General features: G+C 45.8%; 2 protein-coding genes and 2 pseudogenes across 2 annotated transcripts; 3 read left to right on the forward strand and 1 right to left on the reverse strand.

Moving 5' to 3' along the window:
• The first annotated feature begins 19,781 nt into the window (after positions 1–19,781).
• LOC134489833 (zinc finger protein 850-like) lies at positions 19,782–22,169 on the forward strand (annotated as a pseudogene).
• A 5,053-nt stretch (positions 22,170–27,222) lies between these two features.
• On the reverse strand, positions 27,223–31,863 carry LOC134489834 (zinc finger protein 850-like; annotated as a pseudogene).
• Positions 31,864–46,224: 14,361 nt separating this feature from the next.
• Positions 46,225–47,093, forward strand: LOC134489835 (zinc finger and SCAN domain-containing protein 30-like). Its single transcript, XM_063292701.1, has one exon. It carries the CDS (start codon positions 46,344–46,346, stop codon positions 47,091–47,093), a length of 750 nt encoding a protein of 249 aa, XP_063148771.1. The 5' UTR covers positions 46,225–46,343.
• Positions 47,094–50,690: 3,597 nt separating this feature from the next.
• Positions 50,691–51,603, forward strand: LOC134489836 (gastrula zinc finger protein XlCGF49.1-like). The gene has a single exon (XM_063292702.1). It carries the CDS (start codon positions 50,691–50,693, stop codon positions 51,456–51,458), a length of 768 nt encoding a protein of 255 aa, XP_063148772.1. The 3' UTR covers positions 51,459–51,603.
• The last annotated feature ends 612 nt before the right edge of the window (positions 51,604–52,215 follow it).

Raw genomic sequence — 52,215 nt, forward strand, 5'->3', positions numbered from 1 at the left:
TGTAACATGTGATTCTGTAATTGGATACTTCCTTCCCCCCTTTTGTTTTTTTGTTTTTACCTCTCAGTTTGGATTATAATTAATACGTTTTGACACTAGAGGGAGCTAAAGAGCTAAAAATTATGGCTATGAGGAGGATTCAATGTAGGGGCTCAGGTGACTTCAAGATGCTCAAGATGATGCTCAAAGAACTCATCACTAAATTTACTTTGAGTCTTTTGAAAAAAAGATGGAAACAAAATTTACTGACTTTGAAAAAAAATTGGAACAGAAATTGGAAAAGACTGATGGAGAGGTGAAGCAGGTAACTAGCAGAGTTGAAGTTTTGGAAAATAAGATGGACAGTACTCAATTGGAAAAGGAAAAGGCGCTTGATAGAATTGCCTGACTTGAACTGAGGGACAAAGAATTCTGTCTGAGACTGAGGGGAATCCCTGAGGCCAAGGATGAAAACCTTAGGGAAAAGATATCACAAGCATTGGCAATTCTACTAGAATGGGAGGACAACAGATTCACCAAGGAAACAGAAAAAGTCTTTTGCATTAACTCAAGACAGGCAGCAAGAAACAACAAGCCAGGAGATGTTTTCGTTCAATTTCCTAGGAGAAGAACAAGGGATCAGATGTTACAAAGTCATTTTGATTCCAGATTAAATATTGATAAGGTGGATATAATTGTACAAAAAGGAATTCCTCTAAGAATATTAAGGACAAGAATATGCTTTTCTAACAGATGTCCTGAAAAAGAATGGGATTGGCTTTCGTTGGGAAAAATTAGAAGGGGTAAGTTTTATTTACCAACAACGAAGATTCAGATTAACTTCAATCCCTAAAGCCAAGGACTTCCTTGTTAGACGTGGAACTAAGTTGGAAGAAGATGCAGCCAAAAGGGCTGCATCTGAGACTAAACACTTGGAAGCTACTGTACAGGATGCAGAGGTGGGCACTATGCCTAAAGGCGTTGGTGGGTTGTTTACATGAAAATAAGTCTGAATGATCTCACTAGCAATCTACATGGGGCCAATCCCCCCAGGGAAAGAAAAACGATTTTTCGCTCTTTGAAAAAATTAAACTATGATGTGATATGCCTACAAGAAACCCATATAAGGAAAAAGGGTACTAACTATTTGATAAATAAACATTTGGGAGAGGAATTTATTTCAGCAGGTTTGAGGAAAATTAATGGCCTTGTATTATATGTTAAACCTCTTTTGGGGGAGATGGGCGGTAACACAATCTGAATAAAATAAAATAGTAAAATAAATAAAATAAAATAAAATAAAATAAAATATAAAATAAAACCACAACTGAAACCACGCATTGCTTGCTGATGAACGTGGTATATCTGAAGTAGTTGACGTGGAACTTTACAGACTTAAATCTAATATTGTGGGAGTATATGTACCAAATGAAGACAAAAGTAAAATTTTTAGACACCTTTTGAATGAATTGTCATCTTTTTCATATCAAAGCTGGTGCCTACTGTGCGACTGGAATGAAGTAATTTCCCCATTGATTGACAGGACATCTGAGAAAGAAATTAAACTTAAACAAGGAAAACTTCCAAAGTCCCTTTTTTGACTCGATGGATAATTTGGCAGTGGTGGATTCCTGGCGACATAAAAATGAATTGCTGAGAGAATATACCTTTCATTCTGAGAGGCATGATAAGGATTTCAAGCAATTGGGCTAATAAAATTTGTAAAGTAATTATTGCCAGAGACATTTCCTGATCACAATCCTGTGAGTTTGACAATAAGGAGAATACCTATGGTATTTAGATGGAGACTGAATGAAACAATCTTACAAAAAAGAAGATGTGGTGGAGGACTGTAAGGGGAGACCCGTGAGATGGGTTGGGCTGAGAGCGAGAGGGCCAATGTCAAAATCATTTTGTTAGAAGTGCCATATTGAGGGTTTGAAATAAATATGAAGCAAGATTGTCTCCTAATGTACCAATGAGGCTGTCACCTCAAGAAGCCTTTGTTAGGAGAGAAAAAGTGGTTGAGATGCAAAGACTTGTGGAACTTGGTATAACTTTGTTAATGAAAGAACAGAGTTTGAAATGGAACTTTGTACAAATGATGAAGATGTTATCACAAAGACGTGTAAGATGTTGTTACAAATGAACTTAGAAGATGAACACGTCAAAGACTTTTTCATGATTAAATGGGATAAGAATTTTGGGTATAATATCATGCTGGAACAATGGGAGAACATGTGCAACAAAGGTTTGAAATTTACTTTGAATTACACTCTGACAGAGAGCTTTTATAAAATGATGTGTAGTTGATATTTAGCACCTGATAAGTTGTCAAAAACACATAATGCGGTAATCTGTCACCACGGGATGAGGTACCATCTATATGCTGATGATACTCAGTTATATATCTCCATCCTGGGTGAGGTAAGCGTTGCGGTGACTGCCCTGTCGCAGTGCCTGGGGGCGGTGGGGGTCTGGATGGGGAACAACAGGCTTCAGCTGAAGGAGTGGCTGTGGGTTGATGGCTCCTCGGTATCCGGAAAGTTGTCATCTTTAGTTCTGGATGGGGTTGCACTGCCCCATTCAGAACCGGTGTGGAACTTGGGGGTCCCCCTGGACTCACGCCTCCTGCTTCAAGACAGGTGGCAGTCGTGGCCAGGAGGGCCTTTGCGCAACTTCGGGTTGTGCACCAGTTACGCCCTTTCCTGGATCAAGATGCCCTCCAATCCGTCACTCATGCCCTAGTCATCTCCCACATAGACCACTGCAATGCGCTCTACATGGGGCTACCCTTGAAGAGTATCCGGAAGCTTCAGCTGGTCCAGAATGCGGCTGCGCAGGCAGTTATGAGTGCCCCAAGATAGGCACATGTGACAACCCACTGCACAAGCTGCACTGGGTGCCAGTCTGCTTCTGGGTCCAATTCAAGGAGTTGGTTATGACCTTTAAAGCCCTACATGGCATGGGGCCAGGCCACCTGAGGGACCGCCTCATCCCCATAACATCGACCCGTCCCACCTGGTTAGGGTTAGAGTTAACATCTAACCCTAACCCTAACCCTCCCTACCGAATGTAATCTCCGCCACTTGGATTTTATATTTATATTCATCATTTTATTATCTCAGTTGCTTGCTTTGTAATTTATACATTGATGGTTTTAAATGGTTAATTTTATTGTAAACCACCCAGAATTCCCTTTTGGGGGTAGATGGGCGGTGATAGAAATTTGAATAATAAACAAACAAACAAACAAATCATGTCTGGATTTGTTTCTACTTGGAAACCACTTTTGGACTATTTGCTTGTATCTGAAAAAAATGAAGCTTTCATTTTGGGTTTTGACAAATAAACGGTTTGATTTGATAGAAATAATGTTACTAAAGGTTTAATTAATGGTAAGATATTATATTTGTATAATATGCTTTTATATCTGGGTTGGAGAAGGTCGGAAGTCACTTCCTTTCTATATTTTCTATGTCTTTTTGCACTTTTATAGTTTTCCTTTTTTTCTTTAGTTTTCTGTACTCTATCTCTTTTGTATTCTATATTGTGTATTTTACTTATATTTTGAAAATCAATAAAGTTCTTTTTTCAAAAAAAGCATAGGTTACAAAGAAAAAGCAAATGTGCCAAAAAGCTAGATTAACCTCTAACATTCGTTATGATTCATTTGACACAAAGAGGACTAGCGAGATCCAAGTTCAAATCCTGCAATTCACTTGTTGACTTGGGGCAATCACAGATTCTTAGCAAAGGGCTATCATCAAAAATATCTGGAAAGGCTGGGGATGGATTCTACGCACACACGTAGATGCACACAGAGAGAAATAGATACACAGCTGGCACTTTTAAGCAGAGTTCGAAGGAAAAAAAACATCCGGGAGACGGCAGTGGCAGGTCAGTCCCAGATTGTTGCCAAAAAAACAGCATCTCCATAAAATCACAAGGCGTCAACGCGGACGCGAAGGAGACCCTCTAAATCTCCCGACCGCCAGGAAAGTGCATGCACCGGTTTCAAAGCACGCAGCACCCGGGGAAGGAAACGCGGGAAGGGGCGGCAGATGCAGCAGCCGGCATTTTCCAGCAGGGTTGCTCACCTGATTCTCCCCACGGAGGAAACGAGGCAGCCCCGCTCGCTCCCGGCCTCGCCTCCCTCCCGTCCGCCGCTCACCTTCCGCCGCGGCTGCTCCGACCAGCCCCGGGAAGACCACAGAAAAGCTCCTCCGCGAGACTCTCCTCCCCGCAGGGAGACGGGACAGGAAGTTCCTCTTCCCTCCTCCTCTCTTCCAACTTCCCCTCTAGGAAGCCAATAGTCTATTGTTTCCACACCCCCTCCCGTTGGATGTGGGACTTCAGCAACCACGGACGCCGCTGCTGTATTGACAGCTTTCCAATCGCGGGTGTCGCTTATTTCTAGAGCGCCATCTAGCGACATGAGGCTGAAAAACACACTCGTCCAGTCTCTACCCTAAGCCGCTTTTTCGATTATGTGCCATCAAGTCCTTTTCGACTGCCAGCGACCACATCAATGGATTTTTCTCCTCTTTGTTCTATCCCTAACCTGTTCCTTCGGGTCTCCCAAGGGTGCACTCAGGAAGACTTGCGACTTCCTGCCAGTGTGCCCAGTGACTTTGCTTGTTGCTGTGCCCAGTGAGGTTGCTTGTTGGAAGCCGGCAGGAAGTTGCGAGGAGGTCCTCGCTTAATGGCAACGGGGACCGCATACTGAAAGTCCTCCTCCAATTCTGAGACGTCCCTCCTGAAACTGTCCTGTCCTACTTGACATGAGGCACCTTGCATTTAATTTGAGAGCTGGTTTTAAGCCCCCTGTCATTGAATGGTTTTCTCCAAAACTTCGGAAGGCGCAAGAGTTCCAAAAGCTTGGTGGGAGGGAACCCATGACTGGGATCTACTACTAGAAGGATCTAACGTGTTCCAAAGAAACAGGCCCAACAAAGGAGGAGGAGGAGTTGTGTTGTACGTAAAGACTTACTAGACCTGTAGAGAAATACATGGCATCAAAGACGAACGCCTTCTTGGAGGCATCTGGGTGAGTATCAGGGGAAAAAGAAATGACACCGCCATAGGGGTGCACTACAGGCCACCCAGCCAAGCAGAGGAGATAGATGAAGGCTCTGCAAATCAGTCGGCGGAGGTGTCCAGGAAACACACCGCTGCAGTAACGGGGGACTTTAACCACCCTGGCACCTTTATCATCCAAAGGGTGGAAGAGGGGACTAGAGGGTCAGCGATGCTGGACCTAATACTTACTAATAGGGATGAAATGGTTGAAGGAGTGGAAGTTGTAGGGACTTTGGGGGAGAGTGACCGTGTCATGCTAGGATTCAGCATCATGCAGGCAAGGGGAACGGAACCAGGTCAGACTGGTCTTCTGGCTTTGAAGAGAGCTGACTTCAGCAAACTGAGAGCAAGAACAGGAAGGATTCCACGGATGGACATCCTAGAGGGGAAAACAGTTCAGGATGCTTGGGAAGTTCTAAAAAACAAGATAATAAAGGCCCAAAGAACAATACCACAGAAAGAAAAGCAAGACGCAAGGGGCCTGGAGGCTCAATCCTACGAAGAACAGCTACAGCAACTGGGCATGTTTGGCTTAACGAAGAGAATACTCTCTTAACGAGAGTAACCATGTCACCGAGGGAGACATGATAGCCGTTTTCCAGTACTTGAAGGGCTGCCACAGGGAAGGGGGCGTCCGTGTATTCTCCATGGCACCTGAGGGTAGGAGAAGAAACAAGGCGGGGAAGCTCGTCAGAGGGAGATCCAACCAGGAAATAAGGAGGAGCTTCCTGACTGTGAGAACTCTTAAGCAGTGGGATTGGGCCAGGAGACCGCCAAGGTCCCTCCAACCCTGTGATTTTGTGATTCTAAGTGTCAGCGGGACAAAGGATCCCCAAAATTAAACACTCGAGGCTCGATGACTTGGAAAGAGCAAAGATTTATTTCGCGATTGCAATGGCGGGTCCCTCCTCGCAGGAAGGAACCCTGAATGCATCCAAAGCCAGTAGTTTTATACCCTATCTGTCCTCCCCCTCCTCCGAGGGCTCAGCTCACAATCTTCCTGTTTTCCTAAGCATTTTGCATTGTCTAGTTACTTATCTAAGGGTCTGTGGGATGATTTCCGCAGACCTTATCTCATCCTTGGTTTAAGGTCTGTTCTTACTTAAACACATATATTTAGGTGCCAGCGTTCTTACTCAATCAACTATAAATTCCTAACCTAATCAAGTTTACCTGACACCCATCTCCTTAGCCATTAATTCCTAACTAAACAATTTTATCTGATACCATTTGTGGCTAGCCTCCCCTTCAGCCATGAGTTTGAGGCACATACTGGGGTTTTTCTTTAAACAGCACTTTTTCATATTACCCCCCTCTCACATAAGCAATAGCCTTCTAGATGCGTTATGACTTTTTTAAAAAGAGAGTTGAAGGGCTTCCACAGGGAAGGGGGTGTCCGTGTATTCTCCATGGCACCTGAGGGTAGGAGAAGAAACAGTGTGGGGGTGTTGGAAGAAATTAAGATCTCTCCCTGCTGTTTGTGTTGTCTTCCCTCGGAAACACTGTCTCCACTGTCTCCACTGTCTTTACCTTGAGCAAGGTAAAAGGTTAAAGGTTGCACATAAGAATGAGCTTGATGCAAAAAGGAGATGCCAGAGATTAATATGTAAAAGGAAGCCCAACTGTTTAAACAAAGGACTTCCTTCTGATTCAGTCAGAAACCCTGGAAACACCAAAGGTTGCTCATTCACAGATATTAGCAGAACCCATCCAGGTAAAGGTTCTTCCCCAGCCAAACAGATCTCCATAATCCAACCACAAAAGATCCCTTCCAAGGTGAACATTCCAGGCTAGTAGACAAAGCCACAGACCACCAGGTCAGGAAACACCAACAGCAGGGGGCCAAACCACAGAGCGCCCCCTCTCTGAAATCCGGGAAACTGCACTTTTCTCAAATTCCTAGGGGGCGGGAACACCCTTGCATAGCAATGGCCCAGCTCTCCGATATAAAGGGCTTATTGTCATGAGTAAGGATGGTGAGCAGGGGGCTCCCATCCAGGCTGTAAAGCGCATGCGTAGCACTGAGGAATTGGGCAGCCATTCAAAGAGACACAGATCGGGACTGCCTTAACCTTGGGGTTTATATGTCTGGGTTTTTCCCATGCTTCTTCAGTTTGTTAGGATTCCTGTTTTGTACAAGCAATAAAACACTAGAGACCAGTTCCTTGTCTCAGCATGGTTCCTGGCTGTTAGGACACTTATGAGGGAAATACTGGTGCGGCCACCCTCCACAACACGCTTACTCTGCATTTCGTGTTCTCAGAGAATAAACCTTCAACCTCTGTTCCAGCAACTGCCTGCGTCTTTTCATTCCTGGCTCGGGACGAACCCTGGTAAGAATTCCTTCTAACAGGGGGAAGCTCGTCAGAGGGAGATCCAACTGGGAAAGAAGGAGGAATTTCCTGACTGTGAGAACTCCTAAGCTGTGGAACAGCTTGCCTCCTGGAGTTGTGGGTGCTCCATCGCTGGAGGTTTTCAGGAAAAGACTGGACAACCATTTTCCTCTTACTGCTGATCCCGGTTGGGAAAGGGGGTTGCATGAAATTCCCTCTGCTTGATTGGCGATGTGACCTGGAGCATTGGGGTGGAGTCCTACATTGCAGGTGCCAAATGTCAAATGTCATTTCATCCTTGGGGACACTGAATACTACTGGTGGAAAAGCCTCATTTTAAAGATGGAAACCCTGAAAACAGGAGAAGGAAGCCAGGAGAGCGACTGTCCTACTCAGAACAAGGGACGCTCCACGTGTTTGGGGGAGAGCCCTGTTATCTGTGGCAGCCCCAGAGCCGAAGGCATCAAATAGCAGCTTTTCAGACAGAGCCAGGCATTTGAATACAACTGGTGGGACAGAGAAGGTGCTACAGACTCCTCCTGCAGAATCCCATCCCTCCCCCGGGAAGGGGTGCAGAAGCAGTGCCAGATGGGCCAACTATCTTGCAAGAGGGCAAGTGGATGGGGGGGGAAGAAATCAGGAGGAGGAGGTGGATTCTCCAAATGTAAGAAGAGAAGGGGGGAGTCCTGGGGGGGAAGAGGGATGGGCTTTTTCCAGCGGTCCCTCCCCCCCCCCCCTCCACCTTCTGATTCCCTGTTTCTGCTCCGAGGTTTGTCCTCCCTGGCTGTGTGAGACTAGGCTGAAACTGCCATAACTAAAGATGAAGCAGACACTAAGCAGAGAGGACAAAAAGATACTGTCTAAAAGGTCCCTTCAGTCAAAGGCTTTAGAGTAGTCAATAAAACAGAAATAGATGTTTTTCTGAAACTCCCTGGCATTTTCCATTATCCATCGGATATTGGCAGTTTGGTCCCTACTTCCTCTGCCTTTTCTAAACCCAGCTTGTACATCTGGCAATTCTCGCTCCATGAATTGCTGAAGTCTACCTTGCCAGACCTTGAGCATTACCTTACTGGCATGTGAAATGAGTGCCACTGTTCGATAGTTTGAACCTTCTTTCGTGTTTCCCTTTTTTGGTATGGGGATATAAGTTGATTTTTTCCAATCTGATGGCCATTCTTGTGTTTTCCAAATTTGCTGGCATATAGCATGCATTACCTTGACAGCATCATCTTGCAAGATTTTGAACAGTTCAGCTGGGATGCCGTCATCCCCTGCTGCCTTATTAGCAATGCTTCTTAAGGCCCACTCAACCTCACTCTTCAGGATGTCTGGCTCTAGCTCACTGACCACACCGTCAAAGCTACCCCCGATATTGTTATCCTTCCTATACAGGTCTTCTGTATATTCTTGCCACCTTTTCTTGGTCTTTTCTTCTTCTGCTAGGTCGTCATCTTTGTTTTTGATCATACCCATTTTTGCCTGGAATTTACCTCCGATGTTTCTAATTTTCTGGAAGAGGTCTCTTGTCCTTCCTATTCTATTGTCTTCTTCCACTTCCACGCATTGCTTGTTTAAAAATAATTCCTTATCTCTTCTGGCTAACCTCTGGAATTTTGCATTTAATTGGGCATATCTCCCCCTATCACTGTTGCCTTTTGCTTTCCTTCTTTCTTGGGCTACTTCTAGTGTCTCAGCAGATAGCAATTTTGCCTTCTTGGTTTTCTCTTTCTTTGGGATGTATTTTGTTGCCGCCTCCTGAACAATGTTGCAAACTTCTGTCCATAGTTCTTCCGGGACCCTATCTACTAAGTCCAGTCCCTTAAATCTGTTCTTCACCTCCACTGCATATTCCTTAGGAATATTACTGAGCTCATATCTAGCTGATCTCTGGGTCTTCCCTAATCTCTTTAGTCTGATCCTAAATTGTGCAGTAAGACATTCGTGATCTGAACTACAGTCAGTTCCAGGTCTTATTTTTACCAACTGTATAGATGTCCACCACCTTTGGCTGCAAGGGATGTAGTCAATCTGATTTCGGTGTTGTCCATCTGGTGAAGTCCATGTATAAAGCCGTCTCTTAGGTTGTTGGAAGAGAGTGTTTGTTATGCAGAGTGAGTTGTCTTGGCAAAATTCTATCAGCCTATGTCCTGCTTCGTTTTGTTCTCCCAGGCCATGCTTACCTGTAATTCCAGGTGTCATTTGACTGCCCACCTTAGCATTCCAGTCTCCTGTGATGAAAATAACATCTCTTTTAGGCGTGTTGTCCAGTAGGTGCTGCAGATCCTCATAGAACTGCTCTACTTCTGCTTCTTCAGCATCTGTGGTTGGGGCGTATATTTGGATCACTGTGATGTTAGATGGCTTGCCCTGAATTTGAATTGAGATCATTCTTTCGTTTTTTGGATTGTATCCAAGCGCTGCTTTAGCCACTTTACTATTAATTATGAAGGCTACTCCATTTCTTCTGTGGTCCTCTTGTCCACAGTAGTAGATCTGGTGGTCATCTGATGTGAAGTGGCCCATTTCAGTTCACTGACGCCCAAAATGTCTATCTTTAATCTTGACATCTCACCAATAACCACATCCAATTTGCCCTGGCTCATAGATCTTACATTCCAGGTTCCAATGGTGTGTTGATCCTTAGAACATGGGATTCGCCGTTCACCACCAGCACCGTCGGCCGCTAGCCATCCTTTCGGTTTCGAGCTAGCTGCGTCATCACGCCTGGGGCTAGCTGAACTCATCCTCTGTTCCTCCCCAGTAGCATTTTGACCATCTTCCAACCTGGGGGTCTCATCTTCCGATGGAATACCGACATATCTCTCGTTGTACTGATCCTTTTAGTTTTCACGGCAAGAATACTGGGGTGGGTTGCCATTACCTTCCCCAGGGATCGCATTTAGTCTGACCTCTCTGTCATGACCTTCCCGTCTTGGGTGGCCCTTCACGGTTTAGCTCATGGCATCATTGAGGTGCTCAAGCTCCAGCACCACGACAAGGTAACGATCCTTTGCTGAAGCAGAACATCTTGCGCAACCCAAACGACCCAGTAGCCCAAGAAGAAAAAACAGGAGTTATCTACACCATACAGTGTAAGGACTGTAGCAGCCACTATGTGGGACAGACAGGCAGCAAACTAGCAGAGTGCATCCACGAACACCAACTGGCAGTCAGAAGACACGATGAGAACTCCTTCATCTCACAACACATGGACAGACTCAACCATACCTTCAACTGGGAAATGGTGAGCATCCTAGAACAAGCCAAATCCAGAAAAACGCAAGAGAATTCCTGGAAGCAATCAACACCCGCATATGCAAAGATCGACACCGGAATTAACAGCAGATGAACAATACACCCTAATTTAGGAAGCATTAACTCAGTCAACAAACCAGCAGCAAACAACAGCCCAATCTAGGAACTTTTAAGGAGAGAAGAACACCCCCACCAAACAACCAGGGCAAAGTATGGTATATAAACAGAGGGCAAAGTCCACTCCCTTTTCGCACTGAAGATGTTGCCTGGTCTGGCAATGAAATGTCTGCAAGAAAACAACAAGGCTCAGAGAGCACCAAGGACTCTACAACCATTAGAATGGAGAATTTCGTAGGGACGTTTGTGGCAGTGACAAAAGCCCTGTAAAGTTTCAGATGGAAAGGCTGTTCTGCCTTGCAGTTGAACACGATTAAGAGCTGCAGGAATCGTGAGCTGAGGAGAAAAGGCATCGTGGTTTTCAGCATAGGATCTCCAGGTGTAGGAACAGCCCCTGCTGTGATCGTGTTTGCCTGGAGGTGCCTGCTTGTTAGCCTTGGATGGCTGTGGGTGACAGCAGCGCCAAGAGGCTGAGCCTTTTGTTGCATCCCGCTCGGTGGTGGAGGTGGGAGAGAAGAACTGCACAGTGGAAGATGTTTCATGTCTAGAAATGCACTGTGTAAGAACCATTCATGTCTCTTGAGAAGGAAAAAACTGGGTAGTGTCAGCGTTGCTGTGAACGTGGGACCAAGGTAGGGCAAAGCTCCCTTCCCAAGACATGGGAGATGTTTCCATTTCTTCCACCCCTCTCTCAGGGCTTCTTTTTATATTTTCCCAAGAGTAAGGAGAGGAGAATTATTTGGAGCCGGTAAGTGGCATTTTAGCTATGCAGATGAATGATCCTGATTTTGCTGAGTTCAGAAGACACCAAAGAATTCACGGCTTGTTCATTTCAGTAACACAATTCAGTGACCAGATTATAATACTTTTTTTCCCTAGTAGATCACGTTGCATATGATCCCTCTGCAGAAGGACCAGGCCGGGGGTGGGGAGGAAGCAAGAGGCTCTTTTGTCCTGAGCCTCAAGGTCCGAGTGGCTTCGAATGTAAACCTCTGCAAAGTTGTTAAGCTTTAAAATATTCAAATTACATTTAATTCTCTCTTCCTTCCGCTCTCTTGCTCTTTTTTGGTGCCATATTTTTGTGCAGACCTGTTATGACATCCCATGTTATTGTGGGCAGGAGCTGCAGATGCTTGAAATGCTTCAAAAGCCTCTGGATCTTTGAGGGGGCCATACCATAATGCATAATGCAAGATGTTGATCTTGCATTCTGAACAGTATTTAGAGTCCACCCCAGTGAGGGCAAAGTATACTAAGTGCCTACGGAATACTGACGTCTTTGGGGGATAAAACAGGACAATAGAGAGGGAATGGAATGGAATGGAATGGCTTGGTGGAGGCCATGGCTGGCTGGCTACTGCAAGGGTTTATGGCAGCTCGTCTGTTTCTTTTGATTACCATCCTGCGCAGACTTCCTATTTTTTCTTTTGGGAGATGTCTCATGCGTACACCCAAACCCGCAGGTGGCAAAAAGTGGGGCAATGGGTATGAGTGTGAGGATGATCTTAATAATAATGTATGTCATGCTTAAGAAGTAAGTGCAGACCAGAAAGGAAGGAATATTAAGTGAATTTGAATATGCAAAGATGCAAAGAGACCCATTAACACTGACACTAAGGGAACAGTGGAATACCCTTTACAATAAAAAGAACAGATAAATTAGACCCCAGAAAACCTACTAAGAATATATCTATTTTCTACGAAAACCCCTGTGTCTGTTGGTTGGTTTGTAACCTCCAGTTGTGCAAAACAGTGCATCAGAGGGCAACAGGCTTTGAAGCAGGCTACCTCAAATGGGCCAGCTTACCGAATGCCACGACCCGTCACTCCCGTGTCCGGTGGTGACGGCAACGGGCTAGAAGCCAGGAGGCGGTGAATTCTAGTCCCGCCTGAGGCAGGAAAGCCGGCTGGGTGACTTTGGGCCAGCCATGCACTCCCTCAGCCCAGCTCATCTCGCAGGGTGGTGGTTGTGGGGAGAATGGGAGGAGGGAGGAGTAACAGGTGTGTTTGCCACCTTGAGTTATTTGTAAAAATAATAAAGGGATAGAAAAGAAATAGGAAGGAAGGAAGGAGGGTATGTGGCAACAGCCTTGGGGCCATCTCACACCAGCTTCTGCAGCTCCTGCTGACTTTTGTCAGGACGTTCCTAGAGCAGCCCAGGAATCCCTGTATTCACAGCGTTTTCTTCCCACTAGGACAATGGCTTCCTTCAGAGTAGGCAAGTGGGAGAGAGCGGAACTTGAGATCTGTTGCTTGTGAATATGCGTGTATGCTGCCGCCATCGTATGACTATGTGTACTTCCATCGTTTCCTTCTCTGTAGCGTGTCAATACCCATGCGTTGCTTTTGTCTGCAGGGGAGGCACCCACCATCTTGGTGAGGACCCCTCCAGTGTGTGCGGTATCGATAAAGACCGCGGTCAGCCTTGATTATTTGTGCCCTGAGTCCTGTCTTGATTCCACACCACCTCAACTTTCTTCCGTATAAGGAACCTTCTTCCTCCCTCACTCCCTCACTCCCTTCCTTCCTTCATTTCTTTCCTTCCTTCCTTCCTTCCTTCCTTCTGCCCCTTGACCATTAACTAAGCAATACCTTCCTCTGTCCTTGGAATGTACACCTGATCTCGTTTCTACGGTAACAGCTATCTGTCAAGGCCTGTGAGAAAGGAAGAGTAAGGAGGCCAACAAGTCTTCGAGGAAACAGAACAGGGTTTCAGAGCCATAATAAAAGTGCAAGTGTTCTAAGATATTGTGAGAAGGGTTCAAGGCGTCCCCCTCCTCGTCCTTTCCGAACTCTCTTTCCCCGGCCTTTCCCTGAACGCTGTTTCCCGCCAAAACCACTTCCCCTCCGGACAAGGCAAAGGAATAGAAATCACAGGGAAATACAGCACAACAGGTCAGGGTTAAAATATGAACAGGAAAACTTGGACATAGAATTGTGTCAGGAAAACACAAGTGGGTAAAACAGATTCCCCAGTAAGCTAATCAGACTAAGGAAACAAAATGTCAGGAACTAGCCGAGGTTTCCCTGATGAAGGTGAGGAAAATCCACTCCCCCCATTTCAATAGTCTCAGCCCGGCAGGCAGAAGCCGCAGCTCAGCGGGGGCCTAATTTCCTCAAGGGCTTTCCTGCCTTTTCGGCTAACAAGAGCCCAGCTTCCCTATATAAAGGGCTCCTGGGGAAAATGCCAGTGTAGCCGCCTCCGGCAGCTGATTTCTCTGACTGCCGCAGAAAAATAAAGATGATGATAAAGATCCCCTCTGTCCAAGCAACCCCCTGAGTCCTTTTATTCCCGGGTCGGAACGGACCTGGTAAGATTTCCTTCCAACAATACCAAGGCGAAATATAGAATATATGAATATGAAATATATTTGTATTTAAGTTCTATCTACGTAAAATCATCTATCACTGTCTCCAACTTGGAAAAGGACGCAGGAGAGTCCAGTCCCTCTTTTGGGGGAGGTGGGCAGTAATTAAATTTGAGTAATAAATAGTAAATGAAATGAAGGTGCAGCCACCTGGCAAAATGCGGCGAGAAGGTAAGGGAAAGGCACTGACTGGGATTTCTCCTGTTACCTTGAAGTGGAACCAGGAAAGCTGCTGATCCAAGGAGCGATGGAGAGCAGGGGCTGTTCCTAAACCTGGAGATGCTACGCTCAAAACCACGATGCCTTTTCTCCTGAGCTCAATACTCCTGCAGCTCCCACCCCTCATGTTCAACTGCAAGGCCGAGCAGCCTTTGCATCTGAAGCTTTACAGGGCTTTTGTCACTGCCACAAGCGTCCCCAATAAATCCTCCATTCTAATGGTTGTAGAGTCCTTGGTGCTCTCTGAGCCTTGTTGTTTTCTTGCAGACGTTTCATTGCCAGACTAGGCAACATTTTCAGTGCGAAAAGGAGTGGGGATATATATTTGATTGGTACCAAGGAGGGAGCTCAGAAGGAGGTAAACACAACGGGGTTTTAACACTTTGTAATTGTTAACCGATCAGGTATTTCCAGCCTGCCTCAGTGTTACGTGTCCCTGCATAGCGATTCTGTCTTCCTCTTCCATTCGCCCCCCCATCTCAATTTAAACCCTACGAAAATAGAGCCACTCTGTGAAGTGAGGTGACCATATCGCTTAGCAACAGCAACCTCAGCAGTCCCAGTTGCCGTCGTTAAACGAGGACCTCCTTGTACCTTCCTGCTGGCTTCCAACAAGCAAAGTCAATGGAGTACCCAGCAGGAAGGTGCAACTTTCGATGATGCGACGTCACGCTTAACTCTGGGTGACATCACGCTTAATGGCCACAACTGGAACTGCCGTCAGAAGTCAGTGCAGTCATGTGACGTTTTGCTTTACAACTGTGTCACTTACCGATGGAGCTGCCGGTTCCCATTGTGGTTGGTAACTGAGGACTACCTACATTGCATTTGAGATATAGTAGTGACTGCAGGTTATTAAAGGACTTCCTGTAGTAAACTGTTCTGTTAGTAAAGGGGGTGTAATGGCCTTTGCTAGCAGGTAGTAACCTCTCCAAGGCAGTAAGAATTGTTGCATTGCCCCTGCCTGGGTGCTGTTCCTGTCCAGTGTTTCTAAAGGTACCCTGGTTGATGAGGACCATTAGTTGCATCGTGAAAGGCTCTAATGCCCCCCAAACTGGACAGGTTGTCTGTTCTCATCTCCAGATCAGATGTTTCAATTCATTTGCTTAGTATTTGTTTCTCCTCTGGATTTCTTTAACTTTGTATGACTTATTATCTGGAACAATTTTGATTCATACATAATGCTTCTTTTTCATTCATCGCTAACATTATTGTGAAAAAGAGAGAGCGAAGGATCAACCCTACTTGCTTGTTACCGACTGGCAATTCGAAATTGAGTCTTCCCAGTGTAAGTCAAACACAGTGCTTACCGAATGAGACATCCTGGATCTCGGCTTTGTATGATCAGCCTTTAGCAGATTTAGAATCTCCTCCTGCAGGAACAAAGCCGGTTTGCTGGGAACACCGGCTTCAAGACCTGGGCGCGCTTTGAAGCAGCCCTGGCCAGCATGAGTGAAGCTGGCTCCCTTGGAGCCTGTGGCCTGTTGGGGCTCCCAGGTCATATTTCCTTTAGAGCCTCGGGAAATCAGGCACGAAATTTTAGGAGGTAGAGAGGGGTTGATCTCCACCGAGAGCCAAGCCCTGCAGAAGCCCAGGAATCTTTTGATCAGCTTTTGACCTGCCCTCCACGTGTTGTGCCCAAGCGGCCTGAGAATCCTCAAGGCTGAAAGCGAACTCCTCTGGGAATTGGGAAGGCTGCCCAGAGCAGTTCTGCCATCTAGCGAGATTTAAGGTCTGCAATGAGAGAGAGAAAGACAATACCTCCTTCCTCAATTGTGGTTTGCAAGCACTGCTGCTGGTCGCTTCCAGGTTTTGTGGCGTGTTTCACGATTGGTTCTGTTAATAGGATGAAGCTGGCAATCGTTTGGGGACTGCGCACACAAAAGGTGCTTCATGAACTTTTGGGCCCAGCCCTGAGCTAATCTTGAAAGGCTACGTTGGGTCAAGCTTCACTCTTCAAGCTTTGCTGGGTGAAGCTTCACTCTTCAAGCTTTGCTCAGTTGCAAAGGTACGTTTTGCGGAGTTATCCTGTAGCCCCAAGGCGTCTAACTGGCTGGAACAGTCCTCACTGATCGCTAAAGGAGGTGCATTTTTCATTGCCTGTTTGCACACCTTTTCCCCCCAGGATGCTTTCCCTTGGTTTGGTTCTCCTTCTTGCAAAGGAAGGTTCTTGCTCCGTTACAGTGGTGAGGAGTGCACCCTTAGGAGGCCTCAGGAAACAGGTTGGGGACAGATCGTCATGGAGCAAATGTATTCACGCTGGGACTCGAAAACGACTTGGTTGCACATAATCAACCAAAAAATCTCGCCAACGCCTTAGGCTAGACACCGGACGAGTGTGTTTTTCAGCCTCATGGCGCTAGATGGCGCTCAAGAAATAAGCAGCCCCCACGCCTTGGAAGCTGTCAATATAGTGGCGGCGTCTGTGGTTGCTGAGGACCGACATGCGACGGGAGGGGGAGCTGAAACGATAGAGTATTGGATTGCTAGAGAGGAGGAGGGCAGAGGAACTTCCGGGTCCGGCTCCCAGCTGGGGGGAGAGCGGCGCGGAGGAGCGCTCTGTGGTCTTCCCGGGGCTGGTCGGAGCAGCAGCGGCCGGAAGGTGAGCGGCGGACGGGAGGGAGGCAGGCCGGGAGTGCGTGGGGAGGGAGGCAGGCCGGGAGTGCGTGGGGCTGCCTCGTTCCTCCGTGGGAGAGAATCAGAGGAGCAACTCCGCTGCGAAATGCCGGCTGCCCCTTATTCCTCCCCACCCCGCATTTTCTTCCTCCGTGCTGCGCGCTTTGAAACTGGTGCATGCACATCCATCCATCCATCCATCCAATTTGTCCCCGCCCATCTCCTCCCATCGGGGGACTCATCCATCCATCCATCCATCCATCCAATTTGTCCCCGCCCATCTCCTCCCATCGGGGGACTCTGGGCGGTTTACAACAATCAATTAAAACAACAATCATAAAATATAAAGTATAAAATTACAATAATTAATATAAAAAGAGTAAAGACAAAAAGTCCAAGTGGCAAAAGTGGCTTTTCTGGCGGTCGGGAGATTTAAAGAGTCTCCTTCACGTCAGTGTTGACTCCTTGTGACTTTATGGAGATGCTGTTTTCTTGGCAAGAATCTGGGACCGACCTGCCACTGCCGTCTCCTGGGATGTTTTTTGTCCTTCCAAAAGACCTCCCATCCATGTATTAATGAGGTTGAACTCTGCTTAAACCAGCTCTTTTTTTTAAAGTAGCTATTCGGGAATGTTCACGTAGTCTTCGCATACCACTTCTTTAGTGACCATTCAAAGTCAGGATGGCGCTGAAAAGGAGTCTTCCAACTGGTCCTGAAACTTGTGGCCCTCCAAGTGATGTGCGTGCTGGCAACCGATGCACATTGACGACGGTGACAGCATCTTGCACTCCCATGATTGCTGTTTGCCACCTTCAGATCCGGCTTCTGACCAGCCAAATCAATGGGGAATCCAGCAGGAAGCTGCAAATCACGGTCATGTGACACTGTTGCCTACAAACTGAGGCACCTGGAGTTTGGCTGGAGCTGATAAAAACTTGGTCCCTCAATTTGGGAGAGAGACTGACTTTGCAAAGTGGATTTTGCCTACCTGAAAACAGGAATCACAGAGCAATTCAGGGAAAAGCAAAAGCATTTGTTAAGGTGGGGGGTCAAGTCCTTTTATAGGGTGCAGAGACAAATGACATACATTCAGTAGACGTGATACGTCATAAGGCAAGCAATCAAACAATAACAGACATTGATTACATGCGAGAATTGGACAACAGGAAACATTGAATCTAGGTAACATTCCCAAAGTGGCAAATTTATGGGTTCTGTCACTCCCTTTCCCAGCCATGTTTGTATCATCTTAAAACTTGCAAGTGTATTCAAGGACTTTCCGAATACGCTCTCTGTTGTTTAGTTGCTGAAAAGGCTAGTTTTTGCACCTAAAAGGAAGAAAGGGTTTTGGGTAAAAGGAAAACATGGTTTCTTGAACTTGAAAAGAAGGCATGGATGACCTCCTCAAATGCTAATATCACCTTTTTCAAAAAGCTAATAATGAAGCCTAAAAATTCCAGGTAACAACATTGCACTTAATGACCCACAGTGATGTTTCCTTTTACTGCCAAGTCTAGCCAACAAACACAGGATTTCCTAGTGGTCTTCCATTCACGTATCACAGATCTTTGACATTGTGCTTAATGACCGCAGCCAAAACTGCTGTAAGTCAGCACATTCCCGTGATGTCATTTTTATTTTTTAATTTATATATCCAATTTATTCCCCACTCATCTCACTCAGAGAGCGACTTAATGACCGAGCTGCTTAGTGACAGAGTTGCCGGTCTCAATTTCCATCAGAAAGGAGGACTACCTGTATTGTACGGTGATGTCCCCAGAGTGGTTGTGGACAGGATTTTGTGCTCTTTTCTTTGAAAGGAGTTGAATGGACAAATCTGGTGCTTTCAATCTTGCAGAGGCTTTGGGGGCCATTTCATCTGTTGAAGCCCCCCAGCCCTCTCAAAGTAGCCCCAAAATATTGACCATACCCACTTCTGGGACATTTTGCAGGCTGAAATTCACAAGGATTTTCTAAATACGTACATTCACAGGTGTGCGTACTTGTATTTCTCTCTCTGTGTGTGTGTGTGTGTAGAATCCGTCCCCAGCATGTCCAGAGATCCTCGATGATAACCCTTTAAGTGCTAAGAATCTGTGATTGACCCAAGCCAGCAAGTGAATGTCAGGATATGAACATGGATATCGCTAGTCTTCCGTGTGTCAAAGGAATCATAAGGAATGTTAGAGGTTAATCTAGCCTTTGGCACGTTTACTTTTTCTTTCTAACGTATGCTGTTTTGTTGTTGTTTGCACATGTTGTGCAGCCATTTTAGAGTTGATAATTAAACTAACACTTCTCTGTGAATCTTGTAGACAAAAACGATGCCAGTAAGAGCCTTCTGGACAACTGAGAATCACAAGCAGCATTAAAAAGGAAAGCAAATCCAGCCAGCAATCAAAACTTTTTCACTTTCTCCAGAGAACCCCAAAACTCTTCTCCTTGCCCAGCAGGTGACAGACGAGGGAGAGAAAAACAGGAAGAGAGTTTTTGAGCTGGAAAAAATTGATTGTGTGGAACTCAAATATTCCATGAAAAGGTCAAAGGGGATAATTTCCAAATTCAGAAAAAGAGAGAAATACCTGGAGGTCAGTGGGGAGGAAGAGGTCACTGGGATAGCCCCATAGGACAGACGGTAACGCAAGTCTCATACTTTGAGGAAGGAAACAGGTGCTTGAATCAAAGCACCACAAAACAAGGGATCAGAAATCATTTTGATCTCCTCGAGAATCCCAGAGTATCAGTGGTGGAAAGCCCCACAAAGGTGTATCTTCTGGGAAAAGCCCACATTACAGATGACAGCTGATGATGCACAAGAGGACCTACACTGGCGAGGAGGCCTACCAGTTTTCTCAATGCAGCAAGAGCTTTAGCAAGCACGGCACCCTGGTCAATCAAAATTGGACTCACGCAGGAGACAAACTCTATGAGTGTCCAGATTGTGGGAAAAGTTTCAGTCCAAAATCAAACCTGGCGATACACCAGGGGACTCACACGTGAGAGAAACCGTATGAGTGTCCAGATTGTGGGAAAGATTTCAACCAGAGTTCCAGCCTGGTCATGCAGCAGAGGACTCAAGCAGGGGAGAAACCGTATGAGTGTCTAGATTGTGGGAAAGGTTTCAGTCGCAATTGCCACCTGCTGAACCACCAGAGGACTCACACGGGAGAGAAACCGTTTGAGTGCCCAGATTGTGGGAAAAGTTTCAGTCAGAATTCCGGCCTGGTGAAACACCAGAGGACTCACACAGGAGAGAAACCATATGAGTGTCCAGATTGTGGAAAAAGTTTCAGGCAGAATTCCGGCCTGGTGTACCACCAAAGGACTCACACAGGAGAGAAACCATATGAGTGTCCGGTTTGTGGGAAAAGTTTCAGTCAGAATTCCAGCCTGGTGAACCACCAGAGGACTCACACAGGAGAGAAACCGTATGAGTGTTCGGTTTGTGGGAAAAGTTTCAGTCAGAATTCCGGCCTGGTGTACCACCAAAGGACACACACAGGAGAGAAACCGTATGAGTGTCCAGATTGTGGGAAAAGTTTCAGTCAGAATTCTGGCCTCATGAACCACAAGAGGATTCACACAGGAGAGAAACCGTATGAGTGTCCAGATTGTGGGAAAAGTTTCTGTCAGAATTCCCACCTGCTGAACCACCAGAGGACTCACTCAGGAGAGAAACCATATGAGTGTCCAGATTGTGGGAAAAGTTTTAGTCGGAATTCCCACCTGGTGATACACCAGAGTATTCACACAGGAGAGAAACCGTATGAGTGTCCGGATTGTGGGAAAAGTTTCAGTCAGAATTCCCACCTGGTGATACACCAGAGCACGCACACAGGAGAGAAACCACATGAGTGTCCAGATTGTGGGAAAAGTTTCAGTTGGAAGTCTGACCTGGTGAAACACCAGAGGACTCACACAGGAGAGAAACCGTATGAGTGTCCGGATTGTGGGAAAAGTTTCAGTTGGAATTCCCACCTGGTGATCCACCAGAGGACTCACACAGGAGAGAAACCGTATGAGTGTCCAGATTGTGGGAAAGGTTTCAGTCAGAATTCCACCCTGGTCATGCACCAGAGGACTCATGCAGGAGAGAAACCATATGAGTGTCCTGATTGTGGGAGAAGTTTCAGTCGGAATTCCCGCCTGGTGAACCACCAGAGGACTCACACAGGAGAGAAACCGTATGAGTGTCCGGATTGTGGGAAAGCTTTCACTGAGAATTCTGGCCTGGTGTACCACCAAAAGACTCACACAGGAGAGAAACTCTATGAGTGTCCGGTTTGTGGGAAAAGTTTCAGTCAGAATTCCCAGCTGGTGAACCACCAGAGGACTCACACAGGAGAGAAACCGTATGAGTGTCCAGATTGTGGGAAAAGTTTCAGTCAGAATTCCGGCCTGGTGTATCACCAGAGCACTCACACAGGAGAGAAACCATATCAGTGCCCAGATTGTGGGAAAAGTTTCAGTCGGAATTCCAGCCTGGTGAAACACCAGAGGACTCACAGAGGAGAGAAACGGTATGAGTGTCCAGATTGTGGGAAAAGTTTCAGTTGGAATTCCCACCTGCTGAACCACCAGAGGACTCACAGAGGAGAGAAACCATATGAGTGTCCGGATTGTGGGAAAAGTTTTAGTCGCAATTCCCACCTGGTGAACCACAAGAGGACTCACACAGGAGAAAAACCATATGAGTGTCTGGATTGTGGGAAAAGTTTCAGTCAGAATTCCCACTTGGTGGTGCACCAGAGTACTCACACAGGAAGAAACCGCATGAGTGTCCGTATTGTAGGAAAAGTTTCACTACTAGATCTATCCTAATAAATCATGTAGGTTTACACACGGGGGAGAAACCATTCACATGCCACGACCGCGGACAGTGCTTAACGCAAAGTGCCTCCCTTCTCAAACACAAGAAAATCCACATGAGGCCGAAGATGATGTGTGTAGAGAGGCCTTGAATTTCATTTCTGATCTCCCATTGAAAGTCCTGCTGAGAAATCAACTATTTAATTTGTGGCCTGATTCTTCTTAGTCAAACATTCGACATGAGGGCTGAGGGAAAAAGCGGAAAGTGTGAGTTTAATAAAGGCTGACTACATGGATCTGGCTATCAGCAGAACTTCCTGGACATTTCCTTTTGCAGAAATAGTATTTTCTTTTTTTTAAGTCTTTAAGTTTCAATATAGAGACAATACGAAGTGTAGAAAAACTTGAGAAAAGAACTAAAAGAGGACAAATTAAAAATGCAGAAATATTTAGAAAGAAACACAAAGAATGTGAGTTCTGACCTCCTTCAACACAGAAAGGGTTACAAATATATAATACCTTAATCTTTTGCTCTTAACTAAACCTTAATAAACATTATTTCTATAAAAAGTAACAATTTAATCATCAAAACCAAAAATCAAAACTTAATTTTTTTCAGATGCAAGCAAATAATCCAGAAGTGGTTTCCACATAGAAACAAATCCAGACACAGTATTTTCTCTTGTGAGTGCTGTCAATGTTGCCGTCTCTGCCAATTCCAGTAATTTCACCATCCATGCTTTCATTGTGCGAATTTGTTTATCTTTGCGCATACAAAAGTCTCAGAAGGGGTTAAAAAAACACAACGGGGTTTTAACACTTTGTAATTGTTAACCGATCAGGTATTTCCAGCCTGCCTCAGTGTTACGTGTCCCTGCATAGCCATTCTGTCTTCCTCTTCCATTCGCCCCCCCATCTCAATTTAAACCCTACAAAAATTGAGCCACTCTGTGAAGCGGGGTGTCGTTCACAAAAGCTTATAGCTTTGAATTAAATTCCTTAGCCTGACAAACTGCTACCGGATTCCCTCTGCTTTTCGGCCCAAGAAAACTCCCCCCCCGCCCAACGTCTTCCTTAGATAGAACATTTTATATCCTGCTTACTGAACAAATGGAGGGAGGATTCCCTGGTTCTTGCCAGACGGGCTTGGCTGGGAATTCATGCCTGGCCCTCTTGTTCTTACATTCAGGGCCTTCTTGGGCATTTGATCCTGACTTCCCAGCATCAGCCACTGCAACAGGTTTCTTTGGTTATCATTCCACTGTATATGGCCGCCCACCGCATAAATGATGCAGTTTTTAAATGTTAATAAAAGAACTCCAAGCAACTAGCAGCAATGTTGCAGAGTAGAAGCATGGACCAAAAAGAGAACTTGCACGGCAAGCTTAATTATGTTCAGAAATAAATTCAGTCTTCACACAGCAGTTAGATGAGGAAAAGTAGAGGTAGCTTACTTTTGTTCAGCAGATCTGGATACCGGTCGGTTCACAGTAGAAAGGCATTTCATCACTGGTTCTTTGTAGACACTTTCTATGTGGAATAGAAAGGCTGTGTGCAAGCGAAATGTTGGAGGAGTCCTCCTGCCTGCATGTCTGCCCATGAGGTAATGAGGGAGACTGTGAATCTCCCAGACTTGAGGAGGAAGAGGAAAGCAGGTGACTTCCCACAAGCACAATAGAGACACGCCTATCGAAGCGAGTATTTGTAGCTCAGGGCTGAACTGTGGAGCCCTTGGTGCTCTCTGAGCCTTGCTGTTTTCTTGCAGACGTTTCATGGCCAGACTAGGCGCCATCTTCAGTGCAAAGAGGGAGTGGGCCTTGTTCTCAGTAGAAACACACCTGCCAGATAAGCCCTCTTACTATGCTTATGAGACAATGCTGAGTTGACCCCTGATAATTCCAACAATATATAGGTGGTTTACAAACAAACAAAAGAAACATAAAAAGAAAAAAGAACAATGCAACAATTTAAAAACGAGATAAAATATATAAAGTTTAGAAAAACCATGAAATGCATAAAACTCACAGCTGAGGGAATCCCATTAGTTAGAACTGCAAGTGCAGCCACTGCACGGCTCCACCACGCTCCGGTGTCCCCAGCCCATTGGCCAAACCATGTCTTCAGGTCCTTGCAAAATGCCTGCAGAGCTGGGGCTAGTCTGATATCTGGGGGACAATGTGCCATCAGGTGGGTGCCACGGCAGAAGATCTCTTCCGTGTGGCATCTGACACATGAGGTTCTGAATTAAAAATGAGCCAGTATGACATCGGTTATCCTGGAGGAGCATGCAGGTCACCCTCACCTAGTGTTGGTAATTGGACCAAAATTTCCACCACTAAGTGATGTGGGAGTAAAGCATGATGTCGTGTGACCACATTGCTTAATGATGACAATACCAGAGTCCCTGGTGCCCTCATTAAGTGAGGACCTCCTCGCAACTTCCTGCCGGCTTCCAACAAGCAAAGTCAGTGGGCAAGCTGGCAGGAAGTTGTGAGTCCTGGGCAGCTCACGAGCATGCTGGCAGCTGGGTAAGTGGCTGGTGTGGTTCGACTGTGGCTGGGCCACGGGTGGCTACTGCTGGGTTCAGGAGGACATGTCAGTGGCTGCTGCACCATCGCCCTAGAGTGGTTGGGTGGGCGGGCATGTACTATGGAATATGGGTGGGTGGTGCTTTGGGCGCACACGGGCTGCAGAATCTGACATCCCTGGGGGGTTGCAGTCAGTCAGGCTTCGCTTTACAACCGCATCGCTTAGTGGTGAGAATTCTGATCCCATACCACCTGTATGCCCCTCACTCACTTGGCCCAGTCACTCTGTCTCAGCCCAACTCACCTCACAGGGTGGTGGTTGTGGGAAAAATAGGAGGAAGGAGTATCAGGTATGTTCACAGCCTTGAGTTATTTGTAAAAATAATAAAGGGGTAGAAAATAAGTAATACCTTATTTCATAACAACTCATTTTTAATGTGGGGGGTAACTGAGGGCTACGTGTATAATAATCTTGCTGCAGTTGTCATATATAAAAGCAAAGTTCCATGACTTTTCCCCAGCTGTTTGTCTATCAATCCCAAAAGAAAACCCTCTGGTTTCAATTGTATGTTAATACAACAGATTTTCTCCATGACGATCTGTCCCCAACCTGTTTCCTGAGGCCTCCTAAGGGTGCACTCCTCACCACTGTAACGGAGCAAGAACCTTCCTTTGCAAGAAGGAGAACCAAACCAATGGAAAGCATCCTGGGGGGAAAAGGTGTGCAAACAGGCAATGAAAAATGCACCTCCTTTAGTGATCAGTGAGGACTGTTCCAGCCAGTTAGACGCCTTGGGGCTGCAGGATAACTCCGCAAAACGTACCTTTGCAACTGAGCAAAGCTTGAAGAGTGAAGCTTCACCCAGCAAAGCTTGAAGAGTGAAGCTTGACCCAACGTAGCCTTTCAAGATTAGCTCAGGGCTGGGCCCAAAAGCTCATGAAGCACTTTTTGTGTGCGCAGTCCCCAAACGATTGCCAGCTTGCCAGCTTCATCCTATTAACAGAACCAATCATGAAACAAGCCACAAAACCTGGAAGCGACCAGCAGCAGTGCTTGCAAACCACAATTGAGGAAGGAGGTATTGTCTTTCTCTCTCTCATTGCAGACCTTAAATCTCGCTAGATGGCAGAACTGCTCTGGGCAGCCTTCCCAATTCCCAGAGGAGTTCGCTTTCAGCCTTGAGGATTCTCAGGCCGCTTGGGCACAACACATGGAGGGCAGGTCAAAAGCTGATCAAAAGATTCCTGGGCTTCTGCAGGGCTTGGCTCTCGGTGGAGATCAACCCCTCTCTACCTCCTAAAATTTCGTGCCTGATTTCCCGAGGCTCTAAAGGAAATATGACCTGGGAGCCCCAACAGGCCACAGGCTCCAAGGGAGCCAGCTTCACTCATGCTGGCCAGGGCTGCTTCAAAGCGCGCCCAGGTCTTGAAGCCGGTGTTCCCAGCAAACCGGCTTTGTTCCTGCAGGAGGAGATTCTAAATCTGCTAAAGGCTGATCATACAAAGCCGAGATCCAGGATGTCTCATTCGGTAAGCACCGTGTTTGACTTACACTGGGAAGACTCAATTTCGAATTGCCAGTCGGTAACAAGCAAGTAGGGTTGATCCTTCGCTCTCTCTTTTTCACAATAATGTTAGTGATGAATGAAAAAGAAGCATTATGTATGAATCAAAATTGTTCCAGATAATGTCACACAAGGTTAAAGAAATCCGGAGGAGAAACAAACACAAAGCGAATGAATGGAAACATTTGATCTGGAGATGACAACACACAACCTGTCCAGTTTGGGGGGCATTAGAGCCTTTCACGATGCAACTAATGGTCCTCATCAACCAGGGTACCTTTAGAAACACTGGACAGGAACAGCACCCAGGCAGGGCAATGCAACAATTTTTACTGCCTTGGAGAGGTTACTACCTGCTAGCAAAGGCCATTACACCCCCTTTACTAACAGAACAGTTTACTACAGGAAGTCCTTTAATAACCTGCAGTCACAACTATATCTCAAATGCAATGCAGGTAGTCCTCAGTTACCAACCACAATGGGAACCGGCAGCTCCGTCGGTAAGCGACACAGTTGTAAAGCAAAACGTCACATGACTGCACTGACTTCTGACAGCAGTTCCAGTTGTGGCCATTAAGCGTGATGTCACCCAGAGTTAAGCGTGACGTCGCATCATCGAAAGTTGCACCTTCCTGCTGGGTACTCCATTGACTTTGCTTGATGGAAGCCAGCAGGAAGGTACAAGGAGGTCCTCGTTTAACGACAGCAACTGGGACTGCTGAGATTACTGTTGCTAAGCGATATGGTCATCCCACTTCACAGAGTGGCTCAATTTTGTAGAGTTTAAATTGAGATGGGGGGGCGAATGGAAGAGGAAGACAGAATCGTTATGCAGGAACACGTAACACTGAGGCAGGCTGGAAATACCTGATCGGTTAACAATTACAAAGTGTTAAAATCCCGTTGTGTTTTTTTAACCCCTTCTGAGACTTTTGTATGCGCAAAGATAAACAAATTCGCACAATGAAAGCATGGATGGTGAAATTACTGGAATTGGCAGAGACGGCAACATTGACAGCACTCACAAGAGAAAATACTGTGTCTGGATTTGTTTCTATGTGGAAACCACTTCTGGATTATTTGCTTGCATCTGAAAAAAATTAAGTTTTGATTTTCAGTCTGGATGATTAAATTGTTATTTTTTATAGAAATAATTTTTATTAAGGTTTAGTTAAAAGCAAAAAATTAAGGTATTATATATTTGTAATCCTTTCTGTGTTGAAGAAGGTCAGAACTCACATTCTTTGTGTTTCTTTCTAAATATTTCTGCATTTTTAATTTGTCCTCTTTTAGTTCTTTTCTCAAGTTTTTCTACACTTCGTATTGTCTCTATATTGAAACTTAAAGTCTTAAAAAAAAGAAAATACTATTTCTGCAAAAGGAAATGTCCAGGAAGTTCTGCTGATAGCCAGATCCATGTAGTCAGCCTTTATCAAACTCACACTTTCCGCTTTTTCCCTCAGCCCTCATGTCGAATGTTTGACTAAGAAGAATCAGGCCACAAATTAAATAGTTGATTTCTCAGCAGGACTTTCAATGGGAGATCAGAAATGAAATTCAAGGCCTCTCTACACACATCATCTTCGGCCTCATGTGGATTATCTTGTGTTTGAGAAGGGAGGCACTTTGCGTTAAGCAGCGTCCGCAGTTGTGACGTGTGAATGATTTCTCCCCCGTGTGTAAACCTACATGACTTATTAGTATAGATCTAGTAGTGAAACTTTTCCCACAATCCGGACACTCATACGGTTTCTCTCCTGTGTGAGTCCTCTGGTGTTTCACCAGGTCAGACTTCCAAATGAATTTTTTCCCACAAACTGGACACTCATATGGTTTCTCTACTGTGTGAGTCCTCTGGTGGTTCACCAGGTGGGAATTCTGACTGAAACCTTTCCCACAATCTGGACACTCATACGGTTACTCTCCTGTGTGAGTCCTCTTGTGGCTTAACAGGTGGGAATTCTGACTGAAACTTTTCCCACAAACCGAACACTCATACGGTTTCTCTCCTGTGTGAGTCCTCTTGTGGTTCACCAGGCGGGAATTCTGACTGAAACTTTTTCCACAATCCGGACACTCATATGGTTTCTCTACTGTGTGAGTCCTCTGGTGGTTCACCAGGTGGGAATTCTGACTAAACCTTTTCCCACAATCTGGACACTCATACGGTTTCTCTCCTGAGTGAGTCCTCTTGTGGCTTAACAGGTGGGAATTCTGACTGAAACTTTTCCCACAAACCGAACACTCATACGGTTTCTCTCCTGTGTGAGTCCTCTGGTGGTTCACCAGGCTGGAATTCTGACTGAAATTTTTCGCACAATCTGGACACTCAAATGGTTTCTCTCCTGTGTGAGTCCTTTGGTGATACACCAGGCTGGATTTCTGACTGAAACTTTTCCCACAATCTGGACACTCATACGGTTTCTCTCCTGTGTGAGTCCTCTGGTGTATCACCAGGTGGGAATTCTGACTAAAACTTTTTCCACAATCCGGACACTCATACGGTTTCTCTCCTGTGTGAGTCCTCTGGTGGGTCACCAGGATGGAATTCTGACTGAAATTTTTCGCACAATCCGGACACTCATACGGTTTCTTTCCTGAGTGAGTCCTCTGGTGTATCACCAGCTGGAAATTCTGACTGAAACTTTTCCCACAAACCGAACACTCATATGGTTTCTCTCCTGTGTGAGTCCTCTGGTGGTTCACCAGGCTAGAATTCTGACTGAAACTTTTTCCACAATCCGGACACTCATATGGTTTCTCTCCTGTGTGAGTCTTCTGGTGGTTCACCAGGCTGGAATTATGACTGAAACTTTTTCCACAATCCGGACACTCATATGGTTTCTCTCCTGTGTGAGTCTTCTGGTGGTTCACCAGGCTGGAATTATGACTGAAACTTTTTCCACAATCCGGACACTCATATGGTTTCTCTCCTGTGTGAGTCTTCTGGTGGTACACCAGGCTAGAATTATGACTGAAACTTTTCCCACAATCCAGACACTCAGATGGTTTCTCTACTGTGTGAGTCCTCTGGTGGTTCACCAGGTGGGAATTCTGACTGAAACCTTTCCCACAATCTGGACACTCATACGGTTACTCTCCTGTGTGAGTCCTCTGGTGGTTCACCAGGCGGGAATTCCGACTGAAACTTTTCCCACAATTTGGACATTCATATGGTTTCTCTACTGTGTGAGTCCTCTGGTGGTTCACCAGGTGGGAATTCTGACTGAAACCTTTCCCACAATCTGGACACTCATACGGTTACTCTCCTGTGTGAGTCCTCTGGTGGTTCACCAGGCGGGAATTCTGACTGAAACTTTTCCCACAATTTGGACATTCATATGGTTTCTCTACTGTGTGAGTCCTCTGGTGGTTCACCAGGTGGGAATTCTGACTGAAACCTTTCCCACAATCTGGACACTCATACGGTTACTCTCCTGTGTGAGTCCTCTGGTGTATCACCAGGTGGGAATTCTGACTAAACCTTTTCCCACAATCTGGACACTCATACGGTTTCTCTCCTGAGTGAGTCCTCTTGTGGCTTAACAGGTGGGAATTCTGACTGAAACTTTTCCCACAAACCGAACACTCATACGGTTTCTCTCCTGTGTGAGTCCTCTGGTGGTTCACCAGGCTGGAATTCTGACTGAAATTTTTCGCACAAACTGGACACTCATATGGTTTCTCTCCTGTGTGAGTCTTCTGGTGGTACACCAGGCTGGAATTATGTCTGAAACCTTTCCCACAATCTGGACACTCATACGGTTTCTCTCCTGTGTGAGTCCTCTGATGTTTCACCAGGTCAGACTTCCAAATGAATTTTTTCCCACAAACTGGACACTCAAATGGTTTCTCTCCTGTGTGAATCCTTTGGTGATACACCAGGCTGGAATTCTGACTGAAACTTTTCCCACAATCTGGACACTCATACGGTTTCTCTCCTGTGTGAGTCCTCTGGTGTATCACCAGGTGGGAATTCTGACTAAAACTTTTTCCACAATCCGGACACTCATACGGTTTCTCTCCTCTGTGAGTCCTCTTGTGGCTTACCAGGTGGGAATTCTGACTGAAACTTTTCCCACAATCTGGACACTCATACAGTTTCTCTCCTGTGTGAGTCCTCTGGTGGGTCACCAGGATGGAATTCTGACTGAAATTTTTCGCACAAACTGGACACTCATATGGTTTCTCTCCTGTGTGAGTCCTCTGGTGTATCACCAGGTGGTAATTCTGACTAAAACTTTTTCCACAATCCAGGCACTCATACGGTTTCTCTCCTGTGTGAGTCCTCTGGTGTATCACCAGGTGGTAATTCTGACTAAAACTTTTTCCACAATCCGGACACTCATACGGTTTCTTTCCTGAGTGAGTCCTCTTGTGGCTTACCAGCTGGAAATTCTGACTGAAACTTTTCCCACAAGCCGAACACTCATATGGTTTCTCTCCTGTGTGAGTCCTCTGGTGGTTCACCAGGCTGGAATTCTGACTGAAACCTTTCCCACAATCTCGACACTCATATGGTTTCTCTCCTGTGTGAGTCTTCTGGTGGTTCACCAGGCTGGAATTCTGACTGAAACCTTTCCCACAATCTGGACACTCATATGGTTTCTCTCCTGTGTGAGTCCTGTGGTGTTTCACCAGGTCAGACTTCCAACTGAATTTTTTCCCACAAACTGGACACTCAAATGGTTTCTCTCCTGTGTGAGTCCTTTGGTGATACACCAGGCTGGAATTCTGACTAAAACTTTTCCCACAATCTGGACACTCATACGGTTTCTCTCCTGTGTGAGTCCTCTGGTGTATCACCAGGTGGGAATTCTGACTAAAACTTTTTCCACAATCTGGACACTCATACGGTTTCTCTCCTGAGTGAGTCCTCTTGTGGCTTACCAGGTGGGAATTCTGACTGAAACTTTTCCGACAATCTGGACACTCATATGTTTTCCCTCCTGTGTGAGTGCTCTGGTGTTTCACCAGGCTGGAATTCCGACTGAAACTTTTCCCACATTCTGGACACTGATATGATTTCTCTCCTGTGTGAGTCCTCTGGTGGATCACCAGGTGGGAATTCCAACTGAAACTTTTCCCACAATCCGGACACTCAAATGATTTCTCTCCTGAGTCCTCTGGTGGTTCATCAGGCGGGAATTCCGACAGAAACTTTCCACAATCCAGACACTCATATAGCTTTTCTCCTCTGTGAGTCCTCTGGTGTCTCAGCAGTTGGAAATTCTGACTGAAACTTTTCCCACAATCCAAACACTCATACGGTTTCTTTCCTGTGTGAGTCCTCTGGTGTATCACCAGGTGGGAATTCTGACTGAAACTCTTCCCACAATCCGGACACTCATACGGTTTCTCTCCTGTGTGAGTCCTCTGGTGTATCACCAGGTGGGAATTCTGACTGAAACTTTTCCCACAATCTGGACACTCATACGGTTTCTCTCCTGTGTGAGTCCTTTGGTGGTACACCAGGCCGGAATTCTGACTGAAACGTTTCCCACAAACCGAACACTCATACGGTTTCTCTCCCGTGTGAGTCCTCTGGTGGTTCACCAGGCTGGAATTCTGACTGAAACTTTTCCCACAAACTGGACACTCATATGGTTTGTCTCCTGTGTGAGTCCTCTGGTGGTACAACAGGCCGGAATTCTGACTGAAACTTTTCCCACAATCTGGACACTCATACGGTTTCTCTCCTGCTTGAGTCTTCTGCTGTGTGACCAGGCTGGAGTTCTGGTTGAAACCTTTCCCACAATCTGGGCACTCTGAGTCCCCTGATGTATCGCGAGTTTGGAATTCCAACTCAAATGCTTTCCTCTGGTGTATCGCCAGGTTTGATTTTGGACTGAAACTTTTCCCACAATCCGGACACTCGTAGAGTTTGTCTCCTGCGTGAGTCCTCTTTTGATTGACCAGTTGGCTAAAGCTCTTGCTGCATTGAGGAAACTGGTAGGCCTCCTTGCCAGTGTAGGTCCTCTTGTGCATCATCAGCTGTCATCTGTAATGTGGGCTTTTCCCAGAAGATACACCTCTGTGGGGCTTTCCACCACTGATACTCTGGGATTCTCAAGGAGATCAGAATGATTTCTGATCCCTTGCTTTGTGGTGCTTTGATTCAAGCACCTGTTTCCTTCCTCAAAGTATGAGACTTGCGTTACCGTCTGTCCTATGGGGCTATCCCAGTGACCTCTTCCTCCCCACTGAACTCCAGGTATTTCTCTCTTTTTCTGAATTTGGAAATTATCCCCCTTGACCTTTTCATGGAATATTTGAGTTCCACACAATCAATTTTTTCCAGCTCAAAAACTCTCTTCCTGTTTTTCTCTCCCTCGTCTGTCACCTGCTGGGCAAAGAGAAGAGTTTTGGGGTTCTCTGGAGAAAGTGAAAAAGTTTTGATTGCTGGCTGGATTTGCTTTCCTTTTTAATGCTGCTTGTGATTCTCAGTTGTCCAGAAGGCTCTTACTGGCATCGTTTTTGTCTACAAGATTCACAGAGAAGTGTTAGTTTAATTATCAACTCTAAAATGGCTGCACAACATGTGCAAACAACAACAAAACAGCATACGTTAGAAAGAAAAAGTAAACGTGCCAAAGGCTAGATTAACCTCTAACATTCCTTATGATTCCTTTGACACACGGAAGACTAGCGATATCCATGTTCATATCCTGACATTCACTTGCTGGCTTGGGTCAATCACAGATTCTTAGCACTTAAAGGGTTATCATCGAGGATCTCTGGACATGCTGGGGACGGATTCTACACACACACACACACACACAGAGAGAAATACAAGTATGCACACCTGTGAATGTACGTATTTAGAAAATCCTTGTGAATTTCAGCCTGCAAAATGTCCCAGAAGTGGGTATGGTCAATATTTTGGGGCTACTTTGAGAGGGCTGGGGGGCTTCAACAGATGAAATGGCCCCCAAAGCCTCTGCAAGACTTAAAGCACCAGATTTGTCCATTCAACTCCTTTCAAAGAAAAGAGCACAAAATCCTGTCCACAACCACTCTGGGGACATCATCGTACAATACAGGTAGTCCTCCTTTCTGATGGAAATTGAGACCGGCAACTCTGTCACTAAGCAGCTCGGTCATTAAGTCGCTCTCTGAGTGAGATGAGTGGGGAATAAATTGGATATATAAATTAAAAAATAAAAATGACATCACGGGAATGTGCTGACTTACAGCAGTTTTGGCTGCGGTCATTAAGCACAATGTCAAAGATCTGTGATACGTGAATGGAAGACCACTAGGAAATCCTGTGTTTGTTGGCTAGACTTGGCAGTAAAAGGAAACATCACTGTGGGTCATTAAGTGCAATGTTGTTACCTGGAATTTTTAGGCTTCATTATTAGCTTTTTGAAAAAGGTGATATTAGCATTTGAGGAGGTCATCCATGCCTTCTTTTCAAGTTCAAGAAACCATGTTTTCCTTTTACCCAAAACCCTTTCTTCCTTTTAGGTGCAAAAACTAGCCTTTTCAGCAACTAAACAACAGAGAGCGTATTCGGAAAGTCCTTGAATACACTTGCAAGTTTTAAGATGATACAAACATGGCTGGGAAAGGGAGTGACAGAACCCATAAATTTGCCACTTTGGGAATGTTACCTAGATTCAATGTTTCCTGTTGTCCAATTCTCGCATGTAATCAATGTCTGTTATTGTTTGATTGCTTGCCTTATGACGTATCACGTCTACTGAATGTATGTGTCATTTGTCTCTGCACCCTATAAAAGGACTTGACCCCCCCCCCTTAACAAATGCTTTTGCTTTTCCCTGAATTGCTCTGTGATTCCTGTTTTCAGGTAGGCAAAATCCACTTTGCAAAGTCAGTCTCTCTCCCAAATTGAGGGACCAAGTTTTTATCAGCTCCAGCCAAACTCGGGGTGCCTCAGTTTCTAGGCAACAGTGTCACATGACCGTGACTTGCAGCGTCCTGCTGGATTCCCCATTGATTTGGCTGGTCAGAAGCCGGATCTGAAGGTGGCAAACAGCAATCATGGGAGTGCAAGATGCTGTCACCGTCGTCAATGTGCGTCGGTTGCCAGCACCCACATTGCTTGGAGGGCCACAAGTTTCAGGACCAGTTGGAAGACTCCTTTTCAGCGCCATCCTGACTTTGAATGGTCACTAAAGAAGTGGTATGCGAAGACTACCTCTGCACCTGAACATCCCAAGTGGTCCTGAATGGCTATTTAAAAAAAGTGCTGGGTTAAGCAGAGTTGAACCCGGTTAATACATGGATGGGAGTTTCTGGCTAGACTTGGAAGTAAAAAAACATCCCGGGAGACGGCCGTGGCAGTTCAGTCCCAGATTGTTGCCAAGGAAACAGCATCTCCATAAAATCACAAGGAGTTAACGCGGACGTGAAGGAGACCCTCTAAATCTCCCGAAAAAGTGGATGCACCAGTTTCAAAGCGTGCAGCACCAGTGGAAGAAAATGTGGGGAGGGGAGGCAGATGCAGCAGCTGGCATTTTGCAGCGGAGTTGCTCATCCGATTCTCCCCCGCGGAGGAAACGAGGCAGCCCCACTCGCTCTCGGCCTCTCCTCCCGCCTGTCCTCCGCTCACCTTCCGGCCGCTGCTGCTCCGACCAGCCCCGGGAAGACCGCAGAGCGCTACTCCACGCCACTCTCCCCCGAGGCATGAGCCGGAACAGGAAGTTCCCCTGCCCTCCTCCTCTCTTCCAATATCCCCTCTAGCAATCCAATACTCTATCGTTTCAGCTCCCCCTCCCGTCGCATGTCGGTGCTCAGCAACCACAGACGCCGCTACTCTATTGACAGTTTCTAGGCGCGGGGGTTGCTTATTTCTAGATCGCCCTCTATCGACAGGAGGATGAAAAACAGACTCCTCCGATCTTTAGGGAGAGAAAAACAGGAAGAGAGTTTTAAGCTGGGAAAAATTGACTATGTGAAACTGAAATATTACATGAAAACGTCAAGGAGGATATTTCTCAATGTCAGAAAAAGAGAGAGATACATGGAAGAATCAGAGATTGGCGATCACGGCTGATTATGCACAGGAGGATCCACACCAGAGAAAAGCAGTACAAATGCTCTGAATGTGGCAAAAGCTTTACCAGGCATGTCACCCTGGTGTATCACAAGATGGCTCACACCAGGGAGAAACCATATGAGTGTCCGGATTGTGAGGAAAGTTTCAGTTGGAAGTACAAGTTGGTGATAAACCAGAAGACTCACAAAAGACAGAAATCATATGAGTGCTTGGAATGTTGGAAGTTTCAGTTTGAAGTCAAATCTGGTGACACACCAGAGGACTCTCACAGGAGGGAAACCCTGTGAGTGTATGGATTGTGGGAAAAGCACATATATAGCTTCTCCCTGGTGCGCATTCTCTGATGGCAAGTGAGTGCCGTACTTTGGCTGAAACACCTCCCACATTTTGAGCAATGATACGGCTTCTCACCCATGTGGATCCTTCGATGCTTCGTGAAGGTTGTGCTTTGACTGAAACTCTTCCCACACTCCCAGCATTGATAGGGTTTTTATCCAGAGTGGATCCTTCGATGCTTCGTGAGATCCGTCTTTTGATAGAAGCTCTTCTCACATTCAGGGCACGGATATGGTTTCTCTCCAGTGTGAATCCTTTGATGTTTAATGAGGCCTGTACTCTGGCTGCAGCTTTTTTCACACTCCAAACATTGATATGGTTTCTTCTTCACATGAATTGCGCAACAAACCTGGATGCTGGGGTTTTAAGTGAAAGTTTCCTTACACACTTGGCAGCTACTATTTCCCTCTATTATACTTACTTGTTCTTGGACTGAGATATCTTGACAGCTATTGCTTGAAGAGCCAGAAGGATTATTTATCTTTTCTTGACCTGATTCTGTTTTCCTTCCTTCCTGTTCCCTCACTTTACAACTTTCTTCTGCCGGCATCCAAAGTGATTCTTCTGTGATGTCCATTTCCTGTCGGTCATCTTTAGGAAAGGAGTTAACAAAGGCCTGAGACTGAATAGTATCATTTAATGACTATGATAAGGGGAAGAATGAAGAAAATGCAGTGGTATGTGGCTCTTATCATGAGTATCAAATGGGGGGATCTCATAACTGATATTGCGCAGAGTAATGGATTAGGCATCTTTAAAGCACATCAAATAAACAGGAGATATAAAACTAACAGCTGTCTGCTGGAATTAGCTATTAGGAGTGACCCTTACTTAGAGAAGCCACAACCTTGATGCCACCTTGTCCTCTGCAATACTCTTTTGTCAGAAACCTGCAGTGTACACTCCTCACTGAGATTTACCAGCTCCTGGACAAAAAAGTAAATCAATAATAATAATAATAATTCCAACAACCTAAGAGATGGCTTTATACATGGACTTCACCAGATGGACAACACCGAAATCAGATTGATTACATCCTTTGCAGCCAAAGGTGGCGGACATCTATACAGTCGGTAAAAACAAGACCTGGAGCTGACTGTAGTTCAGATCACGAACTTCTTCTTGCACAATTTAGGATCAGACTAAAGAGATTAGGGAAGACCCACAGATCAGCTAGATATGAGCTCACTAATATTCCTAAGGAATATGCAGTGGAGGTGAAGAATAGATTTAAGGGACTGGACTTAGTAGATAGGGTCCCGGAAGAACTATGGACAGAAGTCCGCAACATTGTTCAGGAGGCGGCAACAAAATACATCCCAAAGAAAGAGAAAACCAAGAAGGCAAAATGGCTGTCTGCTGAGACACTAGAAGTAGCCCAAGAAAGAAGGAAAGCAAAAGGCAACAGTGATAGGGGGAGATATGCCCAATTAAATGCAAAATTCCAGAGGTTAGCCAGAAGAGATAAGGAATAATTTTTAAACAAGCAATGCGTGGAAGTGGAAGAAGACAATAGAATAGGAAGGACAAGAGACCTCTTCCAGAAAATTAGAAACACTGGAGGTAAATTCCAGGCAAAAATGGGTCTGATCAAAAACAAAGATGGCAAGGACCTAACAGAAGAAGAAGAGATCAAGAAAAGGTGGCAAGAATATACAGAAGACCTGTATAGGAAGGATAACAATATCGGGGGTAGCTTTGACGGTGAGGTCAGTGAGCTAGAGCCAGACATCCTGAAGAGTGAGGTTGAGTGGGCCTTAAGAAGCATTGCTAATAACAAGGCAGCAGGAGACGACGGCATCCCAGCTGAACTGTTCAAAATCTTGCAAGATGATGCTGTCAAGGTAATGCATGCTATATGCCAGCAAATTTGGAAAACACAAGAATGGCCATCAGATTGGAAAAAATCAACTTATATCCCCATACCAAAAAAGGGAAACACAAAAGAATGTTCAAACTATCGAACAGTGGCACTCATTTCACATGCCAGTAAGGTAATGCTCAAGATCCTGCAAGGTAGACTTCAGCAATTCATGGAGCGAGAATTGCCAGATGTACAAGCTGGGTTTAGAAAAGGCAGAGGAACTAGGGACCAAATTGCCAATATCCGCTGGATAATGGAAAAAGCCAGGGAGTTTCAGAAAAAGTTCTATTTCTGTTTTATTGACTATTCTAAAGACTTTGACTGTGTGGACCATAACAAATTGTGGCAAGTTCTTAGCGGTATGGGGATACCAAGTCATCTTGTCTGCCTCCTGAGAAATCTGTATAACGACCAAGTAGCAACAGTAAGAACAGACCACGGAACAACAGACTGGTTTAAGATTGGGAAAGGAGTACGGCAGGGCTATATACTCTCACCCTACCTATTCAACTTGTACGCAGAACACATCATGAGACATGCTGGGCTTGAGGAATCCAAGGCTGGAGTTAAAATCGCTGGAAGAAACATTAACCATCTCAGATACGCAGACGATACCACTTTGATGGCTGAAAGCGAAGAGGAACTGAGGAGCCTTATGATGAAGGTGAAAGAAGAAAGTGCAAAACCTGGCTTGCAGCTAAACCTCAAAAAAACCAAGATTATGGCAACCAGTTTGATTGATAACTGGCAAATAGAGGGAGAAAATGTAGAAGCAGTGAAAGACTTTGTATTTCTAGGTGCGAAGATTACTGTGGATGCTGACTGCAGTCAGGAAATCAGAAGACGCTTAATCCTTGGGAGAAGAGCAATGACAAATCTCGATAAAATAGTTAAGAGCAGAGACATCACACTGACAACAAAGGTCCGCATAGTTAAAGCAATGGTGTTCCCTGTAGTAACATATGGCTGCGAGAGCTGGACCATAAGGAAGGCTGAGAGAAGGAAGATCGATGCTTTGGAACTGTGGTGCTGGAGGAAAATTCTGAGAGTGCCTTGGACTGCCAGAAGATCCAACCAGTCCATCCTCCAGGAAATTAAGCCAGACTGCTCACTGGAGTGTAATGATTGCCTACTCTAATAGACTCAGACTCACAAGCAGTAACTTAATGATATCTGATTTATTAAAAGAATAGTATGCAAATACAGAGAAAGCTGAGAATGAGTAAAAGCGCGCCAAATACGAACTAAAAACCCTCGGCTCAAAACGTAATCCCTCCCCTCGCCCGGCCGTAGCAAACTCCACCCCCCCAGGTGCTGGTAACCGTTTCTGCTGATGTCCTGGGAAAGGAACCTTGAACACACGAGATAACCCAAACACATTCCAATCCAGCTGCTAACACATAACAATCCCACGAGATGGAATCCTCCTCCCCTCCCAGACAAAACACGCATCAGCCAAATGACATGCGAAACGTTACAATGTAACGGTAACATTGGAACGGTGAACATGACATGGAGGGAACGATATTAAAGGCAAAACGGAAATACTTTGGCCACATAATGAGAAGACAGGACAGCCTGGAGAAGATGCTGATGCTAGGGAGAGTGGAGGGCAAAAGGAAGAGGGGCCGACCAAGGGCAAGGTGGATGGATGATATTCTAGAGGTGACGGACTCGTCCCTGGGGGAGCTGGGGGTGTTGACCGACAGGAAGCTCTGGCGTGGGCTGGTCCATGAAGTCACGAAGAGTCGGAAGCGACTGAACGAATAAACAACAACTAATAATAATAATAATAATAAATCCTTAAGACAGAGAAGGTTAAATCCACCTAGCTAGTTGAAGTGAGTTGGCTAAATATTAAATTGCAGATTTTTTTTTTGAATGCAGTTTATAGCCTTCCTGACCAATTGCTATCATATTGAAGGCCATGAGTTCAAAAGGACAGAGATAAGTTCATGCGGGATGCAGAATGCCTCTCAATAGCAAGTTTTAGTTTTTTCTTCTATTTGAGAAGCTTCAAACACATTACGAGCTACCAGATAAGTAACTGTCAGCTGAACTCAACCCCTGGAGACTTGCTTGGACACAATCCTGCAGCTCTCTTGGCATGCTATGGAAGTGGCTTGTTACTGCCTTTTGCTATGCCTTTTCAACTTTCCAAGCAAGCTTACAAACCCAAACTCCCCCAGAAAGTTCTCCATCCAAACAGTGTTATTTGCCCTCCTTGAAGAACATCCTGATCAGGTTTCCGTAGAAACAGGGCCTGCTGTATTCTAAGAGGATTACTTCTTGATAAATATATTAATTAGAGCTGACACTGCTTAGGTTTCTAGCTCAGTCAAGGTCGGGTAGATGCCTCCACTAGCTGAATCTTCCCAAGGAACAGAAACAGAAGAGAATGAGTGCTCCGCATTCATTTTAATTGTAAGCCTCCCAGAGTCATGTGAGATGGGCGGCTATATAAATGGAATTTTAAAAAAAAGATTAAAAAAATAAAAAACAAGTTCTTCTTCCCAAGAGATATCTGATTGGTCTTCAGGAGGATAAGGATGCTACGTGTCTTCACTCCTCTCTGGTGGTGGTCCTCCTCATGGCAATCATTTCCACTCTACCGCTGACCTTCTCACCCACTTCATTCTGCCTCTTCTAAGAGAAAAAAGGAGTGGGAATCTGAAGCTGATTTGGGTTACATTCCTAAATACATTTAGTTTTTGTTCTCCCACTGCATCCAGGGCGCTTGAATTTTCTCAAGCCCGTTAACTGTTGATGCACCCCCTTGGGGGCCCATGTGCGGCACTCCCCAAGGGAGGAGCTGCCCCCGGGGCAAAAAGCAGGGAGGCCTTGCTTGTCTTTTGAACACGCAATCGTACACACACACCTGCCCACCAAGCAAACCCACCTCTGGGCTCCAAAGCACTGGGCTGAGCTGGGCACCTTTCACACACACACACACCCCTTCCACTCTTCCCTCCAGCACATGTCCCACCGCCTCCCTTTCCCCTAATTCACCACGGGGGCCGGGGGGGGGCTCACCATCCCCCCCCCGCCCCCCAAGAAGTAGGGATGCAGGACCGATGAAATCCGTCTTTGGGGGAAAAGGAAAGGCTGGAAACAGCCAGAGAGAGAAGTGCCTTTCTGAGATTGGATGTCCCTCCCACCTCATTGCCCACCTCTCTAGGAATCTAATTCAGATGACTTAACTCTTACAGGGCCAGGTTGCTTGACTGGGAAGGCGGGGTGAGGATTGGCAGCGATGGCTCTGCTCTGCCATTGTTGCGGGCATTTTTTGCGGAATGACACAATTTTGTGCTTTAATTTGCTTTTGTAGTCATGGAGAAAATCTGTCCATGTGGTCACCAAGAGTCAACACCGATTTGATGATACATAATCAAATCAGTTCCCAAGAGGGACCGCAGGGTATGACACCTCCCAGGGGGATGTCCAAAAAATTCCTGCAATAAGAAATTAATTCCCTTGAGCTAAATAAGGCATTTCCCCCCACACCTGCCAGTTGTATTAATCTGATTTTTTTTTTAATCATATGGCATAACAGTTTGGTGTTCATGCTGCTTTTTCTTGCTGGGAAATCCTTGTGAGGTCCAGCAGCCAGATGTGTAGACTATTTAGCCATGACAAGTCACATTGCACCATGAGGAGGCTAGTCTGCATTGCACCCACTTGGGCTGAGAGGGAGGGATTGGCCCAAGGTCACCCAGCCGGCTTTCATGCCTCAGGCAGGACTAGAACTCACAGCCTCCTGGTTTCTAGCCCAGAATCTTAACCACTAGACCAAACTGGCTTTCTATTAATCCATTAATGAAATTTAAAGCCTACCTTTCCTCCAGGAGTGCAAAGTGGAGACATTTATTTTATTTTAAAGTTTATTTTGCTCAGCTTATTGAAGAATTATGCACCACAAAGTCAAGGGTCAATGACATTAGCAATGACATAGATAGATTTTTCTGCAGAATATTAGGCCTGTATGCCACTCCAGCCACTCCTGAGGCTGAGTGGCTGACAGACCTTTCAAAAAAGTACAGGTAGTCCTCGCTTAACGACCACAATTGAGACTGGAATTTCAGTTGCTAAGCAAAGTGGTCATTAAGTGATTCCAACCCAATTTTATGACCTTTTTTGTGGCAGTTACTAAGCGAATCACCATGGTTATTAAGTGAACCATGTGGTTGTTAAGTGAATCACACGGTTCCCCATTGATTTTGCTTGCCAGAAGCCAGCTGGGAAGGTCGAAAATGGCAATCATGACCATGGGATGCTGTGACGGTCATAAATGTGAACCAGTTGCTAAGTACCCAAATCATGATCATGTCACTGTGGGGAGCTGTGACAGTCATGTGAGCACCAGTTGTACGTTGGTTTTTTCAGCACTGTCATAAGTCTGAACCATTATGAAACAAATGGTCATTAAGTGAGGACTACCTGTAATAGGATTAAAACTGAAACTGAACAAGGGAGAGATGGATGCTGGTCTGACTGAGAGGAGGGGAAATAATCGCACTTTTGAAGCCATCACTGAAGAGGCTGCACTCCCAAGCAAGAAACAGTAATCCATAATTGTGGAAGGAGAACTTGGGATAATACTAAACAAACATACTTTGTTTGTTCTGAGGTTTTTTGTTTGCCTAAATTATTACTATGATAATTATGATTTATTTATAATGATCTTTCTCCCAAGAGGACACTCAGAGTGGCTAATGATACATGCATGCCGCCCTTTCTCCAAAGCACTAAAGGTAACTTGCACTGCTCCCCTTTCCGCCCTTTATCTTCACAAGTCTAGAGGAATTTTAAAAAGTCAACATGGTCTTGAAGTCCTTCTCCTTGAAGTCCTGCCACTTTTTGATGTGCATCGCATGCGCCATGCACATGAGAAGGCACGGGGCTTCGATTGCATGCTCACAGCCCCCGTCTTGGCTTTTTTGAACTCCCGTGGATAGACAGAAAATGTAAATTAATGCCTTTTGTTCCTATTTCTCCCCCTGCTTTTGCCTGCCCATTATCCCCGTTTGTCAATTAATTGTTTTTTTTTATGTTGGCTGAATTGAGAAGCATCTGTGGTTGCTGTGCTCTGAATATAGGGATTGATTAGGAGTGTGATGGGTGCAAACCATGAGAAAATATCCACAGTACTTTCCAACACACTCTGTTACACTGTTATTGGGGAACTAATTGTATTCAGATGGGAGACCACTAGGAAATCTCAAGGTTATAGACTAGACTGGGAAGGTGGAAAACACACCAGAGGAAAACAGCGGTGCACCATGTCCAATGTGCAACCAAGGAAACTAAATAGACACCTGTGTTACAGCGGGGAGCTTGATCTGAAGCCACTTTTAACACACCCTGGGCTAGCCTTCTGCAACCCAGAGCCCACCCACCTAAAGATGCCAGGTGACAATATTTTATTAATTAAATTTATAGGGACGCCACTCACCCAGTGACTCATATCCATCATCCTCAGCTAGGTGGCTGACAGTGAATTGTAGTCCAACACATCGGAGAGACACAAAGTCAGGGAATAAATAAATGCACCAAGTACAGTATTAGCTCAGAGATGCCCCGAACGGGTTAAGTCCATTGAGTTGAATTCTCCTAGACCGGACAAAGGAGAATCCTTGGTCTCCCTTTGCTTGCAGAAAACTACCGGAAGTGCCCGTGCAGAAGAGCGGGTGAAGCCACTTCCGGTGCCCTTTTCCCCACCTTTTCCTGGTGGGAATCATACTTTTGAAAACTGTATCTTCTTAGCTTTGGCAACACTCCGCATCTGTGGAAGAGTCTCCTCTGGCTTAGAGGGTGGAGGCATTTCACTGCAGGGAGAAGTGAGTTGTTGAAAAAAATAGGGGGTGGGTGGGATGTTCTGGCTTTGAAAGAGAGGCTGAGGGAGAACAAGACATTCCAGGAGAGGCTGTACAAGAGACGGGCGGAGGCGACTGGAGAGAAATACTGCTAGGGGTGGAATGGGAATAGGCGTTCCAGGAAAGTATGCATTCTTTGCATCAGAAACTTTATGGTAGTCTGCAGCTGGATCTGGAGGTTCCATTAGGAAATCGTGATAGTGCACTTGCCTTTCCGTTTATAAACATACTGGTTTGCCCTGTGTAGCCAGTCTCTTAGGAGTGATATTTGGAGTTTTTGATTGACGATGTGCCATCAAGTCTTTTTTGACTGCCAGCAACCACACAGATTTTCTCCATGACGACCTATCCTTACAGTGACTGTATTTTCTTGGGAAACATAAAGGGCAAATCTGAAAAGGGGGCAAATCTAAAAGAGGTTCGGAAGCATATTTTAAAAATTGGTTATCACTTTGCTTTACAGAGGAAAATTCAAGAGCAAAACCAAGACAGTAAATGCTTCAGTTGAATAAATGTAAAGGGCAGCTTTCTGAAATAAAGGACTGTCCTTTATAATATATAATTATAAATTTTATTGATTGATTTATTTATCGAATTTTTGTCACCGCCCATCTCCCCCACAAGGAGAGACTCTTTTTTAATCATTACATTTATTTATATGTAATAATTATAAAATAATAAAGGATGTAGGGTCACTGTATCTACCCCTAGCCCGGTCCTTCAGGTCTTCCAACAGTTCTCTCATGGCCATTGTAGCTGCGTCCACCCCCCTTGCTGCTGGTCCTGCTCTTCTTCCCTTTCCTTCCACTTTCCCAGCATCAGAGCCTCCTCCAGAGAGCGGGGTCTTCACATCGTGTGCCCGAAGTAGGATAATCTGAGCCTGGCCCTTTGTGCCTCAAGTGAGAACTCTGGGGTGATTTGTTCTGTGATCCGTCGCTTTGTCTTCTTGGCTGCCCACGGTCTCCTCAGGAGTCTTCTCCAACCCCAAAGTTCATGAGCATCAATACAATACTCTTCCTATCCTGCTTCTTCAAAGTCCAACTTTTGCTTCCACAGAGTGTCAGAGGGAATACCGTGATGTGCACGGTCCTGATCTTTGTTGATATAGACGCATCACAGCATCTGAATCTCTTTTCCCAGGCCTTCATGGCTGCTCTACCAAGTGCTAGTTTATGGCGTATTTTTGACTGCTGGTTCCTTTATTGTTGGTGGTAAACAGAACGAGTCAGAGCAAGATGAGAATCTTTGAATTTGCTACTTGTAGTTCACATCCTTTCTGCAGTGGAGGAAATTGTATTCCGTTAAACTAGGCAGCTTACCAATCACTGCAAGACATGCACCCCTCCGTAAAATTCCACTGATGGTCCCTTTTATGGCCACACTTTGTGAAGCAGATCAGTGCACCCCTCGTGCAATCTGCTCCGTCTCTCTCTTTAGGTAGGATTGGGTCAATGTCTGCTTTCTCCCTGTCGGTGAATTAATTTAGGCTGTGCTGCTTCATGCTTCTTCTGAGATAAAGAAGGAAGTTCAGTATTGTAGCTTAGTAGATATATTTTAAACGGAATGTTAATCTAGTATATTAAATTTAAGGGCCATGGGACCATTCCAAGGCAGCGTGCGTAGCTGTCAGCCCTTTGAGGTGGACCAGGTCAGGAAAGAGACTACAAAGACTCCTGGAGCTTTACTCTATTGTTGCAAAGTATAATAACAGAATCTTGAAAACCTCACAGAGATCCTCTCTCCCTGCTCTTATATTCAAAAAACCATCAAGGTGGAGCAATCCTCAGTTTCTTTCTCAGTTCTTCCAGTCTTTCTGGTGTCCACATACCATCGTTTTCTCCATACACCTCCACAACAGCATAAATATAATATAAACGTTGTGTTAAAAAGTATGTGTAAAAAGCATCCTAGTGTGTGTCAGCCTGCTGTCCCTTCATATTTCCTCATCTGCCTTGTGAGCTTAATGTTATCCTAACTGATAGAAAGTTGTTTCTTCCTCGTACAACTTTTGCAGCATACATATTGTCCTCTTTTAGGCAAAATTGGTTAAGTACCTCTGCTACCAACATTCTGTATTGGCTACCTTATATGCTTTCTGGAGTAGAAAGCAGAGCAATCTTTTATTGAACCAAGAACCAGATATGGCTTTTGAGGAGCAAGCTGAGGGTCACATTTCATAAAGTGGCAGAGCCAAGAGAAGTAAGCGTCAGGGGACATGATAAAAATTAAATTTGATTTTCTCAAATATATGTTTAAGCTAATTGAACATACATTTAAATTCATTAGATTGAATAGATTAACCACAATAAACAGGCCATGTGTTAAATTTTTCATCACAGCAGGTGATGGCACCTAGTACCTAGCTAACATTGGGTTATATCTCAAAAAAAACCAATTATCTCACTTGTTTTAAAATTGTTAAAACAGGGAACAGCATAGCTCAGAGCCTTTGAGAAATAATATCCATGATGTTTTGTTCCTGCTTTTTGCCATTAGTACAAGTAGTCCTCACTTACTGACTGCAATTAGGACTGGCAGCTCCGATGCTAAGCGATATGGTCGTAAAATGAAACATCATGTGACCGCACCCAACTTACTATGTCAGTTCCAATCAAAGCGAATATTTGTAGCTCAGGGTTGAACTGTGAAGTCCTTGCTGCTCTCCGAGCCATGTTGTTTTCTTGCAGACGTTTCATTGCCAGACTAGGCAACCTCTTCAGTGCAAAGAGGGAGAGGGCCTTGCTCTCTCTACCAACACAAGCTAGACACACCACAGTATATAAACTGAGAGCAAGGCCCACTCCCTCTTTGCACTGAAGATGTTGCCTAGTCTGGCAATGAAACGTCTGCAAGAAAACAACACAGCTCGGAGAGCAGCAGTTCCTGCTGCAGTCGTGAAGTGCATCACCCGTGGTCACTAAGCACGATGTTGCGTGACTGTGACTTGTGACCTCTTGCTGGCTGCTTCATTGACTTTGCTTGTCAGCAGCTTGCTGTGAAGCTCACAAATGGCAAACACATGACCGTGGGACGCTGTGACTGTCGTAAATGCACGCTGGTTGCCAAATGCCCAAATTGTGATCACGTGACCGCACGGATGCCACGATGGCTGCAACTTCGGGGATTGGTTGAAAATCTTTTTCAGTGCCGTTGTAACTTCGAACGGTTGCTGAACGAGAAGTCGGTCAGGGAGGACTACCTGTAGCACCTCCCTCCCTCCGTGACTGAAGACATCCCTTCTTTCCCCTGCAGGTCAATTAAAGAGTCTCCTGTTATTTTCCAGCCAGCAGGTCTGCACAGCCATCAGAAGTGCTGGGAGCCTGGAAAACAAAACAGTTGGAAGAAAGGGGCGTCAACTTCCGTTTCCCGAATGGAGGAGCAGGAGGCAACTGGGCCTAGTGTGTGGGAAAGACTGGAGGGTCTGCCCAAAGCCCCACTGGTGGCACAGATGGGCAACGCTGAAGAGCTTCTGATGGAGGCCCCTCTGCCTCCCGTGAAGCAGGAACCCACTGAGGGCCTGCAGGACCTCTGGGAGGCCCAGTGGCAGGAGTTCCTCAGGACCCTGCAGGCGCCCGACTTGGAGTGGGGGGCTTCACAGATGTATGAGCGGCCCATGCCCTGGGACGACGCCAAGGCCTTCCTGGCCTCCTTCGAGCAAGTCGCCACCGCGTGCCGGTGGCCTCGGGAGAAGTGGGTGACCTTTCTCCGGCCAGCCCTGAGTGGAGAGGCTGAGCAAGCCTTTGGCAGCCTCTGCGCTAAAGAGAAGGGGGACTATGGGAAGGTGAAGGCGGCCATCTTGGAGGAAGAGGCCGCCACACGGGAGAGGCGACGCCAGCACTTCCGGGAACTCCGCTATCGGGATGCGGAAGGGCCAAGAGGTGTTTGCGGGCAACTGCGGGAGCTCAGCTGCCAGTGGCTGAAAATCGAGAGACACACCAAGGATGAGATCTTGGAGCTGCTGATCCTGGAGCAGTTTCTGAGCATCCTGCCAGCAGCCATGCAGAGTTGGGTGCGGAACCATCAACCAGGCAGCTGCACCCAGGCGGTGGCCCTGGCAGAGGACTTCCTGGTGAAGTGGCACGAGGCCAAGAAAGTGGAGCAAAAGGTGGGAGGAGGATGACCTTAGGGCCCTGAAGCTGGGGCGTTGGGTGGGGTTAAAAGCAGCAAGGTGGTGGCTGTGACCGTCCCTTTATATTCTGCATCTCTCACTGCACAGGTAGTCCTCGTTTAACAACCACAATTGGGACCGAAATTTCAGTTGCTAAGTGAAGCAGTCATTAAGCGACTCTGACCCAATTTCACAATCTTTTTTGTGATGGTCGTTAAGCAAATTGCCACAGGCGTTAAGAGAACCACGTGGTTGTTAAGCGAATCACACGGTTCCCCATTGATTTTGTTTGCCAGAAGCCAGCCGGGAAGGTTGAAAATGGTAATCTTGTGACCATGGGATGTTGCAATAGTCATAAATGCGAACCGGTCGCCAAGTGCCTGAATTTTGATCACGTGACCATGGAGATGCAACGTAAGTGTGAGGAGTGGTTGCAAGTCATTTTTTTCAGCACCATTTTTCAGCACCGTCATAAGTCTGAATCATCACTAAACAAATGGTTGTTAAGTGAGGACTACCTGTACACCATGGATGCCCCTGCTCTGGAGGAACCTTCTCCAGCCCAATGATGGAGCTACATAGGACCCCAGGTTAGCCTTCCTCAAACCAGGCATAACTCAAGATTTATTGCCGTACTTTGTGGCCTGGGCAAGCACTGCCCATCAGCAGACCGACAGCATTTCCTCTTTTAAAACTGATCTAGGTTTAAAAGTCTGAGTCGCAACGAGATGTTGCAGTATAGATGGCTGCCACTTCAGCAGTGAGTGAATTCAGTACCTATGGAGTGTGCTGGGTCCTCAAGAGTCAGTTCTGTGAGGTTTTCATTCCATCTCTCTCTCCGTGTCTTGCTTTTTTGGCACCCTTTTTTTTTAGATTTTTTTCTATCCTGCCTTTATTATCTTTATAAATAACTCAAAGCGGGGAACATACCCAATACTCCTTCTTCCTCCTTTTCCCCCCACAACAACAACCCTGTGAGGTGGGCTGGGCTGAGAAAGAGGGACTGGCCCAAGGTCACCCAGCTGGCTTTCATGCCTGAGGCGGGACTAGAACTCTCATACCACGCCTGATTGGCTCTTGGGCTGAGAGAGAGGGACTGGCCCAAGGTCACCCAGCCGGCTTTCATGCCTGAGGCGGGACTAGAACTCTCATACCACGCCTGATTGGCTCTTGGGCTGAGAGAGAAGGACTGGCCCAAGGTCACCCAGCTGGCTTTCATGCCTGAGGCGGGATTAGAACTCTCATACCACGCCTGATTGGCTCTTGGCCTGAGAGGGAGGGACTGGCCCAAGGTCACCCAGCCGGCTGTCATGCCTAAGGTGGGACTGGAACTCACAGCCTCCTGGATTCTAGCTTGGTGCCTTAACCACTACACCAGTGCTTCTCAACCTTGGCAGCTGGAAGATGTGTGGACTTCAACCCCCAGAATTCCCCAGCCAGCATCCTGGCTGGAGAATTCTGGGGGTTGAAGTCCACACATCTTCCAGCTGCCAAGGTTGAGAAGCACTGCACTAGACCAAACTGGCTCTACTCGGTTACAGTCTAATCCACTCTGTTGGATTCTTGAACCGAGACTAACCTAGATAAAAAGCCTGAATTTCTTCATTCCTGCATATTGAACACTCCCTCCTCCCAGCTCCCCTCCTCAAATTCTCAGGACTTTTTAAACTGGGAAGATTGACAAAGGTGCTAGGATCCAAGATTGGCTAGCGTGCTGATGTGAAATGTTACATGTGTTCATGTATGCATCCATTAACACATGCCCTGTTTTTGTCTTCTTCTTCTATTAGTTTCCTTTAACTGTCATACTTCGAGCCTTTTGGAGTTGGGCAGCCCCTAAACTGAACAAATCAAATTAATCCCCTTTTTTGTTTTATAACTTCCTGTACTGTTCGTTTCTTTCTGTTTCTCCTATATATTTAATCAAGAAAAAAAAAACAGACATACTTTTAAAGACTTGGCTTCCAGGATTCTAGGCAGCAGCACCCCCTAGGAGAGATCGACGTTGGCACGATGGTAGACGTACCGTTGTGAGGCAGCCCCCGTTGCATCACAATGCTGCGTCCACCACGTAGCTAGGTCTGGTGCAGCAGCCTGGAAGATCTGCCAGACCCTGATGGGCCAATTTTCCATAGCCAAACACATCCTATGGAACTGTAATTCATTTAAATTTTAGATATATCACTTTTTTGTAATTGTAGATATTATTATACTTTATACAGTTTCAGGGTTTATTTTATAATTTAAATATAGACCGCACCCTGGACCTCACTCATAGATGTTAGTTAGATGGTTTTATACATGTATTTTAACGTGGTCTTAAATTTTATTTTGTTTACCATCTATTCAGATAGATTTATACATATTCACTGAGCACTCTGCTTGTACTGGTCTATGACTGTCGTAAGTTGAATTGATTACTGGAAGCTATGTCCACCATGTTGCCAATTTTGACTGAGCCCCCCTCTGTAGGCACTGGTGATTCCTAGACAGGTTCTTTTCATTCATCCTGAATGGAAAAGGCTCACTGACATCAGCCACCTCCCTGCTTTCAAGTCCCACCTTCTCAATGCATTCTCTCCTCGCTGCTCTTTCAGGTGCCTAGACCACATGCAGAGGAGGCTGAGGAATCTTCTGAGATAGGCCAGGTTCTTCTGCTGGATTTCAGGACTGCCCAGGTCAGCAGAGAAGCCAAGGAAGGACAGGGCAAGGAGGCAACATGGCTGAGTAAGGCTCCATGTCTCTTGGAAGTTTCCGCTCCAGTTCCTTTTCTTCTGTTGCAGCCACAAGACTTTGGACTAGAGTCCCCTTCATCAAATGCCATCAGTGGGATGCTAAGCTTTACTCTGAAAGATCTAGTGCCAAGCATGTTCACCTTTGTCTATTTTTAAAAGCATATTTCAGGGTGCGGTAGCCCTGTCAAGGTGGAGTGCTGTTTTCAAACCAAACCTTTAAAAAAATCAAAGATGTTTTTGAAAGGTGCAAGCTGCTTTAAATGAAGAGCAAAACAGTACATGGTGTTTTTTATAAAATGCTGATATAATGTTGCAGAGGTATTTACAGACCATCCACTTTATTATTTTATTCCAGTAATTTGTGTGTTGCCAACTCACCAGCCTTTGAGCAACTTAAAATGCTAAAAAAAATTAAACTACAGTTATTTATAAAATCAGTCCCAAAATATCCATATGTCTATCACTGTCATCTTCCAAAGTCTATGTGTTTTTTCCAACGCCTCCCCTCCAAATTATCCCAAAGGAATTCCTCCAACTTCCAAATGGCAAATAAGTTATTATTTGTTCCTGAGGCAACATCACAACCATTTTACTTGGAAGCTTAGTATGATCAAGAAATCATATGGCTCCCTCCATCTGCCGGAGTGCTCTGTTACTGATCTATGCTGTTTCTGTTTCAAAAGTTGAGGGGTACAGATCCTGGTTAAGAATCTCTGTTTTCATTCTGCAGATAATAAGCAGGCATGGGAGAAAGAGGTGGATTCCATTCATCACAAAGGACAAGAACAACTCAAGGATGTTTCTCTGGGAACAAAAAAGGACTTCCAATACTGTAAGAATGGAGGAACATTGGAAGGTCGGAACGAAGTGGGGAATGGGCAGGAGCTGGGTCCTGAGAAGGGGACGGACAGGACTATTTTCGGTGGGCAGTGCCACAGAACAGCAGAGAGGAAAGGGGCAGCACACCAAGTTGGACCACGGAGGGGACTTTGGACAAAGCTCTGATCTTCTGAAGCATCAGAATATAGACACGGCCGGGAAATCCTATCTATCTTCACATGGCGGGAGCAGCTTGATTCCCACCCAGGCCCTTGTAACCCAGGAGGGAGTTTACGCGGGACCGGGAAGCACAAAATGTTCCCACTGTGATAAAAGCTTCAGCTGCGCTTCAAGTTTCAAGGAGCTTCTGAGCATCCATTGCGGACCATCTTCGTTTAACTGCTGCTACTGCGGCCGAAACTTTGGATCTGGTCCAGTCTTGCAGGAGCACGTCCGCGCGCACGCGGGAGAGAGACTGTATAGGTGTCTGGACTGTGGAAAGAGCTTCAGCCAGAAGCACTACTTGACCATCCATGAGAGGCTGCACAGCGGGGAGAAACCCTACAAATGCATTCACTGCGGGAAGAGCTTCCCGGAGCGATCCAGGCTTCTTATCCACGAGAGGATCCACATGGGCGAGAATCCCTTTGTCTGCTCCGAGTGCGGGAAGGGGTTCAACCAGAAGGGGAATCTCATGACCCACATGAGGCTGCACACGGGAGAGAAGCCGTACAAGTGCGCTCACTGCGAGAGGCGTTTCAGCCAAAAGGCAGGCCTTAGTGCCCACGAGAAAACCCACATAGGTCTGAGGAGGACATTTTAGCCCAGGCCTGGGCTGGTCCTGCGGGTGGATGAAACTCGTTTAGAGGAAAACCACAAACGTCTCGAAGGAAACCTTCATGGGTGCAGCAAAATGTGCAGGAAGGTATAATTCCAAACCGTAATGACAGCTTTCTAAATAAAAACAAATCAGCAATGAGGGGCAGCGGAGGTGTTTTTGCTTTGAGTGAGAACTCCATGAGAAATGGGGCTTGGCAGAGTTCCTGTTTCTTTCGTGGATTCTTCCCCCAAACCCATCCTGGAGAAGAAAAGAAAAGAAGAAATGGATTCTGCTGACCCAGGGACTTATTACAAATGGAAACGTCTTCCACAGAAGATAATTTCACACCTAAGATAACAGCAGTGGGTGCAATCCCTCCTTAGAACACTGTTTCTGAACCTTAGCAACTTTAAGATGTGCGGACTTCAACTCCCGGAATTCCCCAGCCAGCCATGCTGGCTGGGGAATTCTAGGAGTTGAAGTCCGCACATCTTAAAGTTGCTGGGGTTCAGAAACACTGATTTGAACATTTGAATAGCATACAGGTAGTCCTCGCTTAACAACCACAATTTGTTAAGTCCTTGCTTAACAACCACAACAACCTCTTTTATCGGCCTTCCTGCCCAGCTAAGACACTGAATCTGGACCAGGCTTTTGAACCAGTGTTTCTCAACTTCAGCAACTTCAAGATGTGCGGACTTCAACTCCCAGAATTCCCCAGCCAGCCATGCTGGCTGTGGAATTCTGGGAGTTGAAGTCC

The sequence above is a fragment of the Candoia aspera genome, chromosome 2 (assembly GCF_035149785.1).
Source record: "Candoia aspera isolate rCanAsp1 chromosome 2, rCanAsp1.hap2, whole genome shotgun sequence".
Classification (NCBI taxonomy): domain Eukaryota; kingdom Metazoa; phylum Chordata; class Lepidosauria; order Squamata; family Boidae; genus Candoia; species Candoia aspera.

Bases quoted from the DNA above. Each gene is read 5' to 3' on its own strand.
- LOC134489836 (XM_063292702.1), top strand. From the start codon at position 50,691: ATGGGCAGGAGCTGGGTCCTGAGAAGGGGACGGACAGGACTATTTTCG.
- LOC134489835 (XM_063292701.1), top strand. From the start codon at position 46,344: ATGGAGGAGCAGGAGGCAACTGGGCCTAGTGTGTGGGAAAGACTGGAG.